We start from the raw sequence: 72089 nt of genomic DNA, 5'->3' as shown, positions 1-72089 counted from the left end.
GGGTTAACTTTGACTTGAGGGAATAGAACCCTTAAATTGTTTGTTATGTAAATTGCATGTAAACGACATATAGGCGAGGTGACGAGTGTCTATACGTCGTCAAATTAATTGTTTGCCTGCTTACTTAAAAAATCATAAATTATTTTTAATCATAAATTAATTATTATAATAATTGTTTCTCTCTTATTCTTTGCAAATATAAATTCTTGAATTCCTGCATTAATTGTTACATGCTATTTGAATTATGTGCCTTAATTGTAATTTGACATTTAGCATATTAAATATTAAATTGCCTATTTGCTCCCTGATTTTCATAATAATTTGCTATTTGTCACTGTTTGCTTCATAATTAAATCACAATTATTGTATGCTTGTTGTCTTGTAATTTTATATTAATTGTTATATTTATTGGGAAATTTCTTCTATAAGAATTGGTAAATAAAAATATTGGAGGAGCGGGTTGTACGCCGCAACATGATTGATTATAATGAATATATTGGAGGATCGGATTTCTTCTATAAGAATTGGTAAATTAATAATTTGGATGATCGGGTTGCACGCCGCAACAAAATTGATTATAATGAATATATTGGAGGATCGGGTTGCACGCCGCAACAGAATTAATCATAATGAATATATTGGAGGATAGAGTTTCACGCCGCAACAGACTTATTAAAAGTCCATATTGGAGGATAGGGTTGCACGCCGCAACAGACTTATTAAAAGTCCATATTGGAGGATCGGGTTGCACGCTGCAACGAACTTATAATGATTATATTCTGAGAGCGGGTTGCACGCTGCAACAGAACTGAATGTGAATATATTGTGAGATCGGGTTGCACGCTGCAACAGAATTGAATGTGTATATATTGTGAGAGAGGGTTGCACGCTGCAACAGAATTGATGGAAATGATAATTGGTTATGACTGCTGAGTTGGCTTCAATTATAATAAACGAGTTACCTGATTTATTTTTATTATTGTTGTTGTTACTAATATTGCGTACAAGTAATATAAGTGACCCGCCTTAGCCTCGTCACTACTTCGTCGGGGTTAGGCTCAGCACTTACCAGTACATGGGGTCGGTTGTACTGATACTACACTCTGCACTTCTTGTGCAGATTTTGGAGTTGGTCCCAGTGGCGTACCATAGACTTGCTCGGATTTCAGCTACTCGGAGGAGACTTGAGGTATAACTGCATGGCGTTCGCAGTTCTGAAGTCCCCGTATATTTTACTTTAGTTATTTGTTTATTTCCATACAGCTTCACTTTATTCAGACCGTTATTTGTATTATTCTAGAAGCTCGTGCACTTGTGACACCAATTCTGCGATGGTATTTAGACACCGTTGTTTATTTATGGATTATTCACTATATTTCAAACTTTGCTTTCGCATTTGTTTCTTTGATTATTAATAATTTAAAAATTGTTTTAAAATTGGTTAATATTATTCTAACGTTGGCTTGCCTAGTAAGTGAAATGTTAGGCGCCATCACGGTCCGAAGGTGGGAATTTCGGGTCGTGACAGTTGGTATCAGAGCACTAGGTTACATAGGTCTCACGAGTCACGAGCAAGCTTAGTAGAGTCTGAAGGATCGGTACAGAGACGTCTGTACTTATCTCTCAAAGGCTATGAAGTTTAGGAACAATATCACTTCTTTCTTATTCTGTCCTGCGATTTTATTCTATCATCGATGATTGAACCATTCTACTCTTATTCTCTCGCATATGGTGAGAACGCGTAATACTTCTACCGATGGACGGGACCAGAACCCCCGGTGGCAACTATGGCCAGGGGTAGAGGTCGAGGCCGAGGTCATGCTAGAGGCCGAGGCAGAGGCCGAGGTACAACTCAGTCCAGAGCTCGAGCAGCTGCACCTATTGTAGAACCTCAGGTGGACCTTCAGGAGAAGGTCCCAGTTCAGAATGTACCAGTTGGACCAGTTCAGGTCCCGGAAGGATTCATAGCCACTCCAGTGCTTCAGGATGCTCTAGTCCGATTGGTGAGTTTTATGGAGGGTGTGGCCCAGAATGGTACATTTCTAGTGGCACCAGTCATCTCACAGGCTGGGGGAGGAGCACAAACTCCCACTACTCCCGCCCCGAAGCAGATGGCTCGGCAGAATCAGGCTCCAGCAGCCCCGCCAGTTGGGGTAGTTCAGCCAGTTGTTGCGGCACAGACCGGTGATAGGCCCTCCATGTCTTTTGAGGCCTTATTGAGACTGGATAAGTTTACCAAGATCTTTCTAGTTCACTTCAGTGGTACACCTTTTGAGGACCCACAGGATTATCTTGAACGTTGCCATGAGGTGCTGCGGAACATGGGTATAGTTGAGAACAATGGGGTTGATTTTGCTATATTCCAGATGATGGGTTCTGCCAAGAGGTGGTGGAGAGATTACACATTGACCCGAGCAGTCGGATCACCTGCACTTACCTGGGAGAAGTTCTCTCAACTATTTTTGGAGAAGTTCCTCCCTATCACACTGAGAGAGGAATTCCGCAAGCAATTTGAGCATCTAGTGCAGGGCAGTATGACTGTTACTCAGTATGTGTCATGTTTTGTGGATTTGGCCCGTCATGCTCTCCTTTTACTACCTACAGCGCCTAATAGACTTCAGATGGCCAAGGAGACCGGAAGTGAGATTTTTTTCAGGCGGCTGCTAATGTCGCAAGGAGGATCGAGTTGGTTCTTGCACAGGAAAGAGGGTAGAGGTCCGATAAGAGGCCTCGTCAGTTCGGTGGTTATAGTGGTGCCTCGTCTGGAGGTAGGGGTAATTTTGTAGGGTTCATCCTCCCATACTATTTCATTCAGCACTTCATGTATCTCCCGGTGCTTCAGGGAGTCATGCTCCTATTATACCTTACTCTGGGCAGCTGGTATTCAGTGCATATTCAGCTCCTATCAGTGCACCACCACTCCAGAGTAACTACATTGGTTATCCAGCCCATCTGGGTAAGCTTCAGCTTCAGCAGCCACGGCATCAGGATGGTAACATTGGTCACATCAGGAGGTATTGCCCTAGATTGGCGAGTAACAGATCTCGGCAAGATTCTCGTGCCATCATACCGGCACCGATTGCTTCACCGCCTACTCAGCTAGCTAGAGATAGGGATCAGGCAGTTAGAGGTGGAGGTCAGGCCATTAGAGGTGGAGGTCAGGCCATTAGAGGTGGAGGTCAGACCGTTAGAGGTGGAGGACAGCCAGTTAGAGGCCGTCCCAGAGATGCAGTTCAGAGTGGCGGGGCCTATCCCCGATTTTATGGTTTTCCAGCTAGGCCTGAGGCCGAGTCATCTGATGCTGTGATCACAGGTATTATTCCAGTTTGCCATAGAGATGCTTTAGTTCTATTTGATCCAGGATCTACTTATTCCTATGTGTCCTCCTATTTTGCTTCATATTTGGTTGTGCCTTGTGATTCTCTGAGTGCTTCTGTGTGTATCGACATCGGTGGGAGACTCTGTTATAGTAGATCATGTCTACTGTTCGTGTGTGGTTACTATTGGTAATCTTGAAACTAGTGTGGATCTTCTACTTCTTGATATGGTAGATTTTGATGTCATCTTAGGTATGGATTGGTTGTCTCCTTAACATACTATATTGGACTGTCATGCCAAGACAGTGACCCTAGCTATGACGGGGTTACCTCGGTTAGAGTGGAAAGGAACTCCTGGCCATTCTGCCAGCAGGGTTATTTCTTATATAAAAGTTCGGCGTATGGTAGAGAAAGGATGTCTAACCTATTTGGCTTATATTCGCGATCCCAGTGCGGATGTCCCTTCTATGGACTCAGTGCTAGTTGTTCGTGAATTTTTAGAATTATTTCCTGCAGATCTGCCGGGGATGCCACCCGACAGAGATATTGACTTCTATATTGATTTGGCTCCGGGCACTCAGCCCATTTCTATTCCACCATACCGTATGGCCCCGCCAGAGTTGAAAGAATTAAAAGAGCAGTTACAAGACTTGCTTGATCAGGGATTCATTAGACCCAGTGTCTCGCCCTCGAGTGCACCAGTATTATTTGTAAAGAAGAAAGATGGCTCGATGCGGATGAGTATAGACTATCGGCAGTTGAACAAGGCCACTATCAAAAACAAATATCCATTGCCAAGAATTGATGACTTATTTGATCAGCTTCAGGGTGCCAAGGTATTTTTGAATACTGATTTGAGATCTGGTTACCATCAGTTGAAGATTAGGGCATCTGATGTCCCTAAGATAGCTTTTCGGACTCGGTATGTGCATTACGAGTTCCTAGTGATGTCATTTGGGTTGACAAATGCTCCAGCAGCATTTATGGATTTGATGAATCGGCTGTTCAAGCCTTATTTGGATTCTTTTGTGGTTGTATTCATTGATGATATCTTGATTTACTCCATCAGTAGAGAGGAACATGAGCAGCATCTTCGAAGTGTGCTTCACACATTGAAGAATAATTAATTATTTGCCAAATTTTCAAAATGCAAGTTTTGGTTAGACTCAGTTGCCTTTTTGGGACATGTTGTATCCGCAGAAGGCATAAAGATGGATCCTAAGAAGATTGAGGCTGTTCAGAATTGGCCTAGACCTACTTCGATTACAGAGATCCGGAGTTTTCTGGGTTTGGCAAGTTATTATCGTCGGTTCGTGGAAGGGTTTTCATCTATAGCAAGCACATTGACCAGACTAACCCAGAAGGGTGTTCCATTCAGATGGTCAGACGAGTGTGAGTTGAGATTTCAGAAGCTCAAGACCGCTTTGACTACGACACCAGTATTGGTATAACCCACAGGTTCAGGATCATATACGGTGTATTATGATGCATCTCACATTGGGCTTGGTGCAGTATTAATGCAAAATGGCAAGGTAATTGCATATGCATAGCGGTGGTTGAAAGTTAACGAGAAGAATTATCTTGTTCATGACTTAGAATTAGCAGCCATTGTTCATGCGCTGAAGATTTGGAGGCATTACCTCTACGGTGTCTCGTGTGAGATATTTAGTGATCATCGCAACCTTCAGTATCTGTTCAAACAAAAAGATCTTAATTTGAGGCAGAGAAGATGGTTGGAGTTGTTGAAAGACTATGATATCACCATTTTGTATCACCCCGGAAAGGCCAATGTGGTGGCCGATGCCTTGAGTAGAAAGGCTGTGAGTATGGGCAGTCTTGCGTATATTCCGGTTGGTGAGAGGCCATTAGCTACAGATGTTCAGACTTTGGCTAATCAGTTCGTGAGGTTAGATGTTTCAGAACCCAGTCGGCCTCTAGCTTGCATAGTCGCTCGATCTTCTTTATATGAGCGCATCAGAGAGAGGCAGTATGATGATCCTCATTTACTTGTCCTTAAGGACACGGTGCGGCACGGTGATGCCAAACAGGTTGCTGTGGGGAAAGATGGAGTTCTGCAAATACAGGGCCGTATTTGTGTGCCTAATGTGGATGGGCTTCGTGAATTAATTCTTGAAGTGGCACATAGTTCCAGTTATTCTATTCATCCAGGTACCGCTAAAATGTATCAAGATTTGCGGCAATATTATTGGTGGAGGAGAATGAAAAAGGATATAGTTGCACATGTAGCTCGGTGTCTGAATTGTCAGCAAGTTAAGTACGAGCATCAGAGACTTGGTGGTTTGCTTCAGAAGTTAGAAATTCCTGAGTGGAAGTGGGAGCGTATCACTATGGATTTTGTTGTTGGGCTCCCACGAACTTAGAGAAAATTTGACGCAGTTTGGGTCATTGTGGACAGGTTGACCAAGTCAGCCCATTTCATTCCAGTGGCAGTTACCTATTCTTCAGAGAGGTTAGCTGAAATTTACATTCGTGAGATTGTCTGCCTTCACGGTGTGCCCGTGTCTATTATTTTAGATCGAGGTACGCAGTTTACCTCACATTTCTAGAGGGTTGTACAATGTGAGTTAGGCACGTGGGTGGAGTTGAGTACAACATTTCATCCACAGACAGACGGACCGTCAGAGCGCACTATTCAGATATTGGAAGATATGCTTCACGCTTGTGTTATAGATTTAGAGGTTCTTGGGATCATTTCTTACCACTTGCGGAATTTGCTTATAATAATAGCTACCAATCGAGTATTCAGTTGGTTGGTTTGAAGCGGTAGAGGCTCGGTTGTTGGGTACCGATTTGGTACAGGATGCCTTGGATAAGGTCAAGATTATTCAGGATCAACTTTGCACAGCTCAGTCTAGGCAAAAGAATTATGCCGACCGTAAAGTTCGTGATATTGCATTCATGGTTAGAGAACGAATATTGCTCCGGGTTTCACCTATGAAAGGTGTAATGAGGTTCGGAAAGAAGGGCAAGTTGAGCCCTAGGTATATCGGACCCTTTGAAATTCTTGAAAGGGTGGGTGAAGTAACCTACAGGCTTGCATTACCACCTAGTTTATCAGTGGTTCATCCGGTGTTCCATGTATCTATGCTCCGTAAATATCATGGTGATCTGTCCCATGTGTTAGATTTTAGCTTAGTCCAATTGGAAAAAGATTTGACTTACGAGGAGGATCTGGTGGCTATTCTAACCCGTCAGGTCCGACAGTTGAGGTCTAAGAGTTATCCATCAGTTCGGGTGTAATGGAGAGGTCAGCCGGTAGAGGCATCTACCTGGGAGTTCGAGTCGGACATGCGGAGTAAATATCCACACCTTTTCTCCAGCTCAGGTAATTTTTCTAACTCCGTTCGAGGACGAACGTTTGTTTTAGAGGTGGAGAATGTGATGACCCAAAATGTCATCTTTAAATTTAATAAGTAATTCTGTGTTCTAAGACCTCGAAAAGCACCATTTATCATTTCTCGACTTGCGTGCGCAGTCCGTACAATTTTTCGAAAAGTTTTTATGTGAAAAATGGGTTAAAATGGAAAATAGAGCTTTAAAACTCAACTAAGTTGACTTTGGTCAATATTTTGAGCAAACGGACCTGGATCACTGTTTTGAAAATTCCAGTAGGTCCATATCGTGATTTGGGACTTGGGCGTATGCCCGGAATCGAATTCCGAGGTCCCTAGCCCGAGTTATGGAATTTTGATGAAAAATTAAAAGCTTGAAAGCTTAATGATTTCTAAGAAATTACTAATGTTGGATTTATTGACCTCGGGTCCGTATTTTGGTTCCGGAGCCCGGTATAGGTCCAATATAATATTTATGACTTGTCTACCGAATTTGGTGAGAATCGGAGTTGATTTGACGTGATTCGAACGTCCGGTTGTAAAAATATAAGTTTTAAAGTTTTATTGAAAACTTCCTTTGATTTGGTATCCGATTCATAGTTCTAGGTGTTATTTTGGCAATTCGATTGTGCGAGCAAGTTCGTATGATGTTTTAGAACTTGTGTGCATGTTTGATTTGGAGCCCCGAGGGCTCGGGTGAGTTTCGGATAGGCTACGGGAAGTTTTAGGCTTTGAAAATCTGGTATTTTGCTGAAGCAGGTGTTCTGGCATGTTCTTCTTCGCGTTCGTGAAGAGACTCTCGCGAACGCGAAGAGTCTCCTTGTGAACGCGTAGTGTTAGGCACACCTGGGGGAGGGTCGATCATTCCTTCAGCGCGAACGCGAGCTATGCTTCGCGAACGCGAAGGCCAGGGAGGAAACCTTCACGAACGCGAAGGAGGACTCGCAAATGTGAAAGACACGGGCTGCTACTCATCGCAAACGCGACAAGCCCTTTGCGAACGCGAAGAAGGCCTGACCCCTGTGACTTAAAACAGAACCAAAAATGGGATTTTTTCCATTTTTCACAAACCTCAATTATAACTCGACTTAGGGGCGATTTCAAAGGAGTTTTTCACGATTTCGAACTGGGTAAGTGTTATTTATCATATAGTGATTGTATTTCATAAATCCATATCTATATTCATCATTTATTTCGGATTTAGATGGAAGAAATTGGAATTTTTGTAAAACTTTCCAAAAATGAAAAATTAAGATTTGATGGTCCATTTGATATCGGAATTGGACAAATTTGGTATGGTTGAACTCGTATCGGAACGAGTGTTTGGATTTTGCAAGATTTTCCAGGATTTGAGATGTGGGTCCCACTGCCGAATATTTTAATGAATTTTGAATTTTTATCCGGAAAATTTGTAAATTCATATGGAATTAATTCCTATGATTAGTATTAAATATATTGAATTGTTTGTGAATATATTCGAAGCTTTCGGAGGCAAATTTATGGTTGAATAATTGATTAAAATTTGTAAAGCGAGGTAAATATCGGGGTTAACCTTTACTTGAGGGAATAGAACCCTTAAATTGTTTGTTATGTGAATTGCATGTAAATGACATATAGGCGAGGTGACGAGTGTCTATACGTCGTCAAATTAATTGTTTGCCTGCTTACTTAAAAAATCATAAATTATTTTTAATCATAAATTAATTATTATAATAATTGTTTCTCTCTTATTCTTTGCAAATATAAATTCTTGAATTCCTGCATTAATTGTTACATGCTATTTGAATTATGTGCCTTAATTGTTATTTGACATTTAGCATATTAAATATTAAACTGCCTATTTGCTCCCTGATTTCCATAATAATTTGCTATTTGTCATTGTTTGCTTCATAATTAAACCATAATTATTGTATGCTTGTTGTCTTGTAATTTTATATTAATTGTTATATTTATTGGGAAAATTTCGTCTATAAGAATTGGTAAATGAAAATGTTGGAGGAGCGGATTGCACGCCGCAACATGATTGATTATAATGAATATATTGGAGGAACGGGTTGCACGCCGCAACAGACTTATTAAAAGTCTATATTAGAGGATCGGGTTGCACGCCGCAACAGACTTATTAAAAGTCCATATTGGAAGATCGGGTTGCACGCCGCAACGGACTTATTAAAAGTCGGTATTGGAGGATTGAGTTGCACGCCGCAACGGACTTATTAAAAGTCCATATTGGAGGATCAGGTTGCATGCCGCAACAGACTTATTAAAAGTCCATGTTGGAGGATCGGGTTGCACGCCACAACAGACTTATTAAAATGAATATATTGTGAGAGCGGGTTGCACGCTGCAACAGAACTGAATGTGAATATATTGTGAGAGCGGGTTGCACGCTGCAACAAAACTGAATGTGAATATATTGTGAGATCGGGTTGCACGCTGCAACAGAATTGAATGTGTATATATTGTGAGAGAGGGTTGCACGCTGCAACAGAATTGATGGAAATGATAATTGGTTATGACTGCTGAGTTGGCTTCAATTATAATAAACGAGTTACCTGATTTATTTTTATTATTGTTGTTGTTACTAATATTGCGTACATGTAATGTAAGTGACCCGCCTTAGCCTCGTCACTACTTCGTCGAGGTTAGGCTCAGCACTTACCAGTACATGGGATCGGTTATACTGATACTACACTTTGCACTTCTTGTGCAGATTTTGGAGTTGGTCCCAACGGCGTACCATAGACTTTCTCGGATTTCAGCTACTCGGATGAGACTTGAGGTATAACTGCATGGCGTTCGCAGTTCTGAAGTCCCCGTCTATTTTACTTTAGTTGTTTGTTTATTTCCAGAGAGCTTCACTTTATTCAGACCGTTATTTGTAATATTCTAGAAGCTCGTGCACTTGTGACACCAATTCTGGCATGGTATTTAGACACCGTTATTTTTTTTATGGATTATTCACTATATTTCAAACTTTGCTTCCGCATTTATTTCTTTGATTATTAATAATTTAAAAATTATTTAAAAATTAGTTAATATTATTCTAACGTTGGCTTGCCTAGCAAGTAAAATATTAGGCACCATCACGGTCCGAAGGTGGGAATTTCGGGTCGTGACGATCAACTTTGTCCTTTAATTGGTACAATTCGTCTTTCTTATCTTAAGTGACTTTACATAGGATTGTTTTGTTTTCTCAAATAAAAAAAAGTAACTTTACATTGGATTGTAAATGACTTTGAATGAGCTATTTGATAATCATAGATGACTAAAATAAAGTATGAGAGTTACAAACTTCCTCAACAAGTTAATATTGAATATATTTTGCTTCATAAGTCATTTTTTAATGTTCCCAATAAATTTGCTGCTTTGAGTATTGAAAAGTTGAAGGGAAATATCCAGAGTAGATTTCTGTGAGAGATTATTTATTTGTCTTTGGAAAATATTGAGGATTATTAAATGGACAAGAATAAAAAGAAAGAAATTGGGAGAAATATTACTTTTCGGTTTGCTTTAAGTCCCTTTTCAGTAACGTGTTTCAGTTTGTTGATTTGAAGTTACAGTCTTGATAGAACCCACTGTGGAGAACCGCTAAATGGAAGAATCCAAAGAGGAAGCGAAGTTTTTCAAATAATTGGGAGTTTCTAATCAACTGATTGAGGCTTGTGATAATTTGGGTTGGAAAACTCCTTCTAAAATACAATCTGAAGCTATTCCTCATGCCTTTGAAGGTTCTTTCAACCTTCCCTTCTTTATGTTTTTCATCTTTGCCTTTGCGCATGTTGTACTTGTCACGACCCCAAATTTCCTCTGTAGGATGTCGTGATCGCACCTAATCTCTAAGACTAGGTAAGCCTATCAATGTAAAATAATAATAAATATCTAAAATAAATAAACTACAATTCAAACAATTTCAACTCCCAAAACCCAGTAGAAATAAGTCACAAGCTTCTAAAAATTTATTCTCCATGTCTCTATACATCAGAGTCTAAAACAAATAAGGGAGATAACATAGTAAGATAGAAGGGGACTCCAGAGTCTGCGGACGCTGGCGAATATACCGCGAAGTCTCCTCGTACAGTTAGTTTACTGATGCCTGGTCTGATAAGATGTACCTGGATCTGCATAAAAAGATGTGCAGAAGCGTAGTATGAGTACACTATAGCAGTACCCAGTAAGTGCCAAGCTTAACCTCGGTAGAGTAGTGACGAGGTCAGGTTAGGCCCTACTGGAGAATAAATAATGGCATGGTAAAATATTTAAACAATATAATAAGATAAAATGACAATGAAAATAAATCAAGTAGTATGTCACATTTAATTAAACCAAATAATGGCAATTAATATCTCGTGAAAATAAAACAAAATTTGCTTTCAACTTCAAACAAATCACAACAAATAATCAAAGGCAACTGCGGCCATAAATCAATATCAACAAGGGTACTTCCGAGGTATCCCCTCGTAGTCCCAAATCATAAATAAATACACAATATCTCATTTCCTTATCTCACTGCGGGAGCCTTCACAATTTATTTTAAAGAAAATATTTTTTTCCGAAATAGCATCCCGCTTTTTCGCCATCCTTGTCACACTGCATGACTTCTAGTAGTTCCCCCTACTAGCCACGTGTATCAAGCCACCCTTATCTCACCACATGCGTTTCAATACCCAGACCTTATACCACCGCATGCGTATCAATATCACAATTTGCACCTCAGGTGCTCAAATAATTTAACTTGCCAAAATAATTCAACAACAATATTTTTTCACAATAAAGAGTTCACGGCTCATGTCAAAATAATTCAGCAAAATAATATTTCAAAATCTTTAATACATTGCTTCAAAACAACATTTAAAAATGTCAAATACTTTATATTAATAATATTTAATTTAAAAAAAATCAACTTAAAATAATGCACAGAATAAAAAAGGCCAACTTCCAACTAAACAGATAAAACAATTAGCATGAAAAGGTCAAGCAAATTTAAAATATAAATATTAAATCAATAATGAAGAATATAAAAAAATAAAATAATTTAATTAATCGGCAACAATGATATACATAATTTAAAACATAATCTTTCATATTTAGCCCGTGTACACACTCGTCACCTCGTGTACACGACTTTCCGCACATTACAATTATCAATCCTAGAGGGAATTTCCCCCACACAAAGTTAGACAAGTCACTTACCTCGACTTGCTCCAATTTAAACAAGTATTATACTTTTTCCTCGATTTTCCAACTCTGATCGACTCGTATCTAGTCATAATTAATTCGACACAGTCAACAAAAATTATAGAAATCAATTTCATAAGAAAATACTATATTTTTCAATAAAATCTGAAATTAGCTCAAAAATCGCATGCGGGGCCCACGTCTCGAAATCCGGCGAAACTCACAAAATCTGACAACCCATTCAATTATGAGTCCAACCATACCAGTTTCACTCAAATCCAACTCCGGATCGACACCGAAATCTCAAAAATTCATTTTTATGAGATTTCTAAAAGTTTCTCAAATTTCTATCTCAAAACACAAATTAAATGGTGAAAACAATGATATATTCGTGTATATTGACCAAATCCGAGTTAGAATCACTTACCCCCAATATTTGTCCTTGAAAATATACCAAACCCGCCTCTCCTCAAGCTCAAATTCATTTAAAATTGCAAATGGGACGAAGCCCCTTGTTTTTATAACTTACAGATCTGTCAGGGAGCCCCATCTGTCAGGGAGCCCGATTTTGACAGGGAGCCTGATTTTGACAGGGAGCCCGATTTTGACAGGGAGCCCGATTTTGACAGGCCGATTTTGACAGCATTTCCAGCAGAAAAATTGCAGCAGCTAAGTTTCACTTTTGATCCGTTAACCATCCGAAACTCACCCGAGGCCCTCGGGACCTCAACCCAATACACCAACAAGTCCTAAAATATCATAAGAACTTATATGAAACCTCAAATCAAATCAAACAACACTAAAATCACAAATCACACCCCAATTCAAGCTTAATGAAACTCAAGAATTTTCAACTTCTATATTCGATGTCGAAAACTATCAAATCAAGTCCGATTGACCTCAAATCACACAAGTCATAAATGACATAACAAAGCTGTAAACATTTTCAGAACTGGATTCCAACCGCGATATCAAAAAGTCAACTCCCTGGTCAAACTTCCAAACTTAAATTCCTATTTTAGCCATTTCAAGCCTAATTTCACTACGGACTTTCAAATAAAATTTCGATCACGCTCCTAAGTCCAAAATCACCATACGAATCTGTTGGAATCATCAAAATTCTATTACGGGGTCATTTGCACATAATTCGACATCCAGTCACTATTTGAACCTAAACTTTTAATTTTTTATCAAAATTTCATATCTCGGACTAGGGACCTTGGAATTTGATTCCGGGCATACGCCCAAGTCCCAAAACACGATACGGACCTACCGGAACTGTCAAAACACTGATCCGAGTCTGTTTGCTCAAAATGTTGACCAAAGTCAACTCAGTTGAGTTTTAAAGCTCGAATTCACATTTTAATCCATTTTTCACATAAAAACTTTCCGAAAAATTTTACGGACTGTACACGTAAGTCGAAGAATGATAAATAGTACTTTTCGAGGTCTTAGAACACAAAATTAATAATTAAATTTAAAGATGACATTTTGGGTCATCACATTCTCCACCTCTAAAACAAACTTTCGTCCTCGAACGGAGTTAGAAAAAGTACCTGAGCTGGTGAATAAGTGTGGATAACAGCTGCGCATATCATGCTCGGTCTCCCAAGTCGCCTCTTCGACCGGATGACCCCTCCACTGAACCTTCACGAAAGCAATGTTCTTGACCTCAACTTTCGAACCTACCTATCTAAAATAGTCGTTGGTTCCTCAACATAAGATATATCCTTGTCCAACTGAACCGAACTGAAGTCTAACACATGAGACGGATCGCCGTGATATTTTCGAAGCATAGAAACATGGAATACCGGATGAACTGTAGAGAGACTAGGTGATAGTGCAAGTCTGTAAGCCACCTCTCCAACTCTCTCAAGAATCTCAAAAGGCCCAATATACCTAGAGCTTAACTTGCCCTTATTCCCAAACCTCATCACAACCTTCATAGGCGAAACCCGGAGTAATACCCCCTCATCAACCATGAATGCAATATCACGAACCTTCCGATCCGCATAACTCTTCTATCTAGATTGGGCTGTACGAAGCCGATCCTGAATCAACTTAACCTTTTCCAAGGCATCCTGAACCATGTTTGTACCCAATAGTCTAGACTCCCCCGGTTCGAACCAACCCACTGGAGACCGGCACCGCGTACCATACAAGGCCTCATACGGAGCCATCTGAATGCTCAAATGATATCTATTGTTATAAGCAAACTCCACAAGTGGTAAGAACTGATCCCAAGCACCCCCAAAATCTATCACACACGCACGAAGCATATCCTCCAGTATCTGAATAGTGTGTTCGGACTGCCCGTCCGTCTGAGGGTGAAATAATGTACTCAACTCTACCCGAGTACCCAACTCACGATGTACTTCCCTCCAGAACCGTGATGTAAACTGTGTACCCCAGTCAGAGATGATAGATACTGGTACGCCGTGAAGTCTGACAATCTTGCGAATATAGATTCGAGCCAACTGCTCGGAAGAGTAGGTAGTCATCACAGGAATGAAATGAGCTGACTTGGTCAATCTATCCACAATCACCCAAGCTGCATCGAACTTCCTCTGAGTCCGTGGGAGCCCAACAACGAAATCCATAGTGATCCTCTCCCATTTCCATTCTGGAATCTCTAACTTCTGAAGTAATCCACCCGGTCGTTGATGCTCATATTTCACCTGTTGACAATTTAGACACCGAGCTACATACTCCACTATGTCTTTCTTCATTTGCCTCCACCAATAGTGCTGTCTCAAGTCCTAATATATGTTTGCAGCACCCGGATGAATGGAGTACCGGGAACTGTGAGCCTCCTAGAGAATCAACTCACGCAAGCCATCTACATTAGGTACACATAGCCTGCCCTGCATCCGTAGTACACCGTTATCTCCAATAGTGACTTCCTTGGCATCGCCGTGCTGAACTGTGTCCTTAAGGACAAACAAATAGGGGTCATCATACTGACGCTCCCTGATACGATCATAAAGAGAAGACTGAGAAACCACACAAGCCAAAACTCGACTTGGCTCGGAAACATCCAATCTGACAAACTGGTTGGCCAAGGCCTGAACATCCAAGGCTAAAGGCCTCTCTACCACCGGTAAATATGCTAAGCTGCCCAAACTCTTCGCCTTACAACTCAAAGTATTGGACACTACATTGGCCTTCCCAGGATGATAGAGAATGGTGATATCATAATCCTTAAGCAACTCCAACCACCTCCGCTGCCACAAATTAAGATCCTTCTATTTAAAAAGATGTTGTAGACTTCGGTGATCGGTGTAGACCTCAAAATAGACACCGTACAAATAATGTCGCCAAATTTTCAAGGCATGAACAATAGCTGCTAACTCAAGGTCGTGTACAGGATAATTCTTATCATGCACCTTTAACTGTCTGGACGCGTAGGCAATCACCCTACAGTCTTGCATCAACACTGTGCCGAGACCAATACGCGATGCATCATAATACACAGTATTAGCACCTGAACCTGTAGGTAATACCAATATTGGGGTTGTAGTCAAAGTTGTCTTGAGCTTTTGGAAGCTCTCCTAACATTCTTCGGTCCACCTAAATAGAGCACCCTTCTGGGTCAATTTGGTCATATATGTAGCAATAAAAGAGAAACCCTTTACAAATCGACAATAATACCCTGCCAAACCAAGGAAACTCCGAATTTCCGTAGCTGAGGACGGTCTGGACCAACTCTGCACTTCTTCAATTTTCTTCGGATCTACTTGATCCCCTCGCACGAAACTATATGACCCAAAAATCCCACTAAATTAAGACAGAATTCACACGTTGAAAATTTTGCATATAACTTCTTTTCTCTCAAAGTCTGAAGCACAGTCCTCAGGTGTTGTTCATTATCTTCCCGACTCCGGGAATACACCAGAATGTCGTCAATAAACACAATGACAAAAGAATCAAGATGCTGAAATACACTATTCATTAAGTGCATAAATGTTGCTGGGGCGTTGGTCAGCCCAAAAGACATCACAAGGAACTCGTAATGACCGCACCGAGTCCTGAAAACAATATTCGGGATATCTGGCTCCCGAATCTTCAACTGATGATAGCCTGAACGTAAGTCGATCTTAGAGAACACTCTGGCACCCTGAAGCTGATCAAATAGATCATCAATACGTGGCAATGGATACTTGTTCTTCACTGTAGCCTTGTTCAACTGGTGGTAATCAATACACATCCGTATAGAACCATCCTTCTTCTTCAGAAATAAGACAAGAGCACCCCAAGGTGATACACTGGGCCGAATGAAACCCTTATCAAGCAACTCGTGTAATTGTTCTTTTAATTCTTTCAACTCTAGTGGGGCCATACGATATAGTGGAATAGAAATGTGGTGAGTACCCGGTAATAAATCAATGCCAAAGTCAATATCCCTGTCGAGTGGCATACCCGGAAGATCTGCTGGAAATACATCAGGGAAATCCATTACTACAGGAACTGACTCCATAGTAGGAGTATTAATACTAACATCTCTCACATAGGCCAGATACGCATCACACCCCTTCTCAACCATTCGTTGAGCTTTAAGAAATGAAACAACCCTGCTAGGAACATGATCCGAGGTACATCTCCACTCTAGCCGCGGTAGACCTGGCATAGCCAATGTCACCGTCTTGGCGTAACAATCAAGAATAGCGTGATAGGGCGACAACCAGTCCATGCCCAAAACAATATCGAAATCCACCATACTAAGCAATAATAAATCAGCTCCAGTCTCAAACCTCTGATAACAATTAAACACGACCGATACACGCGGTCCACAATAATAGATTCACCCACGAGTGTAGATACATAAATAGAAGAACTCAAGGAATCACGTGATACACCCAAATACGGGGCAAAATAAGATGACACATAAGAATAAGTGGAGCCTGGATCAAATAAGACTGATGCATCTCTAGGACAGACCGGAATAATACATGTGATAATAGAATCGGATGCAACGACATCAGTCCTAGCAAGAAGGGAATAATATCTGGCCTGGCCTCCCCCTCTAGGGCGACCTCTACCCGCCTGACCTCCACCTCTAGCTGGCTGTGCAGGTGGAGTGGCAACTGGTGCAATAATCATGGCTTGAGAAGCGTGAGGGCCCTGTGGAATGGATGGGGCCTGAGAAATCTGTGGAGGTTCACCCCTCCTAAATTTGGGGCAATCTCTCATAATATGACGAGTGTCACCATACTCAAAACAAGCTCTCGGAGGACGTGGCTACTGAGACTGGCTCGGGCCTGATCGACTAGACTGCCCGCTGAAAGCACCCAGTACAGGAGGTACAGTAGACATTGGTGGTGCATAATATGGAACATGAGGTCTGGGAGTAGCCGGAATACCTCTGGAAGCTGGAAGTGCTGAATGAATAGGACGGCTCACATAACCTCTACCATGACATGCTGCAACTAGGGCACGAGAATTATTATTTGTGCCAGAATCTCGGGGTCTCTTAGCTTCCCTCTCTTCCCTCTCCCGAGCTTGCATACCTTCCAATCTCCTAGCAATTGACACCACCTATTGGTATATGATGTCCATCTCTATCTCTCGGGCCATACTGTATCTGATACTAGGGTGGAGACCCCCAATAAATCTGCGAACCCGCTCTCGAACAGTAGCAACTAAGGCTGGTGCATGCCTAGCCAAATAACTGAATCGGACCACATATTCTAACACGGTCATAGAACCCTAGTGCAGCTACTCAAACTCTGCACGCCATGCATCTCTAAGACTCTCAGGAACATACTCCCTTAAGAACATATCTGAAAATTGAGTCCAATTAAGTGAAGTTGCCTCAGCTAGACTATCCAACTCATATGCCCACCACCACTAGTAGGCTGCTCCTCTAAACTGGAATGTCGTGAAAGAAACCCCACTGGAATCCACAATACCCATAGTACAAAGGATATGGTGACATTCCTCCAGAAAACCATGAGCATCCTCTGAAGCTAAACCGCTGAAAGTGGGAGGGTGGTACTTCTTATACTTCTTGAGCCTGAACCGCTCCCCCTCTGAAACTGCTGTCCTAATCTCAGGACAAACTGGGACAACTAGATGCACTAGTAAAACCTCTAGGGCATGGTCAACTTGGGCTCGTGGTTCTGGAGTATGGGCGGTGGGAGGCTGTGCTCCTCCCCCAGCCTGAGATATGGCAGGAGCAAGTGGAATTAACCCTGCCTGAGCTAAAGCGCCAAACATGCTCAAAACCTGGGCAAGAGTCTCCTGAAGTGCAGGAGTAGTAACAGGCGTCTCAGGTGCTTTCTCTCCAACTGCAGCTACTGGTGGCTCTGGTGCAGCAGCTCGTGCAGGTGCTCTAGCTGCACCCCCTAGTCTTCCTCGGCCTCTGCCTCGACCACGGCCTCTTGCGACTCCAACAGGGGGTGCGGGTGTTTGATCATCAGATCCAGTTGTGCGTGTCCTCACCATTTGTGAGAGAATATAAAGACAATTGTTTAAAACTTTGAAATCAACAAATACGCACGATAAGGAATCAAAGAACTGAATATTTCCTAACAGTTCCATAGCCTCTCGAAGATAAGTATAGACGTCTCCGTACCGATCCGCAAGACTCTACTAAACCTGCTTGTGACTCATAACACCTATGAACCTAGAGCTCTGATACCAACTTGTCACGACCACAAATTCCCTCTGTAGGATGTCGTGATGGCACCTAGTCTCTAAGACAAGGTAAGCCTATCAATGCGTAATAATAATAAATATCTGAAATAAATAAACTACAATTCAAACAATGTCAACTCCCAAAACCCGATAGAAATAAGTCACAAGCTTCTAAGAATTTATTCTCCATGTCTCTATACATCAGAGTCTAAAACAACTAAGGGAGACAACATAGTAAGATAGAAGGGGACTCCAGAGTCTGAGGACGCTGACAGATATACCTTGAAGTCTCCTCGTACAGTTCGTTTACCGATGCCTGGTCTGATAAGATGTACCTGAATCTGCACAAAACAATGTGCAGAAGCGTAGTTTGAGTACACCATAGCGGTACCCAGTAAGTGCCAAGCCTAACCTCGGTAGAGTAGTGGCGAGGGCAGGTCAGGCCCTACTGGAGAATAAATAATGGCATGGTAAAATATTTAAACAATATAATAAGATAAAATAACAATAGAAAAGAATCAAGTAGTATGTCACATTTAATTACACCAAATAATGGCAATTAATATCTCGTGGAAACAAAACAAAATTTCCTTTCAACTTCAAGAAAATCACAATAAATAATCAAAGGCAACTGCGGCCATAAATCAATATTAACAAGGGCACTCCCGAGGTACCACCTCGTAGTCCCAAATCATAAATAAATTCAAAATATCTTATTTTCTTATCTCACCGCGGGAGCCTTCATAATTTATTTAAAAGAAAATATTTTTTTTCGAAATAGCATCCTGTGTTTTAGCCATCCTTATCACACTGCATGACTTCTAGTAGTTCTCCCTACTAGCCACGTGTATCAAGCCACACTTATCTCACCGCATGCGTTTTCATATCCAGACCTTATACCACCGCATGCGTATCAACATCGCAATATATCACAATTTGCACCTCAAGTGCTCAAATAATTTAATTCGCCAAAATAATTCAACAACAATATTTTTTCACAATAAAGAGTTCACGGCTCATGTCAAAATAATTCAGCAAAATAATATTTCAAAATCTTTAATACGTTGCTTCAATACCAAATTTAAAAATGCCAAATACTTCATATTAATAATATTTAATTTAAAGAAAATCAACTTCAAATAATGCACAGAATAAAAGAAACCAAGTTCCAACTAAATAGATAAAACAATTAGCATGAAAAGGTCAAGCAAATTTAAAATATAAACATTAAATCAATAATGAAGAATATAATAAAATAAAATAATTTAATTAATGCGCAACAGTGATCTACACAATTTAAAACATAATCTTTCACATTTAGCCCGTGTACACATTCGTCACCTCGTGTACACGACTTTTCACCCATTACAATTATCAATCCTAGAGGGAATTTGCCCCACACAAAGTTAGACAAGTCACTTACCTCGACTTGCTCCAATTTAAACAAGTATTATGTTTTTTCTTCGATCTTTCGACTCCGATCGACTCGTATCTAGTCATAATTAATTGGATACAACCTTTTTAAAAAAAGAGTTGGTGGTCTAATATTCATATGGCAGTGCACGTTTAGGGGACAAACAAATGAGCACCAGCTGCAGTTTACCTCTGGTGTTGTTGCTTCAGTTTACCATCCCAGCCTTGACTAAGAATGTCAGGTCACTGTAGCCTCATGATATTATTTGGACCGTGCAGTTAGCTTCATAAGCTTGTGATGTCTCCTTTAAATAATTTAGGGGGTCATCTATTTTTTTAGCTGTATAAAATATTCCAGACTAGATGTCAGATAGTTAGTTACCTACCTATCCAAAAAACGTCGGTCTCCTTGCCCCACTTGTTTGAAAATGCATTTTTTTCTTAGCTTTTTGTTAAAGAAGTTGCCTATATTTTGCGAGAAGGGCTCCTCATCCTGCTATCTAGGCCTTTACTGGATGTTAGTTGCCATTTCTTCTTAGATTATCTGATAGGAAATGTGCTTATGTATTGACTTTGCAAAATGCCTTAGCTTATACAAAAGTCCTTCATGAATGATTAATATCCATACCTCTTTTGTAATAGGTACTTGATGGTTGTAAAAGGTTGATGATGAATCTTTTTAGCAATCTAAGCAAAAACAATTGGTGTACCATTGACCTTAGCTTGGCAAATCTTTTTGTTCAGTTTAAACCATGTTCATTCAGCACCATGCCACATCTTAGGATTGTAAGACCAGTGACTTTTTTCCTTATGAGAGGCTCAAAAGTATCTAGCCGAAAGCTCATGTTATAGAAGTCTTTAGTGGAAGCAATAGATTGTCAACTATTAAGTGAGTGGAAGTAATATAATATCAACTATTAAGCGTACTGAGATGGGCAACCATCCCTACTTGTATCTGGTGGACTATTTGGAGGGAAAGAAATCAGATATCCTTTTTTGAACAAAAAGGGGAATATTTACAAATTGCAACAACCTGTTCCATTAGCTTTTTGGTTCAAGTTAAAAAATGTACATGATATTTTACTAGATTTCTTCAACCGGCGGACATGTTTATGCAGTCAGAGACTGTTTTTGAAAGGTTCCTGATGTATCATTATGCATCATCGTGATGCAACTTACTAATACAATTCTTGCTTACCTAACAAAGAAAATTTCTAACTGTACTCGTCAAATTTTTTGCTTGCTTATTTTCAACATGCAAACATCTATTATGTTGCCTTGTCAGCAAAAATTTAGTAAGCCATGTGGACGACTTGTTACACCAGATTTGCTAAAGCAATTGTATGTTGTTGTTATAGATTTTTTAATATGCTTAATCTCTGATATTTATTTGAATGTTCATTTGCATGCTGTCTGATGTAGGTAGCAACACCTGGTCGCCCTATTGGATCATCTTTCCAATACTAAAGGGTTTTCTCTTCGTACGATAAAGTATTTGGTAGGTTTGTCCATTGAGTCTTATGCTGAAAATGTTCCAGAGATGTTCTCGTTCTGCCTGTTTATGTACTCTTTTTATTTTCTTTTGGATGAAAACCCAAAAGTGCAATGTTGATTCACGACATTTGGTTGAAGGATGTGTTATTATGTCACTATTGACATTAAAAGTGATATTTGCTGCATGTTCAAGGCTAGGCCTTTTGATAGTTGGAGAGTGGTATGATTTTTGAATGCCGTCTAGTCCATATTCCCCACAGCGTGCATACAGTATATCTCTTGTCAGAGGAGAAGCTGCTTGTCATTTTTTCCTGGCAGCATTGTCAAATTTCGTTGGTCCTTACTTTTTAACTTTCCAACATATTGAGCCGCAAAAAGCATTTGACTACTTTACTTGATATGTTCCTCTAAAACTTTCTTATCTTCATGTGGGTTTACAGTTAAATGCTTTTCCCCCAACTACAGCATGAGGCACAATGGCTTCATCGCCTTAGGTGCGGACAATTGGATCAAGCAAGAAATTCATTAATTGAAGCAATATGTATCCAAAAATAAAATGCAATTCATTATATGCGATGCGAATGGTTTTCAGACTTGTTTTAGAATTCCATCTTTTAAAATCTTGATTTTCATTTTCGTAACCAAGTCTAGGTTTTAAAAAAATATAAATATGTGTTTCACAACATATTATTTTAGTTGGATAAGCATGCATGCGTATCCTGAGTCATGAATTTGTACATGCAATAGGTATTGGATGAGGCAGAGGTATTGGATGAGGCAGATAGGCTGCTAGATGAGGAATTTGAAAAGACTCTTGATCAGATTTTGCATGCGATCCCTCACGATCGAAGGACTTACCTATTTTCTGCTACAATGACCAAAGAGGTTAGCTTTCACGTGCTTTATATGAATCCGTTGTTAATTATGAATGGTCTGTTTTCTGTGTGTGGATAATTTCTCTTTCTAGGTTCCGTTCTCAAGAGAAATTCCCTTCTCTGATGGTAGATAGGTATCTTTTCCTGAGTACTTGGGGTAGGAGAAGTGCTTTCATGAAAATTTCCCTTTTTATTTTCCAAATATCATGCTCAGTCGGACATTTATATAAGAAGATACCGGAAAATGGAGGAGATTTTTACTTGTTTTTCAACTTTTTTTCATATTGGCATGCGGCTAATGATCAGTAATCATTGTTATGGCAGTAGATGCACTTACTCTTTATATCATAAGAGCAATATGATTATTACATAAAATTGTCTGGGAAAGAAAAATGAGAAGGTGGGGTTGTTGTGAATGGCAAGTTAGTTTGCTCTTGTTCTGCTTTGCTCTTTAAGGAATTTATTTCCATGCCTAATAGTTTCTGCTGTGCCACTCTTGATGAAACCTTCGAGGAGTGAACATTTTGCATGGAAAGTCAGATTCTGAATATATCTGTACATTGAACTACAGGTAAAGAAACTTCAGAGGGCTTGTTTGAGAAATCATATGTGATGACCTAAAATGTCTATCTTTAAATTTAATAAGTAATTATGTGTTCTAAGACCTCAAAGAGCATCATTTATCATTCCTCGACTTGCGTGCGTAGTCCGTAAAATTTTCCGAAAAATTTTCATGTGAAAAATGGATTAAAATGTGAAATAGAGCTTTAAAACTCAACTGAGATGACTTTGGTCAACAGTTTTAGCAAACGGACCCAAATCAATATTTTGACAGTTCCAGTAGCTCCGTATCGTGATTTGAGACTTAGGCGTACGCTAGAAATTTAATTTGGAGGTCCCTAACTCAAGTTATGACCATTTAACAGAACTAGCAATTTAAAGGCTAAAGATTTCAAGTTTGACCACGGGGTTGACTTTTTGATATCGGAGCCGGAATCCGATTATGGAAATTTGAACAGCTCCGTTATGTCATTTATGATTTGTGTGCCAAATTTGAAGTCATTCCGGATTCATTTAATATGTTTTGGCACGAGGTTTGCAAATTGAAAAGTTTTAAACTCAAAATCCGAATCGAGGTGTGAATTGTAATTTCGATGTTAATTAATGTGATTTGAAACCCCGAGTAAGTCTGTATTATGTTACGGGACTTGTTGGAATATTTGGATAAAGTCCCGAGGGGCTCGGATGAGTTTCGGACGAAATTCGAATTGTTTAGAGCATGTTGAAAGCAGCAGGTTCTTGGCAGAACCTAGTGTAATCGCACCTGCGCAATGGTGATCGCAGGTGCGGAACCGCATCTGCGAGAAGCTGGTTGCTTCTTCGACCTGGGCACTGGCCAGTTGCATCGCTTCTGCGGAGAAATGGGGCGCAAATGCGCGACCGCTTCTGCGAAGGCTGCATCGCTTCTGCGGAAGACTCTGCGGTCGTTTGGTCGCTTCTACGACGTCGCAGGTGCGATAGAAATGTCCGCAGATGCGGAACCTTGCCTGGCAAATCTACTTCACAAATGCATGACCGCAGGTGCAAAAATAAAGCTCGCAGATGTGAAAATGCTGGGCAGAATACATAAAATTGAGTCTTAGCCATTTTTACTCATTTTTGAGTTTCAAGTCTCGGATTTGGGTGATTTCAAGGGGGATTTTCACGACTTTGAATTGGGTAAGTGTTATTTAACCAAAAGTGATTATATTTCATAAATCCATGTCTATATTAATCATTTATTTCGGATTTAGATGGAAGAAATTTGACTTTTTATAAAATCTTTCAAAAATAAAAAGTTAAGATTTAAAGGTCCATTTGATATCGGAATTGGACAATTTTTGTATGGTTGAACTCGTATCGGAATAGGTGTTCAGATTTCGCGAGTTTTTTCGGAATTTGAGACATGGGTCTCACTGTCGAATATTTAAATGAATTTCAGATTTTTATCCGGAAAATTTATAAATTAATATGAAATTAATTCCTATGATTAGTATTGAATATATCGAATTATTTGTAAATAGATTTGAAGCTTTCGGGGATAAATTTAAAAGGAAAAGTTGTGGTTGAGTAATTGGTTGGAATTTGCAAAGCGAGGTAAGTGTTGTGGTTAACCTTGACTTGAGGGAATAGAACCCTTAAATTAATTGCTATGTGAATTGCATGTGAACGACGTATAGGCGAGATGACGAGTGCCTATACGTCATCAAAATTAATTATTTGCATAATTATTTAAAAATTCTAAATTTATTTTAATACATGAATTAATAGTTAAAATAATTATTTCTCTTGTATTCTTTGTCAAATATTAATTCTTAAATTCCTGTAATAATTGCTATATGCTTGTTTGAATTATGTGCACTAATTGCTACTTGATATTTAGCATATTAAATATTAAACTGTCTATTTTCTCTATGATTTTCGTAATAAATTATTATTTATCATTGTTTGGTTCATAAATAAATTATAATTATTGTGTGCCTTGATGCTTAATATTTTCTCATTGGACGTGGTATTTATTGGAGTAAAATTTATTACATTTATGAGTTATTTAAAATTATATTGGGGGAACGGGTTGCACGCTGCAACGGAAATAAAAGTATATATATATATATATATTGGGGGATCGGATTGCACGCTGCAATAGACTTATTTAAAAGTCAATATTGGAGGATCGGATTGCAGGCCGCAATAGACTTATTTAAAAGTCAATATTGGGGGATCAGATTGCACGCCGCAATAGACTCATTTAAAAGTGAATATTGGGGAATCAGATTGCACGCCGGAATAGACTTATTTAAAAGTTAATATTGGGGGATCGGATTGCACGCCGCAACAGACTTATTTAAAAGTCTATATATATACATGATTGAAATAAATATATGAGAGACATGATTAAAAGGAATATATTGTGAGAGAGGGTTGCACGCTGTAACAGAATTGAATATGAATATATTGTGAGAGCGGGTTGTACGCTGCAACAGAATTGGTTGAAATGATAATGGATTATGACTGCTGAGTTGGCTTCAATTATTATAAATGAGTTACCTGTTTTATTTCTATTATTTGTTGTTGTCATTAATATTGCGTACAGGTTAATGTAAGTGAACCGCCTTAGCCTCGTCACTACTTCGTCGAGGTTAGGCTCAGCACTTACCAGTACATGGGGTCGGTTGTACTGATACTACATTCTGCACTTCTTGTGCATATTTCGGAGTTGGTCCCAGCGGCGTACCATAGACTTGCTCGTATTTCAGTTACTCGGATGAGACTTGAGGTATAACTGCATGGCGTCCGCAGTTCTGAAGTCCCCGTCTATTTTACTTTAGTTATTTGTTTATTTACAGACAGCTTTATTTTGTTCAGACCTTTGTTTGTATTATTTTAAAAGCTCGTGCACTTGTGACACTAATTCTGGGATAGTATTTAGACATCATTTTTTTTTATGGATTATTCACTATATTTCAAACTTTGCTTCCACATTTGGTTCCTTGTTATTAATAAACTTAAAATTGTTTTAAAAATGGATAATATTATTCTAACGTTGGCTTGCCTAGCAAGTAAAATGTTAGGGACCAATACGGTCCGAAGGTGAAAATTTTGGGTCGTGACAGTTGGTATCAGAGTACTAGGTTACATAGGTCTCACGAGTCACGAGCAAGCTTAATAGAGTTTGAAAGATCGGTACGGAGACGTCTGTACTTATCTCTCAGAGGCTATGAAGTTTAGGAACAATATCATTTCTTTCTTATTGTGTCGTGCGATTTTATTCTATCATCGATGATTGAACCATTCTACTCTTATTCTCTCGCAGATGGTGAGAACACGCAATACCTCTACCGATGGACAGGGACCAGAACCTCCGGTGGCAACTATGGCCAGGGGTAGAGGTCGAGGTCAAGGTCGTGCCAGAGGCCGAGGTAGAGCTCAGTCCGGAGCTTGAGCAGTTGCACCTATTGTAGAACCTCAAGTGGACCTTCAGGAGGAGGTCCCAGTTCAGAATGTACCAACTGGACCAGTTCAGGTCCCGGAAGGATTCATAGCTACTCCAGTGCTTCAGGACGCTCTAGTCCATTTGGTGAGTCTTATGGAGGGCGTGGCCCAGAATGGTACATTTCCAATGGCACCAGCCATTTCACAAGTTGGGAGAGGAGCACAAACTCCCACTACTCCCGCTCCGGAGTAGATGGCTTCCCAGAATCAGGCTCCAACAGCCCCGCCAGTTGGGGTAGTTCAGCCAGTTGTTGCGGCACAGACCGATGATAGGCCCGCCATGTCTTTTGAGGCCTTATTGAGACTGGATAAGTTTACTAAGCTCTTTCCAGTTCACTTCAGTGGTACACCTTCTGAGGACGCACAGGATTATCTTGAACGCTGCCATGAGGTTCTGCGGAACATGGGTATAGTTGAGACCAATGGGGTTGATTTTACTGTATTTCAGATGACGGGTTCTGCCATGAGGTGGTGGAGAGATTATACATTGACCCGACCAGTCGGATCGCCTGCACTTACCTGGGAGCAGTTCTCTCAGCTATTTCTGGAGAAGTTCCTCCCTATCACACTGAGAGAGGAATTCCACAAGCAATTTGAGCGTCTACAACAGGGCAGTGGATTTGGCCCGTGATGCTCTCCTTTTAATACCTACGGAGGGAGAGAGAGTGAGGAGGTTTATTGAGGGACTCATTCACCCTATCAGACTTCAGATGGCCAAGGAGACCGGAAGTGAGATTTCTTTTCAGGCGGCTGCTAATGTCGCAAGGAGGATCGAGATGGTTCTTGTACAGGAGAGAGGGCAGAGGTCCGATAAGAGGCCTCGTTAGTTCGGTGGTTTAAGTGGTGTCTCGTCTGGAGGCAGAGGTAATTTTGGTAGGGGTCATCCTCCCAGACCATTTCATTCTGCACTTCATGTATCTCCCAATGCTTCAGGGAGTCACGGTCTTGTTATGCCTTACTCTAGGCAGCTAGTATTCAATGCACATTCAGCTCCTATTAGTGCATCACCACTCCAGAGTTATTACAGCGGTTATCCAGCCCATTTGGATCAGCTTCAGCTTCAGCTTGAGCAGCCACGGCATCAAGATGGGTGTTATGAGTGTGGAAACATTGGTCACATCAGGAGGTATTGCCCTAGATTGATGAGTAACAGATCTCGACAAGATTCTCGTGCCATCATACCGGCACCGGTTGCTTCACCGCCTACTCAGCCAGCTAGAGGTAGGGGTCAGGCAGCTAGAGGTGGAGGTCAGGCCATTATAGGTGGAGGTCAGGCCATTAGATGTGGAGGCCAGCCAGTTAGAGGCCGTCCCAGGGACGCAATTCAGAGTGGTGGGGCCCAGTCCCAATTTTATGCTTTTCCAGTTAGGCCTGAGGCCGAGTCATCTGATGCTGTGATCACAGGTATTATTTCAGTTTTCCATAGAGATGCTTCAGTTCTATTTGATCCAGGATCTACTTATTCCTATGTGTCCTCTTATTTTGCTTCAAAATTGGTTGTGCCTTGTGATTCTCTGAGTGATTATGTGTGTGTATCTACACCGGTGGGAGACTCTATTGTAGTAGATCATGTCTATCATTCATGTGTGGTTACTATTGGTAATCTTGATAATAGTGTGGATCTTCTACTTCTTGATATGGTAGATTTTGATGTTATCTTGGGTATGGATTGGATGTCCCCTTATCATGCTATATTGAATTGTCATGCCAAGATAGTGACCCTAGCTATGCCGGGGTTACCTCGGTTAGAATGGAAAGGAACTTCTGGCCATATTGCCATCAGGGTTATTTCTTATATGAAAGCTCGGCGTATGGTAGAGAAAGGGTGTCTAGTCTATTTGGCTTATATTCACGATCCCAGTGCGGATGTCCCTTCTATGGACTCAGTACCAGTTGTTCATGAATTTCCAGAAGTATTTCCTGCAGATCTGCCGGGGATGCCACCCGACAGAGATATTGACTTGTGTATTGAATTGTCTCTGTGCACTCAGCCCATTTCTATTCCATCATACCGTATGGCCCCGCCAGAGTTGAAAGAATTGAAAGAGCAGTTACAAGACTTACTTGATCAGGGATTCATTAGACCCAGTGTCTAGCCCTGGGGTGCACCAGTATTATTTGTAAAGAATGAAGATGGCTCTATACGGATGTGTATAGACTATCGGTAGTTGAACAAGGCCACTATCAAAAACAAATATCCGCTTCCAAGAATTGATGACTTATTTGATCAGCTTCAGGGTGACAAGGTATTTTCGAAGATCGAATTGAGGTCTGGTTACCATCAGTTGAAGATTAGGGCATCTGATGTCCCTAAAATAGCTTTTCGAACTCGGTATGGGCATTAAAATTCCTAGTGATGTCATTTGGGTTGACAAATGCCCCAGTAGCATTTATGGATTTGATGAATCGGGTGTTCAAGCCTTATTTGGATTCTTTTGTGGTTGTATTCATTGATGATATCTTGATTTACTACAGCAGTCGAGAGGAACATGAGAAGCATCTTCGAAGTGTGCTTCACACCTTGAAGAATAATCAGTTATACCCAAGTTTTCAAAATGTGAATTTTGGTTAAACTCAATTGCCTTTTTGGGGCATGCTGTATCGGTAGAAGGCATAAAGGTGGATCCTAAGAAGATTGAGGCTGTTCAGAATTGGCCTAGACCTACTTCAGTTACAGAGATCCGGAGTTTCCTGTGTTTAGCAGGTTATTATCATCGGTTCATGGAAGGGTTTTCGGCTATAGCAAGCCCATTGACCAGATTGACCCAGAAAGGTGTCCCATTCAGATGGTCAGACGAGTGTGAGTTGAGCTTTCAGAAGCTCAAGATCGTTTTTACTACGGCGCCAGTGTTGGTATTACCCACAGGTTCAGGATCGTATACGGTATATTGCGGCGCATCTCACATTGGGCTTGGTGTAGTATTAATGCAAGATGGCAAGGTAATTGCATATGCGTCGCAGTAGTTGAAAGTTCACGAGAAGAATTATTCTGTTCATGACTTAGAATTGGCAGCCATTGTTCATGTGCTGAAGATTTGGAGGCATTACCTCTACGGTGTCTCATGTGAGGTATTTACTGATCATCGTAGCCTTCAGTATCTATTCAAACAAAAGGATCTTAATTTGAGGCAGAGAAGATGGTTGGAGTTGTTGAAAGACTATGATATTACCATTTTGTATCACCCCAGAAAGGCCAATGTGGTGGATGATGCTTTGAGTAGAAAGGTTGTAAGTATGGGCAGTCTTGCGTGTATTATGGTTGGTGAGAGGCCATTAGCTGCAGATGTTCAAACTTTGGCTAATCAATTCGTAAGGTTAGATATTTTAGAACCCAGTCAGGTTCTAGCTTGCATAGTCGCTCGGTCTTCTTTATATGAGCGCATCAGAGAGAGGCAGTATGATGATTCTTATTTACTTGTCTTTAAGGACATGGTGCGGCACGCTGATGCCAAACAGGTTGATGTGGAGGAAGATGGGGTTCTGCGAATGTAGGGTCGTATTTGTGTGCCTAATGTGGATGGGCTTCATGAATTAATTCTTGAAGAAGCACACAGTTCCAGGTATTTTATTCATCCAGGTACAGCCAAAATGCATCAAGATTTGCGGAAACATTATTGGTGGAGGAGAATAAAAAAGGATATAGTTGCATATGTAGCTCGGTGTCTGAATTGTCAGCAAGTTAAGTACGAACATCAGAAACCTGGTGGTTTGCTTCAGAAGTTAGAAATTCCTGAGTGGAAAAGGGAGCGTATCACTATGGATTTTGTTGTTGGGCTCCCACGGACTCAGAGAAAATTTGACGCAGTTTCGGTCATTGTGGACAGGTTGACCAAGTCAGCATATTTCATTCGAGTGGCAGTTACCTATTCTTCAGAGAGGTTAGCTGAAATTTACACTCATGAGATTGTCCGCCTTCACGGTGTGTCCGTATCTATTATTTTAGATCGAGGTACACAGTTTACCTCACATTTCTGGAGGGTTGTACAGTGTGAGTTAGGCACGCGGGTGGAGTTGAGTACAACATTTCATCCATAGACAGACGGACAGTCAGAGCGCACTATTCAGATATTGGAAGATATGCTTCGCACTTGTGTTATAGACTTTGGAGGTTCTTGGGATCATTTCTTGCCACTTGCAGAGTTTGTTTATAATAATAGCTACCAGTCAAGCATTCAGATGGCTCCATATGAGGCATTATACGGAAGGCGATGCCGATCTCCAGTTGGTTGGTTTGAACCGGGAGAGGCATAGTTGTTGGGTACCGATTTGGTACAGGATGTCTTGGATAAGGTCAAGATTATTCAGGATCGACTTCGCATAGCTCAGTCTAGGCAAAAGCGTTATGCCGACCTTAAAGTTCTTGATATTGCATTCATGGTTGGAGAAAGAATATTGCTCCAGGATGCCTTGGATAAGGTCAAGATTATCCAGGATCGACTTCGCACAGCTCAGTCTAGGCAAAAGAATTATGCCGACCGTAAAGTTCGTGATATTGCATTCATGGTTGGAGAAAGAATATTGCTCCGGGCTTCACCTATGAAAGGTGTAATGAGGTTCGGAAAGAAGGGCAAGTTCATCCCTAGGTATATCGGATCCTTTGAAATTCTTGAAAGGGTGGGTGAAGTAGCCTACAGGCTTGCATTACCACTTAGTTTATCAGCGGTTCATCCGGTGTTCCATGTGTCTATGCTCCGGAAATATCATGGTGATCCGTCCCATGTGTTAGATTTCAGCTCAGTCCAATTGGACAAAGATTTGACTTACGAGGAGGAACCGGTAGCTATTCTAGCCGGGCAGGTCCGACAGTTGAGGTCTAAGAGTTATCCTTCAATTCGGGTGCAATAGAGAGGTCAGCCGGTAGAGGCATCTACCTGGGAGTCCGAGTCGGACATGCGAAGTAAATATCTATACCTTTTCTCCAGCTTAGGTACTTTTTCTAACTCCGTTCGAGGACAAACGTTTGTTTTAGAGGTGGAGAATGTGATGACCCAAAATGTCATCTTTAAATCTAATAAGTAATTTTGTGTTCTAAGACCTCGAAGAGCACCATTTATCATTTCTCGACTTGCGTGCGCAGTCCGTAAAATTTTTCGAAAAGATTTCATGTGAAAAATGGATTAAAATGTGAAATAGAGCTTTAAAACTCAACTGAGATGACTTTGTTCAATATTTTTAGCAAACAGACTTGGATCAGTGTTTTGACATTTCCGGTAGTTCCGTATCATGATTTGGGACTTGGGCGTACGCCCGAAATTTAATTTGGAGGTCCCTAGCTCAAGTTATGACCATTTAACGGAACTAGCAATTTAAAGGCTAAAGATTCCAAGTTTGACCACGGGGTTGACTTTTGGATATCGAAGCCGGAATCCGATCTGGAAATTTGAACAGCTCTGTTATGTCATTTATGATTTGTGTGCCAAATTTGAAGTTATTCCGTATTCATTTAATATGTTTTGGCACGAGGTTTGCAAATTTAAAAGTTTTAAACTCAAAGTCTGAATCGAGGTGTGATTTGCATTTTCGGTGTTATTTGATGTGATTTGGGACCCCGAGTAAGTCCGTATTATGTTACGGGACTTGTTGGGATATTTGGATAGGGTCCCGAGGGGATCGGGTGAGTTTCGGACGAAATTCGGATTGTTTAGAGCATGTTGAAAGCAGCAGGTTCTTGGCAGAACTTGGTGTAATCGCACCAGCGCAATGGTGATCGCAGGTGCGCAACCGCATCTGCGAGAAGCTGGTCGCTTCTACGACCTGGGCACTGGACAATTGCATCGCTTCTGCGAAGAAATGGTGCGCAAATGCACAACCACTTCTGCAAAGGCTGCATCGCTTCTGCGGAAGAGACTGCGATCGTCTGGTCGTTTCTGCGACGTCGCAGGTGCGATAGAAATGTACGCAGATGCGGAACCTTACCTGGTAGCCCTACTTCGCAAATGCAATATTTTTCTCACAAATGCGTGACCGCAGGTGCGAAAATAAAGCCCGCAGATACAAAAATGCTGGGCAGAATATATAAAATCGGGTCTTAGCCACTTTTACTCATTTTTGAGTTTCAAGTCTCGGATTTGGGCGATTTCAAGGGGAATTTTCACAACCTTGAATTGGGTAAGTGTTATTTAACCAAAAGTGATTATATTTCATAAATTCATGTCTATATTAATCATTTATTTCGGATTTAGATGGAAGAAATTTGACTTTTTATAAAATCTTTCAAAAATAAAAAGTTAAGATTTGAAGGTCCATTTGATATCGGAATTGGACAATTTTTGTATGGTTAAACTCGTATCAGAATAGGTGTTCAGATTTCGCGAGTTTTTCCGAAATTTGAGACATGGGTCCCACTGTCGAATATTTAAATGTATTTCAGATTTTTATCCGAAAAATTTATAAATTAATATGAAATTAATTCCTATGATTAGTATTGAATATATCGAATTGTTTGTGAATTGATTTGAAGCTTTCGGAGACAAATTTAAAAGGAAAAGTTGTGGTTGAGTAATTGGTTAGAATTTGCAAAGCGAGGTAAGTATCGTGGTTAACCTTGACTTGAGGGAATAGAACCCTTAAATTAATTGCTATGTGAATTGCTTGTGAATGATGTATAGGCGAGGTGACGAGTGCTTATACGTCGTCAAAATTAATTGTTTGCATAATTATTTGAAAATCCTAAAATTTTTTTTAATACATGAATTAATTATTAAAATAATTATTTTTCTCCTATTCTTTGCCAAATATTAATTCTTAAATTCCTGTAATAATTGCTACATGCTTATTTGAATTATGTGCACTAATTGCTACTTGACATTTAGCATATTAAATATTAAACTGTCTATTTTTCTATGATTTTCGTAATAAAATGTTATTTGTCATTGTTTGGTTTATAAATAAATTATAATTATTATGTGCCTTGATGCTTAATAATTTCTCATTGGACATGGTACTTATTGGAGTAAGTTTTGCTATATTTATGAGTTGTTAAAATATATTGGGGGAACGGATTGCACGCCGCAACGGAAATGAAAGTAAATATATATATATATATATATATATATATATATATATATATATATATATATATATTGGGGGATCAGATTGCATGCCGCAATAGACTTATTTAAAAGTCAATATTGGGGGATCAGATTGCATGCCGCAACAGACTTATTTAAAAGTCTATATATATACTAGATTGAAATAAATATATGACAGGCTTGATTAAAAGGAATATATTGTGAGAGTGGGTTGCACGCTGCAACAGAATTGAATGTGAATATATTGGGAGAGCGGGTTGCACGCTGCAACAGAATTCGGTGAAATAATAATGGATTATGACCGCTGAGTTGGCTTCAATTATTATAAATGAGTTACCTGTTTTATTTTTATTATTTGTTATTGTTATTAATATTGCGTACAGGTTAATGTAAGTGAACCACCTTAGCCTCGTCACTACTTCGTCGAGGTTATGCTCAGCACTTACCAGTACATGGGGTCGGTTGTACTAATACTACACTCTGCACTTCTTGTGCAGATTTTGGAGTTGGTCCCAGCGGCGTACCATAGACTTGCTCGGATTTCAGCTACTCGGAAGAGACTTGAGGTATAACTGCATGGCGTCCACAGTTCTGAAGTCCCCGTCTATTTTATTTAGCTGTGTGTTTATTTCCAGAGAGCTTTATTTTTTTCAGACCTTTGTTTGTATTATTTTAGAAGCTCGTTCACTTGTGACACCAATTCTGAGGTAGTATTTAGACATCATTGTTTTTTATGGATTATTCACTATATTTCAAACTTTGCTTCCGCATTTGTTTCTTTGTTATTAATAAATTTAAAATTTTGTTTTAAAAATGAATAATATTATTCTAACGTTGTCTTGCCTAGCAAGTGAAATGTTAGGTGCCAACATGGTCCGAAGGTGGGAATTTCGGGTCGTGACACATGTTAAGGTACAAATATAACGATTCCAATTTTTACTATATAATTTGGAGGTGGTCAAGAATATTTTGCGTAACTTTGTTTATAATTTGTTTCAGATTGAAGTTGCATCTAAATATTCCACTGTTGATACACTGAAGCAGCAGCTTTGTTTTCTTCCTGCTAAGTATAAGGTTAGTTCTTTAGTGAAAAGTTTCTCTTTTAGGTTTGTTGGAAGAAAGCAAACCAAGTGGCAAGCATTGTATCCAGAAATTGGCTTATAATGATGTTCCATGTAAATTACATCTTGTTGATGACAATCGATGAGTTTGAATTTATCTGCTTAAGCGCCGAAGGTGTTCAGAGAAAGTGTATTATTACTACATAACACTATTTGTGCTGATGTGCTCTCATAATAATCATCATTACATGGCTTTAGGATTCAGGAGTTTTGACATTGTGACACCACTAGAATAAAAAATAATCACGTGGATCAAAAAGGGAAGATACATGATCATAATTGTGCTACTAACTAGTGTTACAAAGTATTAATAAGATGACCGGTCACTCTTTACAAGATTCATGTTTGTAGCTTTTCCCAAAGGGGTGGTTTGGCAGGTATTAGAAAAAATAATGCAAGTATTAGCTCTATGCATTATTAATATCTTGTTTGGTATATTTTTTCAATCTGTGTATAACTAATATTTATATTAGTTATACATCATACTTGGTATTATCCTATGTATAAGCAATGCATAGAAACCATAGCATTAGTAATACCAAGGCTACTAATGCATGCATTAGGTTGGTTAAAGACAAAATAATCCTTAAAGTCCCTTAACGCTTGAGAATATGGAGGGCATTTTTGTAAACAACTATTTTTTCTTAAAAATTATGCAATACATTATAATTTTAATACACCACACCAAATAGTAGATAAGAAATAATATCTGCATAACTAATGCTTGCATTACTAACTCATGCATTACTAATACACCTTATTCCGCACTATTCTTATACACCCTACCAAACGACCCCTAAGGTGTTAATCATGAAAGTCTAAGCAGTTGCATCTCTTGATTATTTGAAGTGAACATAATCCAACTGACGCAAAGGTCAGGCCTCATAGAGGGCTTATCGCAGTTAAGACTGCACCAACATATGCTGTTAAAAAATCTATTTACGCACATTTGATCTCTTTTCTCTAAATATGTAAATAATCAAGCAAGTTATTGTATTCTTGATCTCTGCTATGGGGTTTCTCAGTTAATTCTTGGGTTTGGTTCTTGATTGTTTTGGACTTTTTATTCTCTGTTTCAGCTTAGTGTGCATCCAAATTATTACTTTGTGGTTTTGTATTTTTTTTAATCTTTTGCTTTAGTTTTGATCTTTTTTCTATATGAAGTTTATGCATGCATCTTAGTGTTTCTAAATTAAACATGTTTTCTTATTAGTTTTATTTCTGTTTAAGTTCAGTTTGAAATTGAACTGAAAGATTTTGACTGCAAATTGGACAATCTTGCAATAGTTAGTGGTGTTGAATCTGCTAAGCTAATTCATTAGTGGGGTTCTACTTGTTGCCATTACTTCTTTTCATCTTTTTTTAGCACGAGGGTCTATCGGAAACAGCCTATCTACCCTTCCAGGGTAGAGGTAAGGCTGCGTATATCTTACCCTCCCCAGACCCCACTTATGAGAATTTATTAGGTTTGTTGTTGTCGTTGCTACAGGGTTTCTCACACTTCTAGTCCTGATAAATTGTTTCTTGCATTATTAGTAGCACTATTACTGCCTCAACTATTAGGAATCTGGCGATGTGCTCGTTCTTTCATGACATTTCCCCTCGAACAAAAGGGTAGAGCAGATGTTTTAAGGACATGCATATCCTCGTCCTCCCCCACCCCCTACCACCAAAAAAAACACTTTTCATCTTTGGTCAGGCTCCTCTCTCCCAGTTAAGCAGACCTTTTTTGAGATCTAATGTATGGCTAACAATATTGGAACTAAGAAGAAAATTAAGTGAAGAAGTTTTTCTTCCCTTGATTTGGGTTAAATTCACAACAAAACGTTAGGGTTTCTGCATGAGATAGGGGATAGGGACGGCACGGAGTTTGCAGGGAAGAATTCTGGTGAGTTTCAATATAGGACATGGGGCACTGCAAGTTGGAAGCTTCTGCAAAGGGTAGGGATCTAACATTAGGAGTTGTGCTACAGTGGTGGGGTGCAAGGTGTTAGATTAGGCACGAAAGACAAGAGAAGAGTGATGGCAAAGGGGTTGGGGTCAGATAATAGAGCATGGAAGGCTCTAGGGGGCGGTGGGAGGACATGCGGGAATTTAAGGCTAACCGAGGGGGAGGCAGTAGGGAATTCAGAACCTGCTAAGGTGGAGGTAGGTTGCGAAGGGTGGCCTTAATAGCAATATGTAAAATAGCATCTTTAAAGCTCTGTATCGGCAAATCCAATATTTTTGGCATTAAAAATTATTAGAAGGACTAGTTTAGCTAATTCCTTCTCAAAAGGACGACTAGTTTAGCTAGTGCCCAATCAGTGGCGTAGGTAGGAATCTCGCTAAGGGTATTCAAACTTTAAAGAAGTTTCGATGAACGGATGCACCAAAGTTTTTAAATCAAACAAGTAATATTTAACTAATAAACCATAAAAATAATAACTATAATAGAAATACAATTTTATAAATCAAAACTAACATAAACAAACAACAAAAGATATTCTAGTAAGCAATCAAAGGAAAGACAGAGTTGAGAGGGTTTGTACCCCGTAAAGAGCTTTTTGTTAAAGAAATTTTTGTAGAGCTTGACTTTTAAATTTTATAATTTATTTAATAATCACTTTTAATTAATCAAATTACTTGATTGGTTGTTTGTTTTTACTCAAATTTTAAGCTTTAACAGTTGTTTATCAAGAAATTTATGGATTAAAAAAGTAGAGTCAATTAGAACAAACATGGTGATCTCTGTTTAGTTTTAATTTGGAGAACATGAACTCCGCCTCATTTTGAACACCCTTGACCATTGGACTAACTCTTACACCTATGTTAAGGATATTCAAAATATAATATATGATCATGTAAAGTGGTATTCGACCTATATACACCATGTAATTGTTTGGTGAAGGGTCTTTGGCTGATCATCTTTGGGACAAAGTAGCTATGCCACTGTGCCCGATAATTGTGGGATTGGATGCTAGAGATAGTATACGAGGAATAAACGTAAAAGTCCCCACAAGTTGAGGGGTTAGGGATGTAATTCCTTTTGTTTGCTGAATAATAATTTCTGGTCCCACTTTAATTATCAAATAATGATTTGTTGTCTGACTTTATTATTTTGTGCCCACGGGACTGCTATCTTGTCTATATTCTGTCTAAGATACTGAAAAGTCTGGCAGTACATCAATGGTTTTCACTCGTACATGTGATGCAACTCGTCTACTGGCTCTGATGCTTCGAAATCTTGGCTTGAGAGCTATACCAATTAGTGGTCAGATGACTCGGGTATATTTTTGAACTTCAAGGCATGCATCTTTTCACTTTGCTGGTTCTATTTCATCCCCCCTCAAAATATCATCTTTTATTGGACAGGCAAAAAGGCTTGGAGCTCTAAACAAATTTAAGGCTGGAGAGTGCAAGATCCTTATCTGTACTGATGTATCCAGTCGAGGACTTAATATCCCATCTGTTGATATGGTTATCAACTATGATATTCCAACAAACTCAAAGGTGGATCTTTTTATTCTTACTGCTTGGATAGTTGTATGCTGTTTTTTTTTATGATCATTGGGGTGGTCCTGGATTTATTTATGGCTAGGCATGGACCTTTTTGGGTTAGGAAGTTTTTGAAAAACTTTTCAAAGGTGTTGGTCTGTGTTTTAGCTTTCAAAAAATAATACCTAAAACTTCTTCCACGCTCCCTCCATTGAAAAAAAAAACTTTTTCCACTCCCAAAACACTCACAAATCTTCCAAAAAACTGCAGCTATCCAGACAAGTTTTCTTTGTGAACAAACTTTTTCTTCCAAAAAGTTCTTTCAGAACAAACTTTTTAAGAGATATCTAAATTCTGTAGTTCAGCTTGTTTGTAATTTGAAAAAAATCAAACACTAAGTGATTTCTTTCCATCCTTCCAAGCCTTGGTGGGTAGAGTTACCCAGTACCTGTGCTGGTGTGAGCGGTAGTTGGTATCCGGTGGAATGTGCCAGCAAGCTGGCCCAGATACCACAATCAAAAAAATTAAAAGAATATATCGGTCCTTTGTTTATGCAATAAGATCAATGAAACTTGACTTCATACTCATCATTTCAATCTGAATAATCTTAGTTTTGTTTTCTGATGCGATTTTAGCTTTGTATACGGTCAAAATAGATTTTGGCATCCGTACGTTTGATCTAGTTCGAACGGTAATGTCACGACCCAAAATTTCCATCTTCGGACCGTGATGGCGCCTAACATTTCACTTGCTAGGCAAACCAACGTTAGAATAATATTAACTAATTTTTAAACAATCTTTAAATTACTAATAATCAAATAAACAAATGCAGAAGCAAAGTTTGAAATATAGTGAAATAATTCATAAAAATGACGGTGTCTAAATACCATCCCAGAATTGGTGTCACAAGTGCACGAGCTTCTACAATAAATACAAATAAAGGTCTAAATAAAATAAAGTTGTCTGGAAAAAAAAACACACAGCTAAAATAAAATAGACGGGGACTTCAGAACTGCGGACGCCATGCAGTTATACCTCAAGTCTCCTCTGGTAGCTGAAATCCAAGAAAGTCTACGGTACGCCACTAGGATCAACTCCAAAATCTGCACAAGAAGTGCAGAGTGTAGTATCAATACAACCGACCACATGTAATGGTAAGTGCTGAGCCTAACCTCGACGAAGTAGTGACGAGGCTAAGACGAGGCACTTACATTAACTTGTACGCAATATTAGTAACAATAACAATAATAGAAATAATTCAGGTAACTCATTTATAATAATTGAAGCCAACTAAGCAGTCATAACCAATTATCATTTCCATTAATTTTGTTGCAGCGTGCAACCCGCTCTCACAATATATTCACATTCAATTCTGTTGCGGCGTGCAACCCGCTCCTCCAATATATTCATTTTAATCAAGTCTGTTTCGGCGTGCAACCTGATCCTCCAATATGGACTTTTAATAAGTCCGTTGCGGCGTGCAACCCGATCCTCCAATATGGACTTTTTAATAAGTCTGTAGCGGCGTGCAACCCAATCCTCCAATATGGACTTTTTAATAAGTCTGTTGCGGCGTGCAAACCGATCCTCCAATATGGACTTTTTAATAAGTCTGTTGCGGCGTGCAACCCGATCCTCCAATACATTCATTATAATTAATTCTGTTGCGGCGTGCAACCCGATCCTCCAATATATTCATTATAATCAATTCTTTTGCGGCGTGCAACCCGCTCCTCCAACATATTCATTTACCAATTCTTATAAAAGAAAATTTTCAAATAATTGCAACAATTGATATAAAATTATAAGACAACAAGCATACAATAATTATGATTTAATTATGAAACAAACAATGTCAAATAGCAAATTATTATAGTAGCATGTAACAATTAATGCAGGAATTCAAGAATTAATATTTGACAAAGAATAGGAGAGAAACAATTATTATAAAAATTAATTCATGATTTAAAATAATTTATGATTTTTCAAGTAAGTAGACAAACAATTAATTTGACGACGTATAGACACTTATCACCTCGCCTATACGTCGTTCACATGCAATTCACATAATAAACAATTTAAGGGTTCTATTCTCTCGAGTCAAGATTAACCACGACACTTACACTCAACCATAGCTTTTCCTTTTAAATTTATCTCCAAAAGCTTCAAATCTATTCACAAACAATTCGATATATTCAATACTAATCATAGGAATTAATTCCATATGAATTTACTAATTTTCCGGATAAAATTCGAAATTCATTAAAATATTCAGCAGTGGGACCCATATCTCAAATCTCGGAAATATTTACGAAATCCGAACACCCATTCCGAGACGAGTCCAACCATACAAAAATTATCCAATTCTGATATCAAATGGACCTTCAAATCTTAATTTTTCGTTTTTAAAAGATTTTTGAAAAATCTAATTTTTCTTCCATAAATTCACGGATTCATGATATAAATAAGTATAAATCATGAAATATAATCAATATAGGATAAGGAACACTTACCCCAATGTTTTTCCGTGAAAATCGCCCAAAATCGCCTCTTGAGGTTTTAGGTTTTGAAGATTTGGGAAATGAATCAAAAATCCCGTCCAAAAGTCATTTTGTTCAGCTGCAGGTGTCACAATTGCGACCTGAGCTTCTAAAATGCGAAGCTCGCAAATGCGAAGAAACAATCGCAATTGCGATGCCCTTCACAATCCCGCTACCTTCGCAAATGCCAAGATTATGTCGCATTGGCGACAATTGGCCCTTCGCAATTGCAAAGATAAACTCGCAATTGCGAGAACTGCTGGCGTAGGCTTTCTTCGCAATTGCGATAAAAATCTCGCAATTGCCATACCTGCTTGGTTCGCATTTGCGATGCCTAATCTCGTAATTGCGAGATCAGAGGCCTGCAACAGGTTCAGTTATACCAGCAAATTTTCTAAGTTCAAAACATCCGTGGGCTATCCGAAACTCACCCGAGCCCCTCGGGACCTTATCCAATTATCCCAACAAGTCCCGTAACATAATACGGACTTACTCGGGGTCTCAAATCACATCAAATAACATCAAAATTTCGATTCACACCTCGATTCAGACTTTGAGTTTTAAACTTTTCCATTTGCAAATCTCATGCCAGAACATATTAAATGAATCCGAAATGACTTCAAATTTGGCACATAAGTCATAAATAACATAACGGAGCTGTTCAAATTTCCAGAATCAGATTCCGGCTCCGATATCAAAAAGTCAACCCCGTGGTCAAACTTGAAAATCTTTAGCCTTTAAATTACTAGTTTCCGTTAAATGGTCATAACTTGAGCTAGGGACCTCCAAATTAAATTTCGGACATACGCCCAAGTCCCAAATCACGATACAGAGCTACCGGAACTGTCAAAACACTGATCCGGGTCCGTTTTCTCAAAAAGTTGACCAAAGTCAACTCAGTTGAGTTTTAAGGCTCTATTTCACATTTTAATCCATTTTTACATGAAAACTTTCCGAAAAATTATACGGACTGCGCACGCAAGTCGAGGAATGATAAATGGTATTTTTTGAGGTCTTAGAACACATAATTACTTATTAAATTTAAAGATGACATTTTGGGTCATCACATTCTCCACCTCTAAAACAAACGTTCGTCCTCGAACGGAGTTAGAAAAAAATATACCTGAACTGGAGAAAAGGTGTGGATATTTACTCCGCATGTCCGATTCGGACTCCCAGGTAGATGCCTCTACCGGCTGACCTCTCCATTGCACCCGAACTGACGGATAACTCTTAGACCTCAACTGTCGGACCTGTCAGGCTAGAATAGCCACCGGCTCCTCCTCGTAAGTCAAATATTTGTCCAATTGGACTGAGCTGAAATCTAACACATGAGACGGATCACGATGGTATTTCCGGAGCATAAACACATGGAACACCGGATGAACCGCTAATAAAATAGGTGGTAATGCAAGCCTATAGGCTACTTCACTCACCCTTTCAAGAATTTCAATGGGTCCGATATACCTAGGGCTCAACTTGCCCTTCTTTCCGAACCTCATTACACCTTTCATAGGTGAAACCCGGAGCAATATTCTTTCTCCAACCATGAATGCAATATCACGAACTTTACGGTCGGCATAACTCTTTTTCCTAGACTAAGCTGTGCGAAGTCGATCCTGAATAATCTTGACCTTATCCAAGGCATCCTGTACCAAATTGATACCCAACAACCGAGCCTCTCCCGATTCAAACAAACCAACTGGCGATCGACAACGCCTTCCGTATAATGCCTCATATGGAGCCATCTGAATCCTCGACTGGTAGCTATTATTATAAGTAAACTCCGTAAGTGGCAAGAAATGATCCCCAAGAACCTCCAAAGTCTATAACACAAGCGCAAAGCATATCTTCCAATATCTGAATGGTGCGCTCTGACTGTCCGTCTGTCTGTGGATGAAATGTTGTACTCAACTCAACCCGCGTGCCTAACTCACGCTGTACAGCCCTCCAGAAATGTAAGGTAAACTGTGTACCTCGATCTGAAATAATAGACACGGGCACACCGTAAAGGCGGACAATCTCACGAATGTAAATTTCAGCTAACCTCTCTAAAGAATAGGTAACTGCCACTGGAATGAAACGTGCTGACTTGGTCAACCTGTCCACAATGACCCAAACTGCGTCAAATTTTCTCTGAGTCCGTGGGAGCCTAACAACAAAATCTATAGTGATACGTTCTCACTTCCACTCAGGAATTTCTAACTTCTGAAACAAACCACGAGGTCTCTAATGCTCGTACTTAACTTGCTGACAATTCAGACACCGAGCTACATGTGCAACTATATCCTTTTTCATTCTCCTCCACCAATAATGTTGCCACAAATCTTGATACATTTTGGCGGTACTTGGATGAATAGAATACCTGGAACTGTGTGCTTCTTCAACAATTAATTCACGAAGCCCATCCATATTAGGAACACAAATAGGACCCTGCATTCGCATAACCCCATCTTCCCCCATAGCAACATGTTTGGCATCATCGTGCCGCACCGTGTCCTTAAGGACAAGTAAATAAGGATCATCATACTGCCTCTCCCTGATGCGCTCATATAAAGAAGACCGAGTGACTGTGCAGGATAGAACCCGACTAGGTTCTGAAACATCTAACCTCACGAATTGATTAGCCAAAGTCTGAACATCTGCAGCTAATGGCCTCTCACCAACCGGAATATATGCAAGACTGCCCATACTCACAGCCTTTCTACTCAAAGCATCGGCCACCACATTGGCCTTTCCGGGGTGATACAAAATGGTGATATCATAGTCTTTCAACAACTCCAACCATCTTCTCTGCCTCAAATTAAGATCCTTTTGTTTGAACAGATACTGAAGGCTACGATGATCAGTAAATACCTCACACGAGACACCGTAGAGGTAGTGCCTCTAAATCTTCAGCGCATGAACAATGGCTTCCAATTCTAGGTCATGAACAGGATAATTCTTCTCGTGAACTTTCAACTGCCGCGACGCATAAGCAATTACCTTGCCATCTTGCATTAATACTGCACCAAGCCCAATGTGAGATGTGTCACAATATACTGTATACGATCCTGAACCTGTGGGTAATACCAACACTGGCGCCGTAGTCAAAGCGGTTTTGAGCTTCTGAAAGCTCAACTCACACTCGTCTGACCATCTGAATAGGACACCTTTCTGGGTCAATCTGGTCAATGGGCTTGCTATAGATGAAAACCCTTCCACGAACTGATGATAATAACCTGCTAAACCTAGGAAACTCCGGATCTCTGTAACTGAAGTAGGTCTAGGCTAATTCTGAACAGCTTCAATCTTCTTAGGATCCAACTTTATGCCTTCTGCCAATACAACATGCCCCAAAAAGGCAACTGAGTCTAACCAAAACTCACATTTTGAAAACATGGCATATAACTAATTATTCTTCAAAGTGTGAAGCACACTTCGAAGATGCTGCTCATGCTCCTCTCGACTGCTGGAGTAAATCAAGATATCATCAATGAATACAACCACAAAAGAATCCAAAAAAGGCTTGAACACCCGATTCATCAAATCTATAAATGCTGTTGGGGCATTTGTCAACCCAAATGACATCACTAGGAATTCTTAATGCCCATACAGAGTCCGAAAAGCTGTTTTAGGGACATCAGATGCCCTAATCTTAAACTGATGGTAACCAGACCTCAAATCAATCTTCGAGAATACCTTGGCACCCTGAAGCTGATCAAATAAGTCATCAATTCTTGGCAGCGGATATTTGTTTTTGATAGTGGCCTTGTTCAATTGCCGATAGTCTATACGCATCCGCATAGAGCCATCTTTCTTCTTTACAAATAATACTGGTGCACCCCAGGGCAAGACACTGGGTCTAATGAATCCCTGATCAAGCAAGTCTTGTAACTGCTCTTTCAATTCTTTCAACTCTGGCGGGGCCATACGGTATGGTGGAACAGAAATGGGCTGAGTGCCCGGAGCCAAATCAATACAGAAGTCAATATCTCTGTCGGGTGGCATCCCCGGCAGATCTGCAGGAAATACTTCTGGAAATTCACGAACAACTGGTATTGAGTCCATAGAAGGAACATCCGTATTGGGATTGCGAATATAAGCCAAATAAGCTAGACACCCTTTCTCTACCATATGCCGAGCTTTCATATAAGAAATAACCCTGCTGGCAGAATGGCCAGGAGTTCCTTTCCACTCTAACCGAGTTAACCCCAGCATAGCTAGGGTCACTGTCTTGGCATGACAATCCAATATAGCATGATAATGGGACAGCCAATCCATACCCAAGATGACATCAAAATCTACCATATCAAGAAGTAGAAGATCCACACTAGTCTCAAGATTACCAATAATAACCACACATGAACGATAGACATGATCTACTATAGAGTCTCCCACTGGTGTAGATACACACACAGAAGCACTCAGAGAATCACAAGGCACAACCAAATATGAAGCAAAATAGGAGGACACAAAGGAATAATTAGATTCTGGATAAAATAGAACTGAAGCATCTCTATGGCAAACTGGAATAATACCTGTGATTACAGCATCAGATGACTCGGCCTCAGGCCTAGCTGGAAAAGCATAAAATCAGGGCTGAGCCCCACCACTCTGAACTACGTCCCTGAGACGGCCTCTGACTGGCTGGCCTCCACCTTTAACGGCCTGACCTCCACCTCTAATGGCCTGACCCCCACCTCTAATAGCCTGACCTCCACCTCTAGCTGCCTGACCCCTACCTCTAGTGGCCGAGCAGGCGGTGAAGCAACCGATGCCGGTATGATGGCACGAGAATCTTGCCGAGATCTGTTACTCGCCAATCTCGGGCAATACCTCCTGATGTGACCAATGTTCCCACACTCATAACACCCATCCTGATGTCGTGGCTGATGAAGCTGAAGCTGACCCAAATAGGTCAGATAAGCACTGTAGTAACTCTGGAGTGGCGATGCACTAAATACTGGCTGCCCATAGTAAGGCATAATAGGACCGTGACTCCCTGAAGCACCGGGAGATACATGAAGTGCTAAATGAAATGGTCTGGGAGGATGTCCCCTACCAAAATTACCTCTGCCTCCAGACGAGGCACCTCTAAAACCACCGAACAGACGAGGCCTCTTATCGGACCTTTGCCCTCTCTCCTATGCAAGAACTATCTCGATCCTCCTTGCGACATTAGCAGCCGCCTGAAAAGAAATCTCACTTTCGGTCTCCTTGGCCATCTGAAGTCTGATAGGGTGAGTGAGTCCCTCAATAAACCTCCTCACTCTCTCTCCCTCCGTAGGTAGTAAAAGGAGAGCATGACGGGCCAAATCCACAAAACGGGACTCATACTAAGTAACAGTCATACTGCCCTGCTGTAGACGCTCAAATTGCTTGCGGAATTCCTCTCTCAGTGTGATAGGAAGGAACTTTTCAAGAAATAGCTGAGAGAACTGCTCCCATGTAAGTGCAGGCGATCCGACTGGTCGGGTCAATGTGTAATCTCTCCACCACCTCTTGGCGGAACCCGTCATCTGAAATACAGCAAAATCAACCCCATTGGTCTCAACTATACCCATGTTCCGTAGCACCTCATGGCAGCGTTCAAGATAATCATGTGGGTCCTCAGAAGGTGTACCACTGAAGTGAACTGGAAAGAGCTTGGTAAACTTATCCAGTCTCAATAAGGCCTTAAAAGACATGGCGGTCCTATCACCAATCTGTGCCGCAACAACTGGCTGAACTACCCCAACTGGCGGGGCTGCTGGAGCCTGATTCTGGGGAGCCATCTGCTCCAAAGTGGGAGTAGTGGGAGTTTGTGCTCCTCCCCCAGCCTGTGAGACGGCTAGTGCCACTGGAAATGTACCATTCTGGGCCACGCCTTCCATAAGACTTACCAAACGGACTAGAGCGTCCTGAAGTACTGGAGTAGCTATGAATCCTTTCGGGACCTGAACTGGTCCAATTGGTACATTCTGAACTGGAACCTCCTCCTCCTAAAGGTCCACCTGAGGTTCTACAACAGGTGCAGCTGCTCGAGCTTTGGACTGAGCTCTACCTCGGCCTCTTCCTCAGCCTCTAGCACGACTTCGACCTCGACCTCTACCCCTGGCCATAGTTGCCACCGGGGGTTCTGGTCCCTGTCCATCTGTAGAGGTATTACGTGTTCTCATCATCTGCGAGAGAATAAGAGTAGAATGGTTCAATCATCGATGATAGAATTAATTTGCACGACAGAATAAGAAAGAAGTGATATTGTTCCTAAACTTCATAGCCTCTGAGAGATAAGTACAGACGTCTCCGTACCGATCCTTCAGACTCTACTAAGCTTGCTCATGACTCAAGAGACCTATGTAACCTAGTACTTTGATGCCAACTGTCACGACCCGAAATTCCCACCTTCGGACTGTGATGACGCCTAACATTTCACTTGCTAGGCAAGCGAACGTTATAATAACGTTAACCAATTTTTAAACAATCTTTAAATTACTAATAATCAAAGAAACAAATGCAGAAGCAAAGTTTAAAATATAGTGAAATAATCCATAAAAATGACAGTGTCTAAATACCATCCCAGAATTGGTGTAACAAGTGCACGAGCTTCTAGAATAAATACAAAAATAGGTCTAAATAAAATAAAGTTGTCTGAAAATAAACACACAGCTAAAGCAAAATAGACGGGGAATTCAGAACGGCGGACACCATGCAGTTATACCTCATGTCTCCTTTGGTAGCTGAAATCCAAGCAATTCTATGGTACGTCGCTGGGATCAACTCCAAAATCTGCACAAGAAGTACAGAGTGTAGTATCAGTACAACCGACCCCATGTATTGATAAGTGCTAAGCCTAACCTCGATAAAGTAGTGACGAGGCTAAGGCGGGTCACTTACATTAACCTGTACGCAATATTAGTAACAACAACAATAATATAAATAATTCAGGTAACTCATTTATAATAATTGAAGCTAACTCAGCAGTCATTACCAATTATCATTTCCATCAATTCTGTTGCAGCGTGCAACCCGCTCTCACAATATATTCACATTCAATACTGTTGCGGCGTGCAACCCGCTCCTCCAATATATTTATTTTAATCAAGTCTGTTGCGGCGTGCAACCCGATCCACCAATATATATATATCGACTTTTAATATATATATATGTATGTATGTATGTCGACTTTTAAATAAGTCTGTTGCGGCGTGCAACCCGATCCTCCAATATGGACTTTTAATAAGTCTGTTGCGGCGTGCAACCCGATCCTCCAATATGGACTTTTCAGTAAGTCTGTTGCGGCGTGCAACCCGATCCTCCAATATGGACTTTTTAATAAGTCTGTTGCGACGTACAAATTGATCTTCCAATATGGACTTTTTAATAAGTCTGTTGGGGCAACCCAATCCTCCAATACATTCATTATAATTAATTCTGTTGCGGCATGCAACCCGATCCTCCAATATATTCATTATAATCAATTGTGTTGCGGCGTGCAACCCGCTCCTCCAACATATTCATTTACCAATTCTTATAGAAGAAATTTCCCAAATAACTGCAACAATTGATATAAAATTATAAGACAACAAGTATACAATAATTCTGATTTAATTATAAAACAAACAATGTCAAATAGCAAATTATTATAGAAATGAGGGAGAAAATAGGCAGTTTAATATTTAATATTCTAAATATCAAATAACAATTAAGTCACATAATTCAAGTAGCATGTAACAATTAATGCAGGAATTCAAGAATTAATATTTGACAAAGAATAGGAGAAAAACAATTATTATAAAAATTAATTCATGATTTAAAATAATTTATGATTTTTCAAGTAAGTAGGCAAACAATTAATTTGACAACGTATAGACACTCGTCACCTCGCCTATACGTCGTTCACATGCAATTCACATAACAAACAATTTAAAGGTTCTATTCCCTCGAGTCAAGGTTAACCACGACACTTACCTCGCTTTGCAAATTCTAATCAATTACTCAACCACAGCTTTTCCTTTTAAATTTGTCTCCAAAATCTTCATATTTATTCACAAACAATTCGATATATTCAATACTAATCATAGGAATTAATTCCATATGAATTTACTAATTTTTCGGATAAAATCTGAAATTCATTAAAATATTCGGCAGTGGGACCCACGTCTCAAATCTCAGAAAAACTTATGAAATCCGAACACTCATTCCGAGACGAGTCCAACCATATAAAAATTATCCAATTCCGATATCAGATGGACCTTCAAATATTAATTTTTCATTTTTGGAAAATTTTTGAAAAATCTGATTTTTCTTCCATAAATTCACGGATTCGTGATATAAATGAGTATGAAATCATAAAATATAATCAATATAGGATAAGAAACACTTACCCCAATGTTTTCCCGTGAAAATCGCCCAAAATCGCCTCTTGAGGTTTTAGGTTTTGAAGATTTGGGAAATGAATCAAAAATCCCGTCAAAAATTCATTTTGTTCAGCTGCAGGTGTCGCAATTGCGACCTGAGCTTCGCAAATGCGAAGAAACAATCGCAATTGCGATGCCCTTCACAATCCCGCTACCTTCGCAAATGCCAAGATTATGTCGCATTTGCGATAATTGGCCCTTCGCAATTGCAAAGATAAACTCGTAATTGCGAGAACTGCTGGCGTAGGCTTTCTTCGCAATTGCGATAAAAATCTCGCAATTGCCATACCTGCTTGGTTCGCATTTGCGATGCCTGATCTCGCAATTGCGAGATCAGAGGCCTGCAACAGGTTCAGTTATACCAGCAAATTTTTTAAGTTCAAAACATCTGTGGGCTATCCGAAACTCACCCGAGCCCCTCGGGACCTTATCCAATTATCCCAACAAGTCCCGTAACATAATACGGACTTACTCGGGATCTCAAATCACATCAAATAACATCGAAATTGTGATTCACACCTCGATTCGGACTTTGAGTTTTAAACTTTTCCATTTGCAAAACTCATGCCAGAACATATTAAATGAACCCGGAATGACTTCAAATTTGGCACACAAGTCATAAATGACATAACAGAGCTGTTCAAATTTCCAGAATCAGATTCTGGCTCCGATATCAAAAAGTCAACCCCGTGGTCAAACTTAAAAATCTTTAGCCTTTAAATTACTAGTTTCCGTTAAATGGTCATAACTTGAGCTAGGGACCTCCAAATTAAATTTCGGACATACGCCCAAGTCCCAAATCACGATACAGAGCTACCGGAACTGTCAAAACACTGATCCGGGTCCGTTTTCTCAAAAGGTTGACCAAAGTCAACTCAATTGAGTTTTAAGGCTCTATTTCACATTTTAATCCATTTTTCACATGAAAACTTTTCGGAAAATTATACAGACTGCGCATGCAAGTCGAGGAATGATAAATAATGTTTTTCAAGGTCTTAGAACACAGAATTACTTATTAAATTTAAAGATGACATTTTGGGTCATCACAGGTAAGCGATCTAAGTGAGAGCTCGAGACGAGTTCCGAAGACAGTACAAACAAGCCTCGAGTTCCAAGACCGATCGAGGAATAGGCTCGGTATCATTATCAAGCCCATGACCAAATCGAACTGCAGGGCAACGAGAAGGTTGTCGGAGATGCACACACCAATTGGCACTCACCCCGAATATCGAACTTAAACTCAAGGCCAAGGGCTCGACCCAATACCGAGCTCGAGCCGGTATTGAGCTCGCAGACAGGAGTCATTGCAACCACACTAGGGGAGAGAATATTGGCAGGAATCGAGAAAGAGATAATTCATCATGGGTTCTCCACTATATATTTTTTATTATGAATAAAGTAAGATCCATCTACTATAAAGGAGGGAATCCTTGTAAGCACAAGCAGGTTCACATATTGTAAGAAAAGACTACTTCTATTTATTAAAGAATAAATATCTTAAGCTTGTTTTACTCAGAATACTCACTCTTCTAGTTCAATAATTTATATCCCATTTCTATAGCCAAGAATCTAAATATTTCCACTTCTACATACGATTTATGTCAAGCTATATCACATATCCTTATAACTACTTATAAATGCAACTATATCTGATTTTCCGGGTAAACAGTTTGGCGCCCACCGTGGGGCTAGGGGTAACAGTGATTGTTTGATACAAATCTACAATACATACTAGTTTACAACTTCAAATCGGCAATGGCAAACCCTCGATTGATGGCTTTACCTATCGACCACGAAGCCGACCTTCAAGACGAAACCAATAACTTGATACCCAGGGCCGGAAGGCCATTTAACGATGTCACTGAAGCTCGAGTCGAAGTACCGCTGGATGTCAATTCACAAGTGGCTCGTGAGGCGAACCAACGCTCCGAACCGGAAAAGAGCATTCAGGGCAAAACTCGATCCGTAGCTCGAGACACCCATAACGTAGAGGAGATCGGAGTCAGCTTACGGATGATATTCGAGATGTTACAAGCCCAGCAAATAGTGATAGCTCAGTTGCAGAACCAAACTCAGGTACAAAGCTGGCCGGAGCCCAATCCGCTTCGAGAAATCACCCACAGAACGGAGCCAGCCATAGTGAAGTCAAATAAGCAAGAATCGGGGACTACTCACGAAATTGCTAAATTACTCGAGGAACTCGCAAAGCGAGTCGAAGCCAACGATAAAAAAGTAGAAACATATAACTCTAGGGTCGATAAGATCCCGGGAGCTCCACCAATGATAAAAGGGTTGGATTCCAAAAAATTCGTGCAAAAACCTTTTCCCTCGAGCGCGACCCCAAAACCAATCCCCAAGAAATTTCGTATGCCCGAAATTCCCAAATATAACGGAACGACCGACCCCAACGAGCATATCACTTCTTACACGTGTGCCATCAAGGGAAATGATTTGGAAGATGATGAGATCGAATCCGTATTATTAAAAAAATTTGGTGAAACCCTGTCAAAGGAGGCAATGGTATGGTATCATAATTTACCATCTAACTCTATTGATTCTTTTGCTACACTTGCAGATTGTTTCATAAAAGCACATGCCGGAGCAATGAAGGTCGAGACCAGAAAGTCGGACTTGTTCAAAGTAACACAAAAGGATAACGAGATGCTAAGGGAGTTCGTATCTCGTTTTCAAATGGAACGAATGGATCTGCCACCAGTCACAGATGATTAAGCTATTCAAGCTTTCACTCAAGGTCTGAACGAGCGAAGCTCGATGGCTTCACGGCGGCTGAAGCATAATCTGATCGAATACCCAGATATTACTTGGACCGATGTGCACAATCGATATCAATCCAAAATAAGAGTCGAAGATGACCAGTTGATTTCTAGATCTAAAAGAACTACCAAACAAAAGTCGACCAGAGATCGATACCGGCCATATAGCAAAAATCCCCCAAGCAATTGGAACGTGTAACGCCTAAAATGATACTACTGCTGAGTATCCGAGGCCTCTTTACAATCAACCTCGAATACTCAGGGTGCTCTATCATGGAAAGTATCTGTGACGATTATCAAGTTCGGTGCAAAGGAAGTTACTTCATTATTTCATGAACAGTGTCTCGGCAGGAAACGTTGTAAGAGCCAAATGGTCGAAACGAACCATGCTCATGTAGTTGGCCTGAGCCCTGACGCAAAACATGAACGCATGTATAATGACTTGCAAAGAAAGCTCTACCGATATCTTATATCCAAGATTCATTATGAAAACAGGATCGAGTTCGAGCAAGCACTCACTCGATCACTAAGCCTACGGGCTACTTTTATTTCGAGTTCGAGAAAGCACTCACTCGACCATTACGCCTACGGGCTACATTACTTCGAGTTCGAATCATTCACTTGACTACTAAGCCTATGGGCTACTTTTATTTTGAGTTCGAGCAAGCACTCACTCGACCATTACGCCTACGGGCTACATTACTTTGAGTTCGAATCATTCACTCGACTACTAAGCCTACGGGCTACTTTTATTTCGAGTTCGAGCAAGCACTCACTCGACCATTACGCCTACGGGCTACTTTATTTCGAGTTCGAATCATTCACTCGACTACTAAGCCTACGAGCTACTTTTAATTTGAGTTCGAGCAAGCACTCACTCGACCATTACGCCTACGGGTTACATTACTTCGAGTTCATATTATTCACTTGACTACTAAGCCTAAGGGCTACTTTTATTTCGAGTTCGAGCAAGCACTCACTCGACCATTACGCCTACGGGCTACATTACTTCGAGTTCGAATCATTCACTCGACTACTAAGCCTACGAGCTACTTTTATTTCGAGTTCGAGCAAGTACTCACTCGACCATTACGCCTACGGGCTACATTACTTCGAGTTCGAATCATTCACTCAACTACTAAGCCTACGGGCTACTTTTATTTCGAGTTCGAGCAAGCACTCACTCGACCATTACGCCTACGGGAGTTCGAATCACTCACTCAATTATTAAAGCCTAAGGGCTATCTTACTTCGAGTTCGAGCAATCACTCACTCGATCATAAAAGTCTACGGGCTAATATATTTTGAGTTCGAGTTCGAAACAATCACTCACTCAATTATCAAAGCCTAAGGGCTATCTTATTTCGAGCTCGAGCAAACACTCACTCGGCCATAAAGGCTACGAAGGCCGAATTTGATGAAATCACCTAAATCCTCATAAAAACATCCGCAAGGCATGAATGAAATCTTCACGAAGCAAGTCACTAAAAGAAAAAGATATTTGTATAGATATACAAAGATGGTTTACATAAATAAATGCAACATAGAAGAAGCTAAGGGCTAAGCTTCTAGGTTCTCATCGAGAGCGGTCTCTTCTCCACCGGGCTCCCCCATCTTCGGACCCGCTCTTGCTACTATCATCATTATCGCCATCAGGAGCCAAGGCTTCAGCATCAACTTCGAGTTCTTTAGCCCTTTTTATCTCTTCGGCAAAGTCAAAACCTCAAGCATGTATCTCCTCGATGGTCTCCCTCCGAGACCAACACTTAGCAAGTTCGGCAACCAAATGCGCTCGAGTATCGGCAGTATCCGCTGCCTCTCTTGCCTCCATTTGAGCAGCCTCAGCATCGGCCCGATACACGGCAATGGACTTGTCTGCCATGACTTTCGACGACTCAACCTCCACCTTGGCCTCAGCAAGCCTTGTTTCAAGCTCCTCGATCCTCTTGGCCTGAGCCGAACCTTTTTGCTTGACGCTTCGAAGTTGAACATCTGCCGATAATAATTTGGCCAAGATGGTTTCTTTTTCTGCAGCCAGGCGGTCGATAGTCTCCTTCCACCGGTCACATTCGGCCTTGATTTGATCGACTTCTTCCCGAAGCAACCCAATCTTTTCAACCTTTTGCTGCAGCTGAGATAACGAAGGGTTAGCTTCCACAGTTAGGTCAAACCCATACTCTAACAGAACGAGGCTCACCTTCTTATCTAGTTTGGCCTCTTCTTCACGAGTCTTAGTCAAATCTGCTTGGAGGTCCTTTATAATCTCGTCCTTTTGGCTGCAAAGAAGCTGCAGAGCAAATCAGTGATCACTGGGTCGACGGGACCCAACGTGAAGGGGTAAGTACAAACACTTAAAAACCCCTCCACATGAGTGATAACGCTCTCTTCGGGGGAGGGAATTTGCAACACAACCTCTGGACCCCAATTGCAGTCTTTCCTCACAGCCTCGAGATGTCCCTCTATTATCGAGCACATGTACATCGACACATGCTCACATCGACCCGGAACTGACGAAGGATTTTCAACCTTAAAATCGATCTTCAGAGTACACGGGCCAGGAACATACTCATGGGGAAGCAGCTCCGCCGGTGCCTTGTCGCCGGACGACCATGAAGAGGAAGCTTTCTCCTTCTGAGGTACGGTTTTTGAAGTTTTTGCCATTGATGTAAGAGAAAGAAAAGCAAAGGAAGATGAAAGATTGATGGTGCCAAATGCTGACGAAGGTGTCTCTACAAGCGGCGAAATAGAGGCGAAAAGAGTAAGAAAATTTGGGAGATTGAAGATGTAAAAGTGGTAAATAATAAATGGAAGGGTTATTTATAAGTTTATACCGTGGCGGTTCAGTATCAGCGGTGGCCGACCACCGTCTGACGTGTATTAAATACCTTGAAAGACTAAATCGATGGGACAGCTATCACATACGTCACGATCGAGCCTAGTGAAAACGTCAGCTTATAATCCGATCGAGCCGTCAAAAATCATATCGCTTCTCACCACATTCTTCCTGAGAAACGAGGGGACTATCTGTATAAGGTCGAAATAGATTTTGGCCACCATACGTTTGATCGAGTTCTAACGGTAAGCGATCGAAGTGAGAGATCGAGACGAGTTCCGAAGATAGTACAAACAAGCCTCGAACTCCAAGACCGATCGAGGAATCGGCTCAGTATCATTATCAAGCCCATGACCAAATCGAACCGCAGGGCAACGAGAAGTTTGTCGGAGATGCACAGACCGATTGGTACTCACCCCGAATGTCGAACTCGAACTCAGGGCTAAGGGCTCGACCCAATACCGAGCTCGAGCCGATATCGAGCTCGCAGACAGGAGCCGTTGCAACCGCACTAGGGGAGAGAATCTTGGCAGGAATCGAGGAAGAGACAATTCATCATGGGTTCTCCACTATATATTTTTTATTATAAAGAAAGTAACATCCTCCTACTATAAAGGGGGGAATCCTTGTAAGCACAAGCAGGTTCACACATTGTAAGAAAAGACTACTTCTATTTATTGAAAAATAAATCTCTTAAGCTTGTTTTACTCAGCATACTCACTCTTCTAGTTCAATAATTTATATCATATTTCTATAGTCAAGAATCTAAATATTTTCACTTCTACGTATGATTTATGTCAAGTTATATCACATATCCTTAGAACTACTTATAAATTCAACTATATCCGATTTTTCGGGTAAACAAGCTTATCACTGTATGCATGGCCAGCAGGATTATATACATAGGGTAGGAAGAACTGCACGAGCAGGACGTTCTGGGGTTGCTATATCATTAGTGAATCAGTATGAGGTGGAGTGGTATATACAGATAGAAAAGCTTATTGGTATGAAAATACAGAAATACTATATTTTCGAGATTCTAACATATTCTTATTCTAGCACTTCTAGTCTGTCTGGTACATGTTGTTTTCCAAACTAATAATTGATAATCTTCAGGGAAGAAACTACCTGAGTATCCTGCGGAGGAAGAGGAGGTTTTGCTACTCTTGGAGCATGTAACAGAAGCCAAGAGGATCTCACAGATGGTAATTTTCGTCTCCTTGTTTGTTTCCCCTTTGCGGGAGGAGGAGAGTGTACTTCAGTAGGCGGCAATCACTAGGTGGTCAACTTCTGCCTGCACGGGTTAAAGACTGTTTAAATTTAGCCAATTAAATCAAGTGAAATGAGCCCTAATTTTTATTATTAGTTTCCCTTTTTAGCACTTAATATTATAGTTGAATTCTCCTCTTTCACCATTTTCATTAGGCTCAGGTGTTACTGTCAGAGAGGTAACAAGGTAGAGATAGTGTGAGCATATTTTGTCTTTTTGAGTGTGTTCTGGATGTAGAGCTGTTATTCGGAACATGTGACTGTTATGTACATTTCTCAGTTGGAGATGATGTGGAATGTTGTGAGAAGTGACATGTATGCGACTTACTCCATGAAATGTTGAAGTTGCTCATGTTTCCTGATGCTGATACATTATTATATAGGTTGTTAGTAGTTTATGGAGGATTTTCGCTGATGCATGTTTTCTTGGTAATACATTGCTCAAAGGAGTTATTAGATAATTAACATCCAATCTATGTTGATACAGAAAATCAAAGAAAGTGGTGGCAAAAGGAAACACAGAGGCGGAGATGATGGTGACGAGGAGATTGACAGATACTTGGGAGTTAAGAAGGGAAAACTATCAGGGAAGCTATCAAAGAAGCCAAAGAGAAAATGAGGAATATGTGATTAAGCTATATTACTCCAATTTTGACTTAAATGAGGAATATATGATTAAACAATATTAGTCCAATTATGACTTAAATGAGGAATATATAATTAAGCTATGTTAGTTCAATTTGAACTTCATTAGTTCTTTCATTATTCCTTGTTGGGCTGTAATTTGACATTTCTGCAAATCTGCTGAGATGATTTTGATCTTAGCGGACTCTTATTATTTTCATTTTCTAGCGAAGATACTTGCAGCTAAACCTAATGTATGTGCACTTCAAAATGGGGAAAATAGTGAATGATCTTTTAGCAATGTGGCGAGTCCAATTTCCTCTGGACTTCTAAATCGGATTTCAGTGAGATTTACTGCATGTTTGATCTGGATTATTTTATTATGAACCAATTTGTTCTCTAATAAAATCAGTTCTCTTAACTGCAATCAGTCGTTTGTGTGGTACAGTATTATGAATTTTAGAACTAATAATTTGTTCACTTTATGGATCGATTCAGACAATATTACTGATGATCGTTCAGTTACAGGGTTTTAGTAACAGGCCTATCTATGAAATGCGCAAACCACATGACTATTTATGAATCTTTTTGTAGATAATTATTGAAGTCGAATTTCTTGTCCGAGTATCACAGAAGGAAAGTGTAATGACCCGACTTGTCGTTTTAAGAATTTACGCCCCGTTCAGTGATTTAAGGTCTTGAGTAGCCTCGCAATATGTATTATGACCCGCGGGTGTGGTCGAGTTTGATTTACGGATGATTCGGAGTGATTTGGGATACTTAGTCCCTAAGACAAAAGCTTAAGTCTTAGGATTTTGACTGTAGTCGGAACTGTGTGAAGACGACTCCGGAATGGAGTTCTGTCAGTTCCGTTAGCTCTGTTGGGTGATTTTGGACTTAGGAGCGTGTCCGGACTGTGAATTTGAGGTATATAGCCAATTTAGGCTTGAAATGGTGAAAGTCGAATTTTTGGAGAATTGGACCGGAAGTGGACTTTTTGATATCGGGGTCGGGATCCGATTGCGAAAGTTGGAGTAGGTCCATAATGTCAATTATGACTTGTGTGCAAAAGTTGAAGTCATTCCGGATTGATTTGATGTGTTTCGGCACAAGTTATAGAATTTGAAAGTTCACAATTCATAGATTTTGATTTGGGGTGCGATTCGTCATTTTGATGTTGTTTGAGTTGATTTGAGAATTCGACTAAGTTCGTATGATGTTTTAGTACTTGTTGGTGTATTTGGTTGAGGTCCCGGGGGCCTCGGGTGTGTTTCGGGATAGTTTCGGATCATTTCGGGCTGTTTCGGAACTGCTGTATCTGGTATCTGACTTCCTTCTTCGCGAACGCGAAGAGGAGCTTTGAGGCTGGTGGGATTTGGTATTCGCGAACGCGAAGGAGGGCTCGCGAATGCGAAGGTATGCCTGAAGAAACTACGCGAACGCGAGGGGCCAGTCGTGAATGCATAGAAGGAAGGAAAGGACTGGGCCTGGAGTCATCATCCTTCGCGAACGCGAAGCTTCAATCGCGAACGCGAAGCAGTAGGACTTGAGTGCATCGCGAACGCGAGACCTTGAACGCGAACGCGATGACATACATGGCAGGCCTTCGCGAACATGACGCTGGTAACGCGAACGCGAAGAATAATTTGAGGCAGCGAGTTTCTTGCCTTCGCGAACGAGAGACAGAGATCGCGAACGCGAAGAAAGCCTATATGGGCAGAATTAAAAGTCCCAAAAATTGGGGTTTGAGTTCATAACTCAAAATCTAATTGGGAGCTCGGTAGAAGGCGATATTTGGAGAGATTCTTGCGTGGGTGTTTGGGATAAGTGATTCTTATCCACTTTTGATTAATTTCCATGATTATGTCTTTAAATCTATCATTTAATTCGAATTTATTGGAGGAAAATCAAGATTTTTGTAAAATCTTCCAAAAGCGAAAATTTAAGATTTGGAAGTCGAGTTGTTATTGGAATTCGATAAAATTAGTATGGTTGAACTCGTATCGGAATGGGTGTTCGGATTTCATGAAAATTATGTGGGGTTCCGAGGGGCGGGCACCGCATTGACTTTTTTGGAATAAAATTTTAAGTTGACGTATTATTATCCAAAATTATTTCCGATAAATTTTAATGAAGTTATACAATTAATTTGGATAGATTTGAGCTGTCCGGAGGTTAATTTAAGCAAGAAGACTATTTTGGAATATCGGCCTAACTTTAAAAAGGTAAGTGTCTTGCTTAACCTCGAGTGGGGGAATTACCCCTTAGGCATTGAGTCTTATGTGCCATTTGTGAAATGTGAAAAACCGTGTACGTGAGGTGACGAGTATGTACTCAGGCTTATACGTGTAAAATTCATTGAATTAAAGTCTTAGGCATTATTGTGTAGTAAATTGAAAAATTGTGAAAAATTATTAAATCATCTGTTTGCCATGCCTAAATTCTTATTATTGAATTTATTTTTATATGATAATTTGATGTGATTGTTACTTGAAATATTTATGAAATTTCGTGAGTATTGTTGGTTTAATATTTCTTGGAAATTAATTCCAATATGAATTTTCTTATACAAATAATTAATTTAAGTGAGCTTAAGAATAAGTGTTAATATAATTATCTAAATTTACATTAATAAAGGTTTTGCTTTATGCTGAGTAATTTATATCTCTATTGATTGTTTTTGGGTGTTATATACATTGTGTGGAGCCTTGGGCTATTTGTTGTGAAATTAATTGATTTTGTTATATCTTTAGAATCTGGTTGTGGCCATTGGGCAAATTATGATATGAATTGATTTTATTATATTGTCGTGTTAATTTTACGTGTAAATTGTTATATTGTGTGAGTTATTATTTTGGGGAGATAAGGGTGGCATTTCACCGTTGACATTATGTGGGTATAAGGGTGGCATTTCACTGTTGTTGTGTTTGTTGGAATATTGTCCGGGCGGAGCGATAAGGGTGGCTATAGGAGCGATAAGGGTGGCAATAGGAGCGATAAGGGTGGCTATTGATATTGTCTGGGCGGAGCGATAAGAGTGGCTTTAGGAGTGATAAGGGTGGCAATAGGAGCGATAAGGGTGGCTATTGTCGGGGACGACATGTGGTGATGTGGGGTTATGGTGTTGATGATTTTCATGAGATGTTGTGATTTTCTTGTGTTTATTTTCATACCTTGTGCAATTTGTCTTGTTGTTGGTAAATTGATAACAATCTGATTTATGTTGAAATTGAGAGCATGTGGCTATTTTCAGGCGAATTATAAACTGAAATGTGGGCACGAGGTGCCGTGAGTAAATATTGAGGATATCTGGCACGTGAATTGTTCGTGCAGTTGAGATATGAAATGTGGGCACGAGGTGCTGTGATGAAATGATAATGATATTTGGCACGTGAGTTGTCCGTGGAGTTGTGATATGAAATGAGAGCACGAAGTGCCGGAAAAATATGATGATTTAATTATGGGCACGAGGTGCCGTGGAAATATAAAAAATGGGCTGAGACCCGTTCTAGCTTGCACAGTCGCTCGGTCTTCTTTATATGAGTGCATCAGAGAGAGGCAATATGATGATCCTCATTTACTTGTCCTTAAGGACACGATGCGGTACGGTGATGCCAAACAGGTTGCTGTGGGGGAAGATGGAGTTCTGCGAATGCAGGGTCGTATTTGTGTGCCTAATGTGGATGGGCTTCGTGAATTAATTCTTGAAGAGGCACACAGTTCTAGGTATTCTATTCATCCAGGTACCGCCAAAATGTATCAAGATTTGCGGCAACATTATTGGTGGAGGAGAATGAAAAAGGATATAGTTGCATATGTAGCTCGATGTCTGAATTGTCAGCAAGTTAAGTACGAGCATCAGAGACCTGGTAGGTTGGTTCAGAAGTTAGAAATTCCTGAATGGAAATGGGAGCGTATCACTATGGGTTTTGTTGTTGGACTCCCATGGACTTAAAGAAAATTTGATGCAGTTTGGGGTCGTTGTGGACAGGTTGACCAAGTCAACACATTTCATTCTAGTGACAACTACCTATTCTTCAGAAAGGTTAGCTAAAATTTACATTCGTTAGATTGTCCGCCTTCACGGGGTACCCGTGTCTATTATTTTAGATCGAGGAATGCAGTTTACCTCGCACTTTTGGAGGGCAGTACAACGTGAGTTGGGTACGCGGGTTGAGTTGAGCACAACATTCCATCCTCAGACGGACGGGCAGTTCGAGCGTACTATTTAGATCTTGGAGTATATGCTCCGCGCCTGTGTTATTGACTTTGGAGGTTCTTGGGATCAGTTCTTGCCGTTAGCGGAGTTTGCCTACAATAACAGCTACTAGTCGAGCATTCAGATGGCTCCATATGAGGCATCATACAGAAGGCGATGTCGTTCGCCAGTTGGCTGGTTTAAACCAGGAGAGGCTCAGTTATTGGGTACCGATTTGGTACAAGATGCCTTGGATAAGGTCAAGATTGTTCAGGATCGACTTCGCACAGCTCAGTCTAGGTAAAGAGTTATGCCGACCGTAAAGTTCGTGATATTGCATTCATGGTTGGAGAAAGAATATTGCTTCGGGTATCGCCCACGAAGGGTGTTATGAGAGTTGGAAAGAAGGGAAGGTTGAGCCCTAGATATATCGGGCCATTTGAGATCCTCGAGAGAATGAGGGAGGTAGCCTATAGACTTGCGTTGCCTCCAGGGTTATCCTCAGTTCATCCGGTATTCCATGTGTCTATGCTCCAGAAATATCATGGTGACCCATCCCACGTGTTAGATTTCAGCACTGTCCAGTTGGACAAGGATTTAACTTACGAGGAGGAGCCGGTGGCAATTCTAGCCCGGCAAGTTCGCCTGTTGAGATCAAAGAGTTATCCTTCAGTTCGAGTGCAATGGAGAGGTCAGCCTATTGAGGTAGCTACTTGGGAGTCCGAGTCCGATATGCGAAGTAGATATCCCCACTTTTTCACCAGCCCAGGTACTTTTCTATGTCCGTTCAAGGACGAACGATTATTTTAGAGGTGGAGAATGTAATGACCCAAAAGGTCATCTTATGTTTTAGAACTTGAATCTACGCTCTTAAGCCTTAAAAATCATATTTTTACCCTCCTGGATTTGCGTTCGCAGTCCGGGCAGGTTTCCGGAAAGCTTTTATGTTGAAAACTAATGAAAATAAGAATTTTTTCCTTAAAAGTTGATTTTAGTTGACTTCGGTCAACATTTTTGGTAAATGGGCCCGGATTCGTATTTTGACAGCCCCGGTGGGTCCGTGTCGAATTATGGGACCTGGGCGTATGCCCGGAATCAAATTCGGAGGTTCCTAGCTCAAGTTATAAATTTTTGATGAAAATTAAAAGTTTGGAAATTATTTGTTTTTAAGAATTGATTGATATTTGGCATTGTTAGTATCAGGTCCGTATTTTGGTTCTGGAGCCCGGTACAGGTTCATTATTATATTTAAGACCTGTCTGTGAAATTTGGTGAGAAACAGAATTGATTTGACGTGATTCGGACGTCCAGTTGAGAAAATAGAAATTTTAAAGTGTTCTTAAGAATTTTATTTGATTTGATGCTAAATTCGTAGTTCTAGGTGTTATTTTGGTGATTTGATCGCGCGAGCAAGTTCGTATGATGTTTTTAGATTGTGTGCATGTGTTGGTTTGGAGCCTCGAGGGTTCAGGTGAGTTTTGGATAGGCCACGAGATGTTTTGAACTTAGAAAAGCTGGTATTTTTGCAGCACCAGGTGTTCTGGCATGTCCTTCTTTGCGTTCGCGAAGGTACTCTCGCGAATGCGAAGAGTAAACTGGGCAGCTGAGGATTTCTTTTTCGTGAACGCGAAACGATGGGGGTGTTACCCTTCGCGAACGCGACAAACCCATCGCGAACGCATAGTGTTAGGCACTGGGGAGGGACAAACAACCTTTTCTTCATCGCGAACGCGAACAATGACTCGCGAACGCGAGGACCAGGGAAGGGTAGCCTACGCGAACGCAAGTACTGTCTCGTGAACGTGAAGGCTTGGCAACCCATACACTTAGCGAATGTGATAGTGCTCTCGCGAATGCGATGAACACTGTCGCCCAACACTTAATAGAACTCAAAAACGGGATTTTAGCTAAAAACTCATTTTTCTCAAAAACCAAACGGTGAGGGGCGATTTTTCAAGAGTCATTTCTTCCCCAAATTGTTGGTAAGTGATTCTAAACTATTTTCTTTCAATTACCCATTACATTTCTTGAATTTTTAACCTAAAATCTAGAGTTTTCATGGTAGAATTAGGGGTTAGGGTAAAAATTAGGGATTTCGTGAATTTGGGGATTTAGACCTCGATTTGAGGTCGTATTAAAAAATTAATTACATATTCGGGCTCGGGGGTGAATGAGTAAAAGGATTTTGGTCCGAACCTCGGGTTTTGACCAAGCGGGCCCGGGGTCAATTTTTGACTTTTTGGAGGAAAATTTGGGAAATCTGTAATTATTCATTAAAGTTGATTCCTTTAGCAATGTTTGATATTATTGAGTCATTTTTGAATAGATACGAGTGGTTTGGAGGTGAATTCCAAAGGAAAATCTGTGATTGAGAATTAAGTGGCCTTCGGAGCGAGGTAAGTGTTGTGTCTAACCCTGACTTGAGGGAATTAGGAACCTTAGATTACTTGTTAAATGAAATTCATGTGAGCGGTGTATATGTGAGGTGACGAGTACTTATGCGCCGCCAATTTACCTATTTTTCCATGTTTCTCAGTTTTTTTATATTGTCTCATTCCTATGCCTAATTGCTATGTGTTAAACTAGTGTTGTTCAATTTATCGTTCTTATCATGTTTACGTATTTTCTGGTGATAATTGAGTTTTTATTTCAAAGTTGAGATTGATGTTATGGAACTAAATTTTGAAGTAAGGTTTGTACTTGTTATTCTATCTCCCTGTTGATATTTATGCATTGCATTATGGTAAGGGAGAGTGTTAATGCACAAAGGGTGATGCCGTGCCATATTGTGAGTGTTAATGCACGAAGGGTGATGCCGTGCCATATTGTGAGTGTTAATGCACGAAGGGTGATGTCGTGTCATATTGTGAGTGCTAATGCACGAAGGGTGGTGCTGAGCCATAGTGTGAGCGTTAATGCACGAAGGGTGATGCCATGCCATGATATGAGAGTTAATGCACGAAGGGTGATGCCGTGCTGTTTCTATTTATTTTATGGTGAGATTGAGAGTAAAAGCACAAAGGGTGATGCCGTGCATTTTTCCTTACTGTATTCACTATTCCTGTTAATTCATGGTATATTGACTGCTCCGATGATCATTCTGTTGTAGTTCTTTATTTTGTATTCCCCTCAGTATGTTCCCCTCCCGACATTTCCTGTTTAGTTTTTTATTTCTGCTATTTGTATATACACTGTTAAATTATACAGGTAAATTTGTAGGTGCCTTGCCTTAGCCTCGTCACTACTTTGTTGAAGTTAGGCTCGACACTTACCAGTACATGGGGTCGGTTGTACTGATACTGCACTCTGCACTTCCTGTGCAGATTTTGATACCGGCTCGGGTTGATCGAGATTTTGCTATTGGTCCGCTACTCAAGCTAGATCTGTCGGCGTTCACAGACCTTGAAGTCCCCGTCTATTTTTTCTGTTCTACTGTTTCTTCCATTCAGAAAATTGTATTTCTTTCTAACTATTACTTGTGGCAAATTCTAGAATGCTAGTGAATTGTGACTCCAGATCCAGGTGGTAGTAATTAATACAGTGTTATGATATTTTGCACTTATTATATTTTATCTTAGTTAATTATTGTTATTTACTCAATGGAAATAAGGAATTGGTTTAATAATTCTCTAACGTTAGCTTGCCTGGCAAGTGAAATGTTAGGCGCCATCACGGTACCGTCAGTAGGAAATTTCGGGTTGTGACAAAAGTAATGATGAACAAGTTTTCTGTAAACATGACTCATATGCCATGAACGTTGTTTTCACTAATAAAGAGCTTATTATTGAAAATTTTTAATTCTAAATTGATCCAAATACAAATTACTTTGTCTCAATTTACTTTAAGATCCGACACAGTTAGGTAAGAATGTTTTTAATAAATATAAACTCTTTAATTGTAACGACCCGACTTGTCGTTTTGAGAATTTGCATTCCGTTTGGTGGCTTAAGGTCTCGAGCAGTTTCGTAATATGTATTTTGACTTGTGTGAATTGCCGGCTTTGGTTTTCGGATGATTCAGGATTAAATTGAAAGAACAATCCTTGTTTAGAATCATAAAGAAAAAAGGGTTGATCGGAGTTTGACTTTTGTGCAAATGACTCTAGAATAGAATTTTGATGGTTCCAATAGTTCTGTATGGTGATTTCGAACTTAGGAGTGTGTCTGGATATTTATTTTGAAGTCCGTAGTTGAATTTGGCTTGAAATGGCGAAAGTAAGAAATTAAAGGTTTAGAAGTTTGACCAAAAGTTGACTTTTATTATATCGAGTCCGAATTGTGATTCCAGAAATTTCAGTAGCTTTGTTATGCCATTTATGACTTGTACGTAAAATTTGAGTTCATTCCGGATTGATTTGATATGTTTCGGCGCGAGATTTGGAAGTTGAAAGATTTAAAGTTCATTAAGTTTGAATTGAGGTACGATTCATCGTTTCAATGTTGTTATATGTGATTTGAGGCCTCGAGTAGGTCCGTAATATGCTTTGAGACTTATTGGTATATTTAGACGGGGTCCCGAGGGGCTCGGGTGAGTTTCGGGGTAATTTTGGACCATTTCTAGGCCATTTTTAGCTGCTAGTTTTTGGCTATAGCAGTGTGCAGTGCGATCGTGTGGAATTGGAAGCGATCGCGATGAGTAAAATGGGAAAAATTGGCCGGTGAATCGTGATCGCGGAAGGCCATTCGCGATCGCGTAGAGAAAAATTATATTGCATAGGGCCGATTTTGGAAGCTTATATCTCGCAATCTATAAGGAATTTGGAGATGATCCAAAAATAAAAGTTGCAGCACTTGGTGTCTAGATTTCAGAAAGTTAAATCATTTGTCATTTGAAATTTTGTACAAAAGGTTATGACCATTATACTAGAGACTGTACGGAAGAGTTGGACAAGGCTATTGGAATTTGTTCATCGCAATCGCGGGGTAATGGCCGCGATCGCATAGAGTGAAAGTGAGCTGGAAAATTGTGTGCTTCGCGATCGTGAAGAATTTGCTGCGATCGCAAAGAGTAAATGCCTGGACAAAAGCTATATTTCGAGGTTTTGGCCATTTTAACACATTTGAAGCTATGGAGCTCGGATTGAAGCGATTTTTACCATATGGATTGGGGTAAGTGATTCTAACTCGATTTTGGTTAAATTACACAAATCTATTATTATTTTTATCATTAAATTAGTGTTTTGGGTTGAAAATGGTAGAAAATTTCATAGACTTTAATTGAGGATTTGAAGGCCGAGATATGGTCGAATTTGAGTAATTTTGGTTTGGTTGGACTCGTGGTTGAATGGGGGTTTAGATTTTGTAATTTTTGTCGGATTCCGAGACGTGGGCCCCACCGTTGACTTTTGGTTCACTTTTCGAGCGGAGTAAGAAATTTCTATAAATTGTTAAATTGCAAGCATTAGAGTATATTTTGATTAATTTGCACGTTTTTTGGCTAGTTTCGAATCGTTTGGCTTGGAATTGAGGAGATAAGAAGACGTTCGGAGGTTGGTACGCGCAGAATGGAATTTCCCGAGTATTGCTTAGCTTGCTCGGCAGCGGATTCGGCTTGTTTGAGGTAAGTGTTTTGCCTAACTTTGTTGAGGAATTTTTTCCTACCAATTGCCATTGTTCGTTACATGCGGGGGCGATACATATATGAGGTGACGAGCATATATGCATGTGCCAGGGTTAATCAAGCTCGGGGGCAAATTATACGATTTATTGTGCTTTGTAGAATTGTGTGACACTCTTTTTTCATGTCTTCTTTGGCTTCAAGATTTCTATGAATATGACGTTAAATTCTAGAAACCCTGATTTGACTTATTATAATTTGATTAAAAATCTGACGGACTTTTGTGAAAATTACTGATGTGCTAAATTCGGTTGTTATTATACTTAATCATAAATACGACTCTACGACCGTTATTCTTGAGATTTTGAATTCTATACATGAGTTGAAGATCATTTTTGAGACTTGTTGAAATACTGGAATAATAAAGTATTTGAAGTTTATTGAACTGTTATTGGCTTGAAAGTCGTGATTGATGTTCAATTTGGAACGTCCATTTGAACACTCGCCTTGATGTTATTTATGCTTTCTACCTTGCTTGTTAATGATATACATGTGCTTAGTAAGGAAGAGTGTAAAGAACGAAGGGTGATGCCGTGCCTTTTCATATACATTATCATGTCAGGGAGAGTGTAAAGCACGAAGGGTGATGCCGTGCCATTTCGTATATATTATCATGTGAGGAAAAGTATAAAGCACGAAGGGTGATGTCATACCATTTCATATACATTATCATGTGAGGGAGAGTATAAAGCATGAAGGGTGATGTCGTGCCATTCATATACATTATTATGCATGAAGGATAATACCGTGCCATTTCATTTACATTATCATGTGAGGATAAGAATAAAAGCACGAAGGGCGATGCCGTGCCATTATTTTTATATTATCATATGTTCATGGAAAGAAGGGTGTTTCCGTGTAGGTGAGGACAAGAGACATACATTATATTGTGATATCTTTTCATTGTGTATACATTCAAGCCTCTATCTTGAGCTGTTATTGTGCACCTATGTTTTCTATGTGACTTGTAGTCGTTGTTGCTTCTTGTGTGCCTCCCACTTTATTTCTTTTATTGTTATGGGCATTTCTCCCACCTAGTTGATATTGTTATATGTATGCTCAGTGAGAAAGAGATAAATGCAAGATGGGTGTTTCCATGCCAATTGATTTGATCTACATATATATTAGGTGAGAATGAGACAAGTGCACAAAGGTATCACCGTGTCATTCGATGTGATATGTTAAATATATTCCTCACACCAGGAAAGTTATGAATTTAATGAGATAAATGCACGAAGGTGTTACCGTACCATTTGATGTGATATATTGAATATATTTCTCATACTACAAAACTACACCTTGTGTGCAGATTTTGGATGCTGATGTTGCGAGGTATGGCTGGAGCTGGCATTGAAGATGTTTCCGCAATCCGGTCATAGCTGCCTCTTGTTCTTGGTAGCTTTAGAATCATTAATCTGTTCATGTATATTTCAAACAGATGATGTATTTTATTTCATATCTGCTTTGCAAATTCTAAATCTTAGAAGCTCATGTATTGTACTACCAGTCCTTGGAAAAGTAGAAAGGTTCAGTTATTTTATCATATATTTTCCTCGATAAACCTAATTAAATTGGATTATAGTTAATTGGCTTACCTAACGGGTTGGATTAGGTGCCATCACGACAGGTCGGATTTTGGGTCGTGACAAGTCGGTATCAGATCTATAGATTTATAGGTTCTACAAGTCATGAGCAAGTGTCTAGTAGAGTCTTGCAGATCGGTATGATGACGTTCATACTTATCTTCTAGAGGTTACATGGAATTTAGGATAAACTTCCCATCTTTCTTTCCGTATCGTGCGACATTGATTCAGCTTGAAGCGTATCTCTTTGAATATTATACCACTCACTCGTATGCGTATGTGAACGCTCGGTATTAGCTATTCATAAACGACTTGTGATATGAACGAGGTACAAAATGTATATTATATGTTTTGGTGATGGGCCAGTCTGGAGGACTTGAGGCCAGGTTTGGGCCACAGCTTAATCTCGGTAGTTTCAGTTTTATGAGCCTCTGCTTTTGGTCTTCTATGTCTAGTGGTGTCCCTATGAGTGGGATTGGTGGCTCGGTGAGTGGTTGGATGGCAGTATGATGAGTATGATGTGGCTGCGGGATGTGTTCAGATGGTTGGAAGGTGATAAGGAGAGTACACTTGGGGTATAAAAAGGGCTATTGGATGCTTGATTTCTGTGGGTGTGTATATGGTATGAAGTTAGGAGGATTTTGAGGGATTCTTTCATGTTATTTCATTAGTGGGGATGAAGTAGATTTTCATGCCTTGTTGATGAGTTCAAACTCAGGAAAGATTAATAGATTGCATAGTAGTAGTGGCTGTGAAAGTGTATAGAGAGATGTCAGTTTGAGGCTAAGTAGGTGGGTTATGACCTGCGGGGTGCTCTGAGGTTGTGTGATCCCTATATTGTTTCTGTGGAGAGTTTTCTCTTACTGATGGGTTATATGTGTAGCAATTTGAGTTTGGATTGGCTGGGGAAGTTGACTTGACTGTCTTGAGGATGAATGTGATCTTAGAAGATGATTTGAGGTATTATATGGTTTGTGTCACACGAAATCATAAAGGATTTAGTTGAATTTCGGTACTATATTATGGCAGTAATAGAGTATGGGTATTGTGAGTTACCGAATGTTTTATTCTATGGCTTTGAGCCAAGTGGGGGAGCATGTTATTAACGATTTGATTTTATGGTTATGCATTAAATACCAGTTTTAGTCTAAGGCATACTTGTGAATCGGTTAGGACTTGCAGAGCGTGAGGTCGAGGATGACTCGAGAAAGGAAATTCCTAGATACGGGTTGTATTGCACTTTATGAGTATATGAAAATCATGGAATGATTAAGTTGTTATTTATGAAGGATGTAGTGCGCATGGAGTATGAAATTGATCGGTTGCGTTAAGGTAAAATTTACTTCTTTGGGTGTTGTTGTGCTAATGGAGAACAAGTCGTTTGGTCGCTTGGGCGATGCAATTGAGATTTGAGCAAAGTGGATGACTATCAAAACGTTTCAAATGGATTTAATATGTATAAGTAGTAATTGAGAATTTTTCGGATTTGTATATGGCTAAGACCTGAGACTTGCATTTGATGGCGCCGGGACTTGCGGTAATTCTGTATCACTATGGGTTCTACCCTTCAATATCAGAAAGGTAAAAAGAACAATTTTAAAATTCACATAAGGTCTCTTCAGAGCGGGTGTCTCAATTGTGGTACTTATTTGGTGCTTAAGAAGGAATACAACGGCTTATGGGCCTTGGGGCAGTGTGTTTATATGCTAGGATCTCTTGTGGTGAGTTTTGGGTAAGAATTCTATCTAAACTTGGTTGAGGCACTAGTTGCCTGAATTAATTGTGATAACTATGCGCTATGGGTATGCATATGTGAGGAGCTTGAGCCCATGTGCGAGCACCAATGAATGGACACCAGATGTACTTGCCTCAGAACCTGCACAATTAGTGCAGAAGTGTAGCGTGAGTACATAAACAATGTGTACCCAGTAAGTATCTAGTCTAACCTCAAAGAAGTAGTGACGAGGGGTCGACATCGACACTTACTAGAGGTCAATAAATAAAGTGCAAGAATTTTAACTAAGCATGAAGTACAACAGTAGCAATAGAATGAGAAGCAATAAATAAGTGATTCTATATCAAAATACCAATCTAAAATCCCCGAATATCACATGCCAATTTCAATAAATATGGGCCATCAAATAGTTACAAATTCTCGAGTCATGAAGGGAATATCAAGTATAATCGACTCCTAGTGACATCACACACGAGTTATGCCGAGGTCTTACGACCCCAACCATAGATGCATCTCATTATATATAAATATTGTTGAGGCGTTCGATCCGATCCATAGGAATAGGGAAACTCTTCGGACTCACGAGTTATGTTCCATTTACAACACCAAGATAAGTACATAAAGGAGCATAAATTTTCTATCAACAAACGAGTATTCCGCCAATACTCAATGTAACAAAGCTTGGTTTAACATAATCTCTAATCAAATTTTACTTATTAATACAAGTAATTAAAATAACAAGTTGACTTTAAATAATACAAGTATTGCATGATAAAGTCCTAAGTCTACCCAGACATAACATGATTTTAACTACGTACGGACTCTTGTCACTTCTTCCGTACGTAACACCCACAATTATTAACAAATAACAATTTAAAGACTTATGGGGTTAATTCCTTCTTATAAGGTTAGGCAAGAGATTTACCTCACTTCCAAGTCCATTATTCGGCCCTTCAACCATACTAATTGCCTCAAATCGATGACAAGCAATCCGAAACAAGACAAAGGTCATACAAACTAATCAATATAAGCTCAAAAGTTCATAATTCACCTATTAGAGTAATTACCCAACTCAAATCGGAATGTTCCTAAAAGTCACCCCTTGGGCCCACGTGCCCGGGATCCAAAATTATTTTGTAGATAAATCTTACCCATGACCTTATGAACTAAAATATATAATTTCTACTCAATTCCATAACAAAAATCTCGTGGTCTAATTCCATTTTTACCGAACCCTAGGTTTTTCAACAAAATCTCATTATTTCTACAAATTTCTATGTTAAACTTTACCCTTAATCTATGTATTAAACTCACATTAGGTAGGAATTATTTACCTTAGAATGCTAGGTGAAAAATCTCTCTTCAAAAGCTCCAAAATCGGCCAAGAAAAGTGAAAATGAGCCAATGCGATCGTGAAGGCTAACCCAGCCAAAGCACCGCGAACGCGAAGAGCAACGACCCACTGACCCTAGCCCAGGACCAATCCCCTTCTATGCGATCGTGAACCTCCTGTCGCGAACACAGACCTCCTGTCGCGAACGCGAAGGCCATAGGTTCTAAACCTTCACGAACGCGACCCATTGATTGCGAATGCAAAGAACAAAACATCCCTTCCCCAAATCCTTCATCTCGAATACGAGTCTCCCTCTGTGCTCGCGAAGAAAGAAAGTAGTAGCAGAAAATCTGTTATTTCGGATGTAACTTTGGGTGGTCTGAAACACACCCGAGCCACCCGGGACCCCGTCCAAATGCACCAACAAGTTTATAAACATGATACGTACCTTCTCGAATACTCGGAACACGTAAAACAACAGCGAAACTAAAAATCTCACCCTAAAACCAAATTAATGAACTTATGGACTTTAAACTTCTTCAACTAGCTCCAAACGCGAATTTATTTCTTGGACAACTCGGAATGACGTTGGATTTTTTTGCACAAGTCAGAAATTACAATACGAACCTATTCCCAGGCTTAAAATCCCAAACGGACTTCGATAACACCATAGTCTTTTTCAAACTAAATTTATGAAACTCTAAAATCTTCAAGGCGCCAACTTTCAACAATAAGCACCGAAATGCTCCTGGATCACCCGGAACTCAATCCGAACACACACCCAAATCCAAAATCATCATAGGAACCTATTAGAACCATCAACTACCAGTTCCGAGGTCGTTTACTCAAAATATTGAATCAATTCAAACTTGACCATCTTAGGCCACTATTAAGGAACTAAGTGTTTCGAATTTACCCCGAACCCTTCTAAAACAAAACCAACTAGGGGAAGATGCAGTGCATTATCGATGGGTTCAATTGAACCATAAAGTTTGACGCGGAGTAAACATTTGTATGTAAGAATTTAATAAAATTGCAAAAATAGTAGATATGAACCATACCATTAAAAATATAATGGGCTCAATGCTAAAAACTTTAAAAGTTGAACCCATAGGATTTAAATTTTGGATCCACCTTTGAAATCAACCATCCCCGCAAGTCATAAAACAGTAAAAGCACATACGGGGAGTCTTAAGTGAGGGAGCGGGAATCTAGAAAGCAAAAGAATCGGTCGGGTCGTTACATTCTCCACCTCTTAAACAAACGTTCGTCCTCG

The 72089-nt window shown here is 40.0% G+C and overlaps 1 pseudogene; it reads left to right on the top strand.

The window, feature by feature from the left end:
* The first annotated feature begins 21199 nt into the window (after nucleotides 1–21199).
* LOC107805866 (DEAD-box ATP-dependent RNA helicase 10-like) lies at nucleotides 21200–56350 on the top strand (annotated as a pseudogene).
* Nucleotides 56351–72089: the final 15739 nt, after the last annotated feature.

This window comes from Nicotiana tabacum, chromosome 12 (genome assembly GCF_000715075.1).
Source record: "Nicotiana tabacum cultivar K326 chromosome 12, ASM71507v2, whole genome shotgun sequence".
NCBI classification, from domain to species: Eukaryota; Viridiplantae; Streptophyta; class Magnoliopsida; order Solanales; family Solanaceae; genus Nicotiana; species Nicotiana tabacum.
Note: the sequence above shows the minus strand (reverse complement) of the source record. Positions and strands in the feature narration are given on the sequence as shown.